At 47.2% G+C, this 72,089-nt stretch overlaps 1 protein-coding gene across 1 annotated transcript; it reads left to right on the forward strand.

The window, feature by feature from the left end:
* The first annotated feature begins 1,393 nt into the window (after positions 1-1,393).
* Positions 1,394-45,539, forward strand: LOC130351308 (flap endonuclease 1-like). The gene is made up of 11 exons (XM_056554915.1): positions 1,394-1,400; positions 3,195-3,285; positions 17,059-17,161; positions 22,993-23,050; positions 25,546-25,607; positions 28,413-28,549; positions 28,916-28,976; positions 33,644-33,772; positions 42,175-42,323; positions 42,943-43,096; positions 45,189-45,539. Exons 1-11 carry the CDS (start codon positions 1,394-1,396, stop codon positions 45,252-45,254), a joined length of 1,017 nt encoding a protein of 338 aa, XP_056410890.1. The 3' UTR covers positions 45,255-45,539.
* Positions 45,540-72,089: the final 26,550 nt, after the last annotated feature.

A 72,089-nucleotide genomic window follows, 5' to 3' on the forward strand; every position in this document is an offset into this window, starting at 1 on the left:
TGGGGAGAAGAGGCCACTGTGGGGTCCGGGCGATGATCCAGAGGGGGAGCGATTCCATCCCCCTCCCGCTGCCTCCGCCGATGAGAAGGAGAGCCGCCGATATCATTGCGGAGAAGATCCTCCAGCTGTGCAGAAGCTTCCTCCGGAGAGTCGTAGATCGCAGAACGGCCATCGGGAAAGAAGACTCGCAGAGCGGCCGGATATTGAAGGGTGAATCTGATACCCCGCCGATGCAGGGACGAGAAAAGAGGTGAGTATAATTTGCGTTTGCGGCTAACTTCTGCAGAAAAGTCACCGAATATAAGAAGTTTCACTCCGTCCAGGGTCAGGTCAGTGCGCCTCTTCTTAAACGCCCGTAGAACCGAGGTCTTATCCTGGAAATCCAGATACCTAGTGATGACCTGGCGTGGTCTAAGACGCAGTTGCGGCCCAGGTTGCCGTCCAGCGTCCTGGCCTTCTCGCAGATCCGGGCCCGAACGGTGTGCCCGCTCAACTTTACATGGTCGGGGAAGGCCCAGTAGTTTCGGCAGCACAAATTCACATACATGGATGAGATCAACAGCCGGTACCGATTCAGGTATCTCCACTATTCGCAGGTTATTTCTGCGGGATCGTTTTTCAAGGTCTTCCACCTTGTCCCCTAGATGCTTGCACTCAGCTTCCAGCGAAGAGAGGCGGGTGTGAGAGGCAGTCTCAGCGGTCTCGAATGCCTGTACACGGTCTTCCACCGCCGCCATACGGGCGCCATGTTGTGTCACTGTATTTTGCAGGTCTAAGAGGGTAGTCTGGATTACTGCCACGATCGACTCCTTTACTTTGGGCACAATCTTCTCGGCCACCGCAGCAGCCAGAGTCTCATAATCGATCCCCGCAAGCTCCAGCCGATCATCCCCATTGAGCACACTGGACGTAGAGAGCGAGGGAGAGGGCGCTCTTCTGGATGCAGGGGAGGAGGCCATGCTTGACCTTCCACACCGACTCCCCGAGCGCAGCTAACCTTTATTTTTGGACTGCTTCTTGTCTTTATGATTGCCCATCGGGACCAAGTATCTTTCCATAGACCCCCAGGCAGGCACTGGTGGTCAGCGGTAGAGTTAGGCAGGTGCTATTTGCGGGTATAGAAGGAGAAGGTAGAGGAGCGGGCTCCCTGCACGTCCTCACAGCATGGCGCCGGAACCGGAAGTCCATTTGTCGGTTTTTAAGCTATTGTATGTCTGTTCTGCTTTAGCCTTGTTTCTTAGTCCTTGTTCACACACATGGAGAATCCTGACCTGTTTTCCTCCTCGTTTTGGAGTTTGGTTTTGTGGAGTCTGTTCAGACTCATCAGTTTCTCAGTCTAGTGTTCCGTGTATTATATTTCTGTTTCCTTCTAGGCCAATATCCTGATCACACGATGGAGTGTGCCCACTGGCTAGAAGTCTATCTATAGTTATTATGCTGTCTACTCCTTTTGTGGAGTGGGGTGTCTAGTTTTTCTTTGTATGTGTCCAGAGTTGTTTGCTAGCACATGCACTGATCATACAGTACATGATCACTGATCCAGTGTTTCCTCTGTGGTTTACCATTGGTCTATAGTGTCCTTTGTGCTAACTCACTGATCTGTGTCTTTTGAACTTAATCTGTTTGTTAGTTATCTGAGTTCAGTGTGAACAGTGTTCTATGTTCCTGATCAGTTTGGTGTTTAGCATTCACTTCTTCCGTTTATCCCCTGCATCTCCTGGATTCTGCTGTATACTGGTTCCATTCCTAGTCTTGTTCATTTATTCATATCTGCCGTTTATCTGGATTCCGGTTTATGAACTGTTTGTTAGTACACTGCATCCTGCCCTGTTTGTGAGTTTATATTTTTGCTGGTGTATCTGCTTGTTTGGTAGTTTTCCCGCTCTGTATTTATCCTGTGACCTACTATGGATATTATTTGTTTTACGCCCACTGCACTTTAGCTCAGGTAGGGAATGGCACTGTGGTTGTCGATCCGCCGTTTAGGGCAGAAGGGCAATTAGGCAGGGAGAGTGTTTTTAGGGACAGCTTAGGGCTCACTCTCCCTGTCCCCCCACCCGGTCATGACAGGAGCATTAAAGGGGTACTTCACCCCTAAACATGTTACCCCATATCCAAAGGATAGGGGATAAGATTTTTGCCGTCCCGCCACTTGAGACCCCCACGTTCGCTGCTGCGGCACCCCAGTCATCCTGTAGGGAGTGAATTCCGCTCCTTGTCGGAATGACTGGCAACTTCAGCCACCACGCTCTCTCCATTCATGTCTATGTACTAGCCGTCATGCCCCCTCCCATATACATGAATGGAGGGGGCATGGCATGATGTCATGAGAACGGAAGCTCCAAGCTTCCATGTTCCAGACGATGTTGCTGCTTCTGTCCTGGAGATCACGGAGGTCCCCAGCAGCAGGGATATCCTTTTTGATAGGGGATAAGATGTTTTTTGGCGGAGTACCCTCTTCGGGGAAGAGACCAATACAGCTACAGTAGAAAAAAAGCTGAAAAGAACAGAACATCTTGCTGTGTATTCTGCCCGATACCTTTCTACCTCAAACCCCAACTTACGTTTCGCGTGTACTTCGTCAGGGGGCGTCTGTGGAAGCACATACATGGCAGGATGTTCTGTTATTTTCAGCTTTTTTCTACGGTGAATGTAGCTGTATTGGTCTCTTTATGTTTTCTTACCTATATCCTATGCAGCCTTCTGTCACATCTTATGTGTGGTTATATTAATGTTCATTTTTTAAGGCTTAGTCCTTTTACATTTTCAGAATCAGTACCCTGTAATCCATGTTTATGCCACCTAAACCGTCTCCTCTCTTCTGTACCTGTCATTTCAGTGCCTTTATTTTAATATTCCATGCTGTAGTTTTTAAATGTATGTCTTTTTTTTTGATAAATGTACAATAAAATACCCATTTTACGTAATTGTTTTTTGTGTTGGTGTTGGTGTTGGTGATCCTTTAGGTGACCAATTATGGCATTAATATTGTGGCCATCTTTTGTTGGAGTTATCAATTATTTATTAATTTTTTTTTGCCAAAGATTTTATGGTCAAATGAGCGATGTCATTACAAAATACAATTGGTGACGCAGAAAAAAAAATAAAATAAGAAGCCGCCTCATGTGGGTCTGTAGGGGGGAAATTGACTTATGGCTAAGAAAAATGTCATATTGCCTCCTACGTGTCTGCAGGGAAGATCCTGGCCATCGATGCCTCAATCCTCATACATCAGTTCCACTGTGCAGTGCCGACGATCACCAACCATAAAGGAGATGAGATCAGGTAAGTACATTACATTATTTGTTACCCACACACTGGAATCTCGGGTCTGATTTCCACTGCCTCGTCCTCTTATGGTCACTTACCTCCTGGGCTCATAAATCCTCCACAAACAATGCAGAGACCCTAATGTGAGGTAATCCCTAAAGGGGTACTCCCCTGCCCCATCGTTTGAAACATTTTGTTCCGAACGATTGGAGCGGGCGGTGGGGAGTCATGTGACGTCACACCTCGCCCCCACAATGCAAGTCTATGGAAGGGGGCACCCCCTCCCATGGACTTGCATTGAGGGGGTGTGGTGTGACGTCACGAGCGGCGTGGTCGTGACGTCATGACTCCCCACCGCCCGCTCCAAGCGTTTTAAATGAACGCTGGGTGCTGCACAGAGATTGCAGGGGGTCCCAGCCAATTAGACATCTTATCCCCTATACTTTGGATAGGGGATAAGATGTCTAGGGACGGAATACCACTTTAAAGGGGTACTCCACCCCTTAACATCTTATCCCCTATCCAAAGCTTAGGAGATGACATGTCTAATCGCAGGGGATCCAGCCCCTAGGACCCCCATGATCTCCGGGCCAGCACCACGGACGTACTGAACATGGAAGCTTGGGGCTTCCGTGTTCATAACTTCACACCACGCCCCCTCCATTCAGTCATCAAACCCCCTTTCCATAGATGTTAATGGACGAGGCGTGACAGCTGTTGTCATCCTCATCCGGCACAGAGCGGAGTTTGCTCTGTGCATCGGAATACAGGAGGCCGTGTCAGAGATAGTCGGACCCCCCACGATCAGACATCTTATCCCCTATTCTTTGTATAGAGGATAAGATGTTTAGGGGCAGAGTACCACTTTAAAGTGGTGTTCCCATCTCTGATTCACTCCTCCTTCACTGAGCTTGGCTTAAAGCCAGTGAGGAATGGCTGCTATCAGTCAGCAGGTGACCAGGACGATGTTCTGGGTTAACCCTTTAGATTCCACAATCAAAGTCGATTGCATAATCTAAAAGTGTAAATTATATGTGCCATTTGCTCAGCTGTTCTGATCGGGACCTCCGCAGTGCAATTATGACATCCCGATCACTTAAGATGACTGCCTGAGGGCCCCTTACCTGCCTCTGTGCCTTCAAATAGGCACTCTGAGTATACAGGTAGCCTGTATATGCAGAGCAACAAAAACACTGATTAATACTATCCTATATCGGCCTGTATAAGCAGAGCATCTATAACACTGATTAATACTATCCTATATCAGCCTGTATAAGCAGAGCACTGATAACACTGATTAATACTATCCCATATCATCCTGTATAAGCAGAGCACTGATAACACTGATTAATACTATCCCATATCATCCTGTATAAGCAGAGCACTGATAACACTGATTAATACTATATCAGCCTGTATAAGCAGAGCATCTATAACACTGATTAATACTATCCTATATCAGCCTGTATAAGCAGAGCCCCAATAACACTGATTAATACTATCCTATATCAGCCTGTATAAGCAGAGCACTGATAACACTGATTAATACTATCCTATATCAGCCTGTATAAGCAGAGCATCTATAACACTGATTAATACTATCCTATATCAGCCTGTATAAGCAGAGCATCTATAACACTGATTAATACTATCCTATATCAGCCTGTATAAGCAGAGCATCTATAACACTGACTAATACTATCCTATATCAGCCTGTATAAGCAGAGCTCCAATAACACTGATTAATACTATCCTATATCAGCCTGTATAAGCAGAGCACCGATAACACTGATTAATACTATCCTATATCAGCCTGTATAAGCAGAGCTCCAATAACACTGATTAATACTATATCAGCCTGTATAAGCAGAGCATCTATAACACTGATTAATACTATCCTATATCAGCCTGTATAAGCAGAGCCCCAATAACACTGATTAATACTATCCTATATCAGCCTGTATAAGCAGAGCATCTATAACACTGATTAATACTATCCTATATCAGCCTGTATAAGCAGAGCCCCAATAACACTGATTAATACTATATCATCCTGTATAAGCAGAGCACTGATAACACTGATTAATACTATCCTATATCAGCCTGTATAAGCAGAGCATCTATAACACTGATTAATACTATCCTATATCAGCCTGTATAAGCAGAGCCCCAATAACACTGATTAATACTATCCTATATCAGCCTGTATAAGCAGAGCATCTATAACACTGATTAATACTATCATATATCAGCCTGTATAATCAGAGGATCTATAACACTGATTAATACTATCCTAATTGCATGTTATTAAAAAAAATATGCTTCTTTCTATTTAATTTTCCACTTTGAAGAAATGACCACTAGGGGTGTTTGGCTGTGAACAAAGCAGGCTGGCAGCTCTGAGTGTTTAGGACTCCAGCATGAGTCAGAAATGCTTGCTGACAGGACTGATCGGGAAAAATACAATAGAAAGAAGCATGTTTGTCATTAACATGCTATTGGAAAGTTGTTCAACATTCATTAATCTAAAATATATCAAAAGTTTATTTGATGAGAGGTACCTTTTAATACTATCTTATATCAGCCTGTATAAGCAGAGGATCTATAACACTGATTAATTCTATCCTATATCAGCCTGGATAAGCAGAGCAATAATAACACTGATTAAAGGAGTACTCCGGTGCACACTTTTTTCATGTTATCCCGTCCGGGCTGCAAAATAAAAGAAAACGCACTTTATCTTACCTGCCAACGAGCCTCCGGAGCTTTGGTACAGGTGTGCGGTCCACGGGCTGTATTCTTCTTACTTCCTGTTAGCCCGGCACGTCACACGGAGCTTCAGCCTATCACTGGCCGCAGCGATGTCCCGCCTCGGCCAGTGATAGGCTGAAGCTCCGTGTGACGTACCGGGCTAACCGGAAGTAAGAAGAATACAGCCCGGGGACCGAACACCTGTACCGAAGCTCCGGTGGCTCGTTGGCAGGTAAGAGAGAGTGCGTTTTCTTTTATTTTGCAGCCCGGACGGGATAACATGAAAAAAAGTGTGCACCGGAGTACTCCTTTAATACTATCCTATATCAGCCTGTATAAGCAGAGCACTGATAACACTGATTAATACTATCCTATATCAGCCTATATAGGAAGAGCACTAATAACACTGATTAATACTATACTATATCAGCCTGTATAAGCAGAGGATCTATGACACTGATTAATACTATCCTATATCAGGCTGTATAAGCAGAGCCTCAATAACACTGATTAATACTATATCAGCCTGTATAAGCAGAGCACCTACAACACTGATTAATACTATCCTATATCAGCCTTTATAAGCAGAGCCCCGATAACACTGATTAATACTATACTATATCACCATGTATAAGCAGAGGATCTATAACACTGATTAATACTATCCTATATCAGCCTGTATAAGCAGAGCCCCGATAACACTGATTAATACTATCCTATATCAGCCTGTATAAGCAGAGCAGTGATAACACTGATTAATACTATCCTATATCAGCCATTATAAGCAGAGCCCCGATAACACTGATTAATACTATACTATATCACCATGTATAAGCAGAGGATCTATAACACTGATTAATACTATCCTATATCAGCCTGTATAAGCAGAGCCCCGATAACACTGATTAATACTATCCTATATCAGCCTGTATAAGCAGAGCAGTGATAACACTGATTAATACTATACTATATCAGCCTGTATAATCAGAGCATCTATAACACTGATTAATACTATCCTATATCAGCCTGTATAAGCAGAGCAGTGATAACACTGATTAATACTATCCTATATCAGCCTGTATAATCAGAGCATCTATAACACTGATTAATACTATCCTATATCAGCCTGTATAAGCAGAGCCCCGATAACACTGATTAATACTATCCTATATCAGCCTGTATAAGCAGAGCCCCGATAACACTGATTAATACTATCCTATATCAGCCTGTATAAGCAGAGCACTGATAACACTGATTAATACTATCCTATATCAGCCTGCATAAGCAGAGCCCCAATAACACTGATTAATACTATCCTATATCAGCCTGTATAAGCAGAGCATCTATAACACTGATTATTACAATATCAGCCTGTATAAGCAGAGTGATAACACTGATTAATACTATCATATATCAGCCTGTATAAGCAGAGCATCTATAACACTGATTAATACTATCCTATATCAGCCTGTATAAGCAGAGCATCTATAACACTGATTAATACTATCCTATATCAGCCTGTATAAGCAGAGCAGTGATAACACTGATTAATACTATCCTATATCAGCCTTTATAAGCAGAGCCCCGATAACACTGATTAATACTATACTATATCACCATGTATAAGCAGAGGATCTATAACACTGATTAATACTATCCTATATCAGCCTGTATAAGCAGAGCACTGATAACACTGATTAATACTATCCTATATCAGCCTGTATAAGCAGAGCATCTATAACACTGATTAATACTATCCTATATCAGCCTGTATAAGCAGAGCATCTATAACACTGATTAATACTATATCAGCCTGTATAACCAGAGCATCTATAACACTAATTAATACTATATCAGATTATAGAACAACATAAATTATAAATGTGCTCAGTGTGTGCTAAAATATGACCTTTAATGATTAATTCTAAAAGTCACCAAAATTATAATGTGCCTGTGCACCCCAAAAATTCGAACTAATGATACAAATTGCGGTATAGATGCTAGTCCATTAGATAGTTGGGTAGTATTGTACCCCAACTATCACAGGTACTAGTCTTTACAATTGTCAGCATCGGCCCATTGCCCCAGAAGGGACAAATTATGGGTCAATATGCAAATGATTACAACCACCAACGCGTTTCTGCCTCACTGTATAGCCAGGCGTCATCAGGGGTTTATTCACATTTAGGATAGTTTATACCATAAATAGGTAAACAGCCCTTCATGGGCATAAGTTTAAAATAATTAATTAGCTACGACCTGTTAAGAAAAACATGGCAACACTTCATAGGTAGTAATCATGTATTTTGGCATAAGGGAATTTAATTCCCACACCAGTAGAGGAAAGATATGCACAAATAACAAATACTAATGTGTTGTAGCCAGTTCTCTATTTTTCAGGAGTGCCGTCATTGGACCTGCAAAGACAAAAGCGGGACAGGCACAAGCCCGTTCAGTGCTCGCCCTGTGGATAAAGAAATAGGAAATGTGTATACATTCCTCTATTGTTACTCACGGTTCTGTAGCATGGACAGCGGGCGATGCACCGACCTGCATGTAGTGCAGGGAGCCGCTAACTACGGCTCTTACTGCCTAGTGTGGCGAGGTTCCGGCGTCTGACGGAGCTTCCGGTCATGAGCGGAAGTATATGTGCGTAGCTCCACCCACTCTTGCGACACCATCACGGAGGTGGGGGCGTGTCAGCAGCTACGCTACATATTCCTATTTCCTGCCGCTCATTGATTATAACCGGGGCTGGATTTCGTAAGCGGATCATATAGGCAGGTAGACTATGTTTACACCACAATGATAGTTTATAGACCCCCAAGTTAGAGTGTTTTGTGGTCAGCACGCCCGAAATGGGACCAGAAGCAGGGGACTAAACCACCTCAAAAGGAAAAGTATAGTGTCCAATGTATTAAACAATATGTCATGTAGTATTTCAATACAATTGGTGTGTATTTTGCTCCTATAGGGCATCTATAGCATAAAGCTGATATGGGGTGTATAATGGGTTATACCCTATCAGGGGAGGTGGAAGGATTAGTCAGGGGCCTAATGAGCCTATTCTGGCCCTATAACACCCTAAGGTACATATGCCCTATGCCTAGGCGGGGTGGCTGCCCTAAAAAGGTGGTCCCGCGCAGGAACCTCCTATTGATTGGCTATTATGCCCTAGACAGGAGATGGCTTCTAACTCCTATAGGACTTACTAAAGTCCTTCCTTCACTACCTAATTGCCACTCCAACACCCCAATCAAACTAGCACTATAGAAAACAACCAAAATTTAGTTGTTCATTGAGCCCTTTGGGTTCCACCGTGTCCAAACGATGGATCCAGCGGCACTCACGCTGGAGCCGTATTTTGTCATTATCACCCTCTCTCTGAGAAGGTGTTAATATGTCCACACCCACAAATTTTAAACATGTAAGGTCACCATTGTTGGTGGGGGCATCGCTAACTGGCCGTAGATGACAGTCATCTACGGCCAGTTAGCGATGCCCCCACTAACTGGTTGGGGAGATTGAGTAAAGTTGAAGGATGTTATAGGTGTGGGCACTGTCGTGCCTGTCAATATGTCGAAAAAACGAAGTCCTTGTCATCTGGACAAACAGTGCCCATACCTATAAAACATCATATAAACTGTTCAACCAAAGCTATCATTTATGTAGCCCACTGTACATGCCCTCTCTTATATGTGGGAAAAACACTGAGGGAGTTCAGAAGGAGAGTATTGGAACATGTAGGGGATGTTAGAAATAAAAGGGAGACATCTATCACCACCCACATCGTTTGGACACGGTGGCACCCAAAGGGCTCAATGAACAACTACATTTTGGTTGTTTTCTATAGTGCTAGTTTGATTGGGGTGTTGGAGTGGCAATTAGGTAGTGAGGGAAGGACTTTATTAAGTCCTATAGGAGTTAGAAGCCATCTCCTGTCTAGGGCATAATAGCCAATCAATAGGAGGTTCCTGCGCGGGACCACCTTTTTAGGGCGGCCACCCCGCCTAGGCATAGGGCATATGTACCCTAGGGTGTTATAGGGCCAGAATAGGCTCATTAGGCCCCTGACTAATCCTTCCACCTCCCCTGATAGGGTATAACCCATTATACACCCCATACCAGCTTTACGCTATAGATGCCCTATAGGAGCAAAATACACACCAATTGTATTGAAATACTACATGACATATTGTTTAATACATTGGACACTATACTTTTCCTTTTGAGGTGGTTTAGTCCCCTGCTTCTGGTCCCATTTCGGGCGTGCTGACCACAAAACACTCTAACTTGGGGGTCTATAAACTATCATTGTGGTGTAAACATAGTCTACCTGCCTATATGATCCGCTTAGGAAATCCAGCCCCGGTTATAATCAATGAGCGGCAGCAGATAGGAATATGTAGCGTAGCTGCTGACACGCCCCCACCTCCGTGATGGTGTCGCAAGAGTGGGTGGAGCTACGCACATATACTTCCGCTCATGACCGGAAGCTCCGTCAGACGCCGGAACCTCGCCACACTAGGCAGTAAGAGCCATAGTTAGCGGCTCCCTGCACTACATGCAGGTCGCTGCATCACCCGCTGTCCATGCTACAGAACCGTGAGTAACAATAGAGGAATGTATACACATTTCCTATTTCTTTATCCACAGGGCGAGCACTGAACGGGCTTGTGCCTGTCCCGCTTTTGTCTTTGCAGGTCCAATGACGGCACTCCTGAAAAATAGAGAACTGGCTACAACACATTAGTATTTGTTATTTGTGCATATCTTTCCTCTACTGGTGTGGGAATTAAATTCCCTTATGCCAAAATACATGATTACTACCTATGAAGTGTTGCCATGTTTTTCTTAACAGGTCGTAGCTAATTAATTATTTTAAACTTATGCCCAAGAAGGGCTGTTTACCTATTTGTGGTATAAACTATCCTAAATGTGAATAACCCCCCTGATGACGCCTGGCTATACAGTGAGGCAGAAACGCGTTGGTGGTTGTAATCATTTGCATACTGACCCGTAATATGTCCCTGCTGGGGCAATGGGCCGGTGCTGACAATTGTAAAGACTAGTACCTGTGATAGTTGGGGTACAATACTACCCGACTATCTAATGGACTAGCATCTATACCGCAATTTGTATCATTAGTTAGAATTTTTTGGGGTGCACAGGCACATTATAATTTTGGTGACTTTTAGACTTAATCATTAAAGGTTATATTTTAGCACACACTGAGCACATTTATAATTTATGTTGTTCTATAATTTGATTTCTCAATGCTGGGTGATTTTGACTGCTTAGCAGGGGTCCATACAGAACCCATCATCTAATGCTGTAAAATTCCAATTAATACTATATCAGCCTGTATAAGCAGAGCACCGATAACACTGATTAATACAATATCAGCCTGTATAAGCAGAGCATCTATAACACTGATTAATACTATCCTATATCAGCCTGTATAAGCAGAGCACTGATAACACTGATTAATACTATATCAGCCTGTATAAACAGAGCCCCGATAACACTGATTAATACTATATCAGCCTGTATAAGCAGAGCACTGATAACACTGATTAATACTATCCTATATCAGCCTGTATAAGCAGAGCATCTATAACACTGACTAATACTATCCTATATCAGCATGTATAAGCAGAGCATCTATAACACTGATTAATACTATCCTATATCAGCCTGTATAAGCAGAGCAATGATAACACTGATTAATACTATATCAGCCTGTATAAGCAGAGCATCTATAACACTGATTAATACTATCCTATATCAGCCTGTATAAGCAGAGCATCTATAACACTGATTAATACTATCCTATATCAGCCTGTATAAGCAGAGCAATGATAACACTGATTAATACTATCCTATATCAGCCTGTATAAGCAGAGCATCTATAACACTGATTAATACTATCCTATTTCAGCCTGTATAAGCAGAGCCCCGATAACACTGATTAATACTATATCAGCCTGTATAAGCAGAGCACCTATAACACTGATTAATACTATCCTATATCAGCCTGTATAAGCAGATCCCCGATAACACTGATTAATACTATCCTATATCAGCCTGTATAAGCAGAGCACCGATAACACTGATTAATACTATCCTATATCAGCCTGTATAAGCAGAGCATCTATAACACTGATTAATACTATCCTATATTAGCCTGTCTAAGCAGAGCATCTATAACACTGATTAATACTATCCTATATCAGCCTGTATAAGCAGAGCATCTATAACACTGATTAATACTATCCTATATCAGCCTGTATAAGCAGAGCATCTATAACACTGATTAATACTATCTTATATCAGCCTGTATAAGCAGAGCCCCGATAACACTGATTAATACTATCCTATATCAGCCTGTATAAGCAGAGCACCGATAACACTGATTAATACTATACTATATCAGCCTGTATAAGCAGATCCCCGATAACACTGATTAATACTATCCTATATCAGCCTGTATAACCAGAGCACTGATAACACTGATTAATACTATCCTATATCAGCCTGTATAAGCAAAGCATCTATAACACTGATTAATACTATCCTATATCAGCCTGTATAAGCAAAGCATCTATAACACTGATTAATACTATCATATATCATCCTGTATAAGCAGAGCACCGATAACACTGATTAATACTATCCTATATCAGCCTGTATAATCAGAGCACCGATAACACTGATTAATACTATCCTATATCAGCCTGTATAAGCAGAGCACCTATAACACTGATTAATACTATCCTATATCAGCCTGTATAAGTAGAGCACTGATGACACTGATTAATACTATATCAGCCTGTATAAGCAGAGCACTGATAACACTGATTAATACTATATCAGCCTGTATAAGCAGAGCCCCAATAACACTGATTAATACTATCCTATATCAGCCTGTATAAGCAGAGCACTGATAACACTGATTAATACTATCCTATATCAGCCTGTATAAGCAGAGCATCTATAACACTGATTAATACTATCCTATATCAGCCTGTGTAAGTAGAGCACTGATAACACTGATTAATACTATCCTATATCATTCTGTATAAGCAGAGCACTGATAACACTGATTAATACTATCCTATATCAGCCTGTATAAGCAGATCCCCGATAACACTGATTAATACTATCCTATATCAGCCTGTATAACCAGAGCACTGATAACACTGATTAATACTATCCTATATCAGCCTGTATAAGCAGAGCATCTATAACACTGATTAATACTATCCCATATCAGCCTGTATAAGCAAAGCATCTATTACACTGATTAATACTATCATATATCATCCTGTATAAGCAGAGCACCGATAACACTGATTAATACTATCCTATATCAGCCTGTATAATCAGAGCACCGATAACACTCATTAATACTATCCTATATCAGCCTGTATAAGCAGAGCACCTATAACACTGATTAATACTATCCTATATCAGCCTGTATAAGCAGAGCCCCCATAACACTGATTAATACTATATCATCCTGTATAAGCAGAGCACTGATAACACTGATTAATACTATCCTATATCAGCCTGTATAAGCAGAGCACTGATAACACTGATTAATACTATCCTATATCAGCCTGTATAAGCAGAGCATCTATAACACTGATTAATACTATCCTATATCAGCCTGTATAAGTAGAGCACTGATGACACTGATTAATACTATATCAGCCTGTATAAGCAGAGCACTGATAACACTGATTAATACTATATCAGCCTGTATAAGCAGAGCCCCAATAACACTGATTAATACTATCCTATATCAGCCTGTATAAGCAGAGCACTGATAACACTGATTAATACTATCCTATATCAGCCTGTATAAGCAGAGCATCTATAACACTGATTAATACTATCCTATATCAGCCTGTGTAAGTAGAGCACTGATAACACTGATTAATACTATCCTATATCATTCTGTATAAGCAGAGCACTGATAACACTGATTAATACTATCCTATATCAGCCTGTATAAGCAGATCCCCGATAACACTGATTAATACTATCCTATATCAGCCTGTATAACCAGAGCACTGATAACACTGATTAATACTATCCTATATCAGCCTGTATAAGCAGAGCATCTATAACACTGATTAATACTATCCCATATCAGCCTGTATAAGCAAAGCATCTATTACACTGATTAATACTATCATATATCATCCTGTATAAGCAGAGCACCGATAACACTGATTAATACTATCCTATATCAGCCTGTATAATCAGAGCACCGATAACACTCATTAATACTATCCTATATCAGCCTGTATAAGCAGAGCACCTATAACACTGATTAATACTATCCTATATCAGCCTGTATAAGCAGAGCCCCCATAACACTGATTAATACTATATCATCCTGTATAAGCAGAGCACTGATAACACTGATTAATACTATCCTATATCAGCCTGTATAAGCAGAGCACTGATAACACTGATTAATACTATCCTATATCAGCCTGTATAAGCAGAGCATCTATAACACTGATTAATACTATCCTATATCAGCCTGTATAAGCAGAGCATCTATAACACTGATTAATACTATCCTATATCAGCCTGTATAAGCAGAGCACTGATAACACTGATTAATACTATATCAGCCTGTATAAGCAGAGCATCTATAACACTGATTAATACTATCCTATATCAGCCTGTATAAGCAGAGCATCTATAACACTGATTAATACTATCCTATATCAGCCTGTATAAGTAGAGCACTGATGACACTGATTAATACTATATCAGCCTGTATAAGCAGAGCACTGATAACACTGATTAATACTATATCAGCCTGTATAAGCAGAGCCCCAATAACACTGATTAATACTATATCAGCCTGTATAAGCAGAGCTCCGATAACACTGATTAATACTATATCAGCCTGTATAAGCAGAGCTCCGATAACACTGATTAATACTATATCAGCCTGTATAAGCAGAGCTCCGATAACACTGATTAATACTATATCAGCCTGTATAAGCAGAGCACTGATAACACTGATTAATACTATCCTATATCAGCCTGTATAAGCAGAGCACTGATAACACTGATTAATACTATCCTATATCAGCCTGTATAATCAGAGCACCGATAACACTGATTAATACTATACTATATCAGCCTGTATAAGCAGATCCCCGATAACACTGATTAATACTATCCTATATCAGCCTGTATAACCAGAGCACTGATAACACTGATTAATACTATATCAGCCTGTATAAGCAGAGCATCTATAACACTGATTAATACTATCCTATATCAGCCTGTATAAGCAGAGCACTGATAACACTGATTAATACTATATCAGCCTGTATAAGCAGAGCATCTATAACACTGATTAATACTATCCTATATCAGCCTGTATAAGCAGAGCATCTATAACACTGATTAATACTATCCTATATCAGCCTGTATAAGTAGAGCACTGATGACACTGATTAATACTATATCAGCCTGTATAAGCAGAGCACTGATAACACTGATTAATACTATATCAGCCTGTATAAGCAGAGCCCCAATAACACTGATTAATACTATATCAGCCTGTATAAGCAGAGCTCCGATAACACTGATTAATACTATATCAGCCTGTATAAGCAGAGCTCCGATAACACTGATTAATACTATATCAGCCTGTATAAGCAGAGCTCCGATAACACTGATTAATACTATATCAGCCTGTATAAGCAGAGCACTGATAACACTGATTAATACTATCCTATATCAGCCTGTATAAGCAGAGCACTGATAACACTGATTAATACTATCCTATATCAGCCTGTATAATCAGAGCACCGATAACACTGATTAATACTATACTATATCAGCCTGTATAAGCAGATCCCCGATAACACTGATTAATACTATCCTATATCAGCCTGTATAAGCAGAGCACTGATAACACTGATTAATACTATATCAGCCTGTATAAGCAGAGCATCTATAACACTGATTAATACTATCCTATATCAGCCTGTATAAGCAGAGCATCTATAACACTGATTAATACTATCCTATATCAGCCTGTATAAGTAGAGCACTGATGACACTGATTAATACTATATCAGCCTGTATAAGCAGAGCACTGATAACACTGATTAATACTATATCAGCCTGTATAAGCAGAGCCCCAATAACACTGATTAATACTATATCAGCCTGTATAAGCAGAGCTCCGATAACACTGATTAATACTATATCAGCCTGTATAAGCAGAGCTCCGATAACACTGATTAATACTATATCAGCCTGTATAAGCAGAGCACTGATAACACTGATTAATACTATATCAGCCTGTATAAGCAGAGCCCCAATAACACTGATTAATACTATATCAGCCTGTATAAGCAGAGCTCCGATAACACTGATTAATACTATATCAGCCTGTATAAGCAGAGCTCCGATAACACTGATTAATACTATATCAGCCTGTATAAGCAGAGCACTGATAACACTGATTAATACTATCCTATATCAGCCTGTATAAGCAGAGCACTGATAACACTGATTAATACTATCCTATATCAGCCTGTATAAGCAGAGCACTGATGACACTGATTAATACTATATCAGCCTGTAAAAGCAGAGCACTGATAACACTGATTAATACTATATCAGCCTGTATAAGCAGAGCACTGATAACACTGATTAATACTATCATATATCAGCCTGTATAAGCAGAGCCCCAATAACACTGATTAATACTATATCAGCCTGTATAAGCAGAGCACTGATAACACTGATTAATACTATCCTATATCAGCCTGTATAAGCAGAGCACTGATAACACTGATTAATACTATATCAGCCTGTATAAGCAGAGCACTGATAACACTGATTAATACTATATCAGCCTGTATAAGCATTGTGTGTGAGATATAGTACATGTGTCCCTATCATACACACCGGCCCTCAGTATGGTGATATGGCACCAATATAACCATGTGGTAAATGCCTGCCATTAATCACTGTTCTTCTCTCCAGCGTTCTTCAGGGTCTCTTCCAGCGCACGGTCTTCATGCTGCAGAATGGGATCAAACCACTATATGTATTTGATGGGATCCCACCAGAAAACAAGCGCTTCAAAGTAAGCATGGCAGGATCGGAGGGTACGCTGGTGCGCACACGTAGTAATCATGGGGCCGATATCATGGATTCATTCTCCTATGACATCCTTTACAGCTGCAGAACTACAGTGAGGCCTGACTGGATCCACTGCCCTGTCTCTATGATATATGGTGGCCCTAAGAAGTCTGTGGTGGATGTATTACGTGCCTATAGTAGATCTAAAAATTATTTGAAGCAGATCTGTGATATATGGTGGATCTATGACGTGTCTCTGTTGGATCTAATATGGATCTGTGATATATGGAGGAACTATGACATGTCTGTTGGATCTAATACAGATCTGTAATATACGGTGGATCTATGAAGTGTCTGGCGGATCTAGGACAGATTTGTGACATATGGTGGATCTATGACGTGTATCTGGATCTAATTCGGATCTGTGATATATGGTGGATCTATGACATGTATCTGGATCTAATTCGGATCTGTGATATATGGTGGATCTATGACATGTATCTGGATCTAATACGTGTCTATGATAGATCTGTAATATATAATGGATCTATGACATGTCTCATACTGATCTGTGATATATGGTGGATCTATGACATGTCTCATACTGATCTGTGATATATGGTGGATCTATGACATGTCTCATACTGATCTGTGATATATGGTGGATCTATGACATGTCTCATACTGATCTGTGATATATGGTGGATCCATGATGTGTCTCTGGTGGATCTAATACAGATTTGTGATATACGGTGGAGCTTAGATGTGTCTAATACGGATCTGATATGGTGGATCCTTTAGTCTAATACTGATCTGTGATATATGGTGGATCTAATAGAGATCTGTGATATACGGTGGATCTATGACATGTCTAATACGGATCTGATATGGTGGATCCTTGACGTCTAATACTGATCTCTGATATATGGTGGATCTATGACGTCTAATACTGATCTGTGATATATGGTTGATCTATGATGTCTAATACTGATCTGTGATATATGGTGGATCTATGACGTCTAATACTGATCTCTGATATATGGTGGATCTATGACGTCTAATACTGATCTGTGATATATGGTTGATCTATGACGTCTAATACTGATCTGTGATATATGGTGGATCTATGACGTCTAATACTGATCTGTGATATATGGTGGATCTATGAAGTCTAGAGGAGAGGGGTCTAGATGCAGAGTGGAGCTTCATTCAGCAGGGAAAGAGGATCAGCACAGGGGAGGAGAGGGATCTAGATGCAGAGTGGAGCTTCATTCAGCAGGGAAAGAGGATCAGCACAGGGGAGGAGAGGGATCTAGATGCAGAGTGGAGCTTCATTCAGCAGGGAAAGAGGATCAGCACAGGGGAGGAGAGGGGTCTAGATGCAGAGCAGAGCTTCATTCAGCAGGGAAAGAGGATAAGCACAGGGGAGGAGAGGGATCTAGATGCAGAGCAGAGCTTCATTCAGCGATGGAGGAGGATCAGCACAGGGGAGGAGAGGGATCTAGATGCAGAGTGGAGCTTCATTCAGCGATGGAGGAGGATCAGCACAGGGGAGGAGAGGGATCTAGATGCAGAGTGGAGCTTCATTCAGCGATGGAAGAGGATCAGCACAGGGGAGGAGAGAGGTCTAGATGCAGCGTGGAGCTTCATTGAGCGATGGAGGAGGATCAGCACTGGGGAGGAGAGGGGTCTAGATGCAGAGTGGAGCTTCATTCAGCGAAGTAGGAGGATCAGCACAGGGGAGGAGAGGGGTCTAGATGCAGAGTGGAGCTTCATTCAGCGATGGAGGAGGATCAGCACAGGGGAGGAGAGGGGTCTAGATGCAGAGTGGAGCTTCATTCAGCGATGGAGGAGGATCAGCACAGGGGAGGAGAGGGGTCTAGATGCAGAGTGGAGCTTCATTCAGCGATGGAAGAGGATCAGCACAGGGGAGGAGAGGGGTCTAGATGCAGAGCGGAGCTTCATTCAGCGATGGAAGAGGATCAGCACAGGGAAGGAGAGGGGTCTAGATGCAGAGTGGAGCTTCATTCAGCGATGGAGGAGGATCAGCACAGGGGAGGAGAGGGGTCTAGATGCAGAGTGGAGCTTCATTCAGCAGGGGAGGAGGATCAGCACATGGGAGGAGAGGGATCTAGATGCAGAGTGGAGCTTCATTCAGCGATGGAGGATCAGCACAGGGGAGGAGAGGGGTCTAGATGCAGAGTGGAGCTTCATTCAGCGATGGAGGAGGATCAGCACATGGGAGGAGAGGGGTCTAGATGCAGAGTGGAGCTTCATTCAGCGATGGAGGAGGATCAGCACATGGGAGGAGAGGGGTCTAGATGCAGAGTGGAGCTCCATTCAGTGGGGGAGGAGGATCAGCACATGGGAGGAGAGGGGTCTAGATGCAGAGTGGAGCTCCATTCAGTGGGGGAGGAGGATCAGCACAGTTGAGGAGAGGGGTCTAGATGCAGAGTGGAGCTCCATTCAGTGGGGGAGGAGGATCAGCACAGGGGAGGAGAGGGGTCTAGATGCAGAGTGGAGCTTCATTCTGTGGGGGAGGAGGATCAGCACAGGGGAGGAGAGGGGTCTAGATGCAGAGTGGAGTTTCAGTCAGCGATGGAGGAGGATCAGCACAGGGGAGGAGAGGGGTCTAGATGCAGAGTGGAGCTCCATTCAGTGGGGGAGGAGGATCAGCACATGGGAGGAGAGGGGTCTAGATGCAGAGTGGAGCTCCATTCAGTGGGGGAGGAGGATCAGCACAGGGGAGGAGAGGGGTCTAGATGCAGAGTGGAGCTCCATTCAGTGGGGGAGGAGGATCAGCACAGGGGAGGAGAGGGGTCTAGATGCAGAGTGGAGCTTCATTCAGCAGGGAAAGAGGATCAGCACAGGGGAGGAGAGGGGTCTAGATGCAGAGCAGAGCTTCATTCAGCAGGGAAAGAGGATAAGCACAGGGGAGGAGAGGGATCTAGATGCAGAGTGGAGCTTCATTCAGCGATGGAGGAGGATCAGCACAGGGGAGGAGAGGGATCTAGATGCAGAGTGGAGCTTCATTCAGCGATGGAAGAGGATCAGCACAGGGGAGGAGAGAGGTCTAGATGCAGCGTGGAGCTTCATTCAGCGATGGAGGAGGATCAGCACTGGGGAGGAGAGGGGTCTAGATGCAGAGTGGAGCTTCATTCAGCGAAGTAGGAGGATCAGCACAGGGGAGGAGAGGGGTCTAGATGCAGAGTGGAGCTTCATTCAGCGATGGAGGAGGATCAGCACAGGGGAGGAGAGGGGTCTAGATGCAGAGTGGAGCTTCATTCAGCGATGGAGGAGGATCAGCACAGGGGAGGAGAGGGGTCTAGATGCAGAGTGGAGCTTCATTCAGCGATGGAAGAGGATCAGCACAGGGGAGGAGAGGGGTCTAGATGCAGAGCGGAGCTTCATTCAGCGATGGAAGAGGATCAGCACAGGGAAGGAGAGGGGTCTAGATGCAGAGTGGAGCTTCATTCAGCGATGGAGGAGGATCAGCACAGGGGAGGAGAGGGGTCTAGATGCAGAGTGGAGCTTCATTCAGCAGGGGAGGAGGATCAGCACATGGGAGGAGAGGGGTCTAGATGCAGAGTGGAGCTTCATTCAGCGATGGAGGATCAGCACAGGGGAGGAGAGGGGTCTAGATGCAGAGTGGAGCTTCATTCAGCGATGGAGGAGGATCAGCACATGGGAGGAGAGGGGTCTAGATGCAGAGTGGAGCTTCATTCAGCGATGGAGGAGGATCAGCACATGGGAGGAGAGGGGTCTAGATGCAGAGCGGAGCTTCATTCAGTGGGGGAGGAGGATCAGCACAGGGGAGGAGAGGGGTCTAGATGCAGAGTGGAGTTTCAGTCAACGATGGAGGAGGATCAGCACAGGGGAGGAGAGGGGTCTAGATGCAGAGTGGAGCTCCATTCAGTGGGGGAGGAGGATCAGCACATGGGAGGAGAGGGGTCTAGATGCAGAGTGGAGCTCCATTCAGTGGGGGAGGAGGATCAGCACAGTTGAGGAGAGGGGTCTAGATGCAGAGTGGAGCTCCATTCAGTGGGGGAGGAGGATCAGCACAGGGGAGGAGAGGGGTCTAGATGCAGAGTGGAGCTTCATTCTGTGGGGGAGGAGGATCAGCACAGGGGAGGAGAGGGGTCTAGATGCAGAGTGGAGTTTCAGTCAGCGATGGAGGAGGATCAGCACAGGGGAGGAGAGGGGTCTAGATGCAGAGTGGAGCTCCATTCAGTGGGGGAGGAGGATCAGCACATGGGAGGAGAGGGGTCTAGATGCAGAGTGGAGCTCCATTCAGTGGGGGAGGAGGATCAGCACAGGGGAGGAGAGGGGTCTAGATGCAGAGTGGAGCTCCATTCAGTGGGGGAGGAGGATCAGCACAGGGGAGGAGAGGGGTCTAGATGCAGAGTGGAGCTCCATTCAGTGGGGGAGGAGGATCAGCACAGGGGAGGAGAGGGGTCTAGATGCAGAGTGGAGCTTCATTCAGTGGGTACACCAAGCTCCTTTTATTTTTTTAAGAGCTGAGGAACCTGCTAAACCGCCCTAGTGCAAGAAAAAGTGCAAAGCGATCACACTGAAAAAATGTGCAAGACGTGGTCTAAGTCCTTCTCCAAAAGGAGAGAGCCCCCCCCCCCCAATAGACTAACCCCCGGCTCCAGGTCTGAAGGTGCCTTCAAGGTTCCAGGTTGAATGTTCCTTTTCGCCGAAGCTACTTAAAGAGAACCGGTCATCAAACCATATTCCCTAACTTATGCCAATACCCCTCCTGTATCAAACCTTTCCCCTTGCTCACATTGTGTGAGCTCCCGGCAGGAGAAAGTGGGCGTTCCCCAGCAGGCGTGATGTCATTGAAGCATGTGAGAGCTGTGCCTGCCAGGCTGGGAGGAGACCAAACTAACTGGAGGGAATAGAACAGAGCCACCTAGTGGCCGTTTTTAAAATCACATTAAAAACATACAAAAGGTTGAGAATCTTAACAGCAAGTAAATAGCAAAGTGTCTTATATTTACATAAGAAATAAAAAAAAGGCGCAAAAGGAAGATTCAGTACCGCTTACCAGAGGGGGTTGTGCAACAACTTACACAACAATGGTAAATGTGTGTAATTGGATACGAACCATCTGCAGCCTTCCTGGACATGTGTAGAATATATTCACAGAAAAGCTTCGTTATAACCAGGATTCGTGGTGCTGAGCGGAGCAACGTGTCACAGAGCCAGGATACATTCCATCCGATTTAATTCCAATAATGCAACGCGTTTCGCTGCGCATGCGCAGCGAAACGCATTGCATTATTGGAATTAAATGGAATGGATGGTATCCTGGCTCTGTGACTCCTTGCTCCGCTCAGCACCACGAATCCTGGTTATATTTCCATAAGGAATACTACATTAAATCTTCAGTTTGGTGACTGGTACTCTTTATGAGACCACAAATGCTCCCGGCATCCACCTAGGCGTTAGACTGGGTGTCAACCAAGGAGCCATATACGGGGTGACATCCCTGCCGATGCAGACACACCCAGGGTTACAGGAAAGGGCAGAAAGAGCACCCAAAATACCCGGATCAATCCAAGAGAACACACAGCTCGCAAAAGTGTCAGAGTGACCTAGAAAAATAATAATAAGGGGAGGAAGCGGAGAAGTACTGCGCGGTCATCATAAGAATCCTCCGACCATATCCAGAAGGCCGGGACATATGATGAGGACCGTTTTTAATCTGCGTGATCATTTGCCTTATTATTTATGATTGTTTATTTTGTTGATAAAATTTGCAATAAAAATGGATTTACCTTAAGTTATCATAGTAACATTCAGATTATAAACATTTCTATTACTCAGGACACGAAAGATGGAAATGTCCAGTTTAGAAGAAGAATAAACCCTGCACCAACTATAGGTGAGGGATTGAGTGTGACTCCTCTGTCCTCTCCTCCAGACTCCTCTGTCCTCCTCCAGACTCCTCTGTTCTCTCCTCCAGACTCCTCTGTCCTCTCCTCCAGACTCCTCTGTCCTCTCCTCCAGACTCCTCTGTCCTCCTCCAGACTCCTCTGTTCTCTCCTCCAGACTCCTCTGTCCTCCTCCAGACTCCTCTGTCCTCTCCTCCTCCTCCTCCAGACTCCTCTGTCCTCTCCTCCAGACTCCTCTGTCCTCCTCTCCCAGACTCCTCTGTCCTCCTCCAGACTCCTCTGTTCTCTCCTCCAGACTCCTCTGTCCTCCTCCAGACTCCTCTGTTCTCTCCTCCAGACTCCTCTGTCCTCTCCTCCAGACTCCTCTGTTCTCTCCTCCAGACTCCTCTGTCCTCTCCTCCAGACTCCTCTGTCCTCTCCTCCTCCTCCTCCAGACTCCTCTGTCCTCTCCTCCAAACTCCTCTGTCCTCTCCTCCAGACTCCCCTGTCCTCCTCCAGACTCCTGTCCTCTCCGCTGTCCTCTCCTCCAGACTCCTCTGTCCTCTCCTCCAGACTCCTCTGTCCTCTCCTCCAGACTCCTCCTACAGACTCCTCTGTCCTCCTCCTCCTCCAGACTCCTCTGTCCTCCTCCCCCAGACTCCTCTGTCCTCCTCCCCCAGACTCCTCTGTCCACCTCCCCCAGACTCCTCTGTCCTCCTCCCCCAGACTCCTCTGTCCTCCTCCTCCAGACTCCTCTGTCCTCCTCCTCCAGACTCCTCTGTCCTCCTCCTCCAGACTCCTCTGTCCTCTCCTCCTCCAGACTCCTCTGTCCTCTTCTCCTCCAGACTCCTCTGTCCTCTTCTCCTCCAAACTCCTCTGTCCTTTCCTTCAGACTCCTCTGTCCTCCTAAAGACTCCTCTGTTCTCTCCTCCAGACTCCTCTGTCCTCTCCTCCTCCTCCAGACTCCTCTGTCCTCTCCTCCTCCAGACTCCTCTGTCCTCTCCTCCTCCAGACTCCTCTGTCCCCTTCTCTTCCTCCAGACTCTTCTGTCCTCTCCTCCAGACTCCTCTGTCCTCCTCCAGACTCCTGTCCTCTCCTCTGTCCTCTCCTCCAGACTCCTCTGTCCTCCTCCAGACTCCTCTGTCCTCCTCCTCCAGACTCCTCTGTCCTCCTCCCCCAGACTCCTCTGTCCTCCTCCCCCAGACTCCTCTGTCCTCTCCTCCAGACTCCTCTGTCCTCTCCTCCAGACTCCTCTGTCCTCTCCTCCTCCTCCAGACTCCTCTGTCCTCTCCTCCTCCAGACTCCTCTGTCCTCTCCTCCAGACTCCTCTGTCCTCTCCTCTTCCTCCAGACTCCTCTGTCCCCTCCTCCTCCAGACTCCTCTGTCCTCTCCTCCTCCAGACTCCTCTGTCCTCTCCTCCTCCAGACTCCTCTGTCCTCTCCTCCTTCTCCAGACTCCTCTGTCCTCCTCCAGACTCCTGTGTCCTCTCCTCCTTCTCCAGACTCCTCTGTCCTCTCCTCCAGACTCCTCTGTCCTCTCCTCCAGACTCCCCTGTCCTCCTCCAGACTCCTGTCCTCTCCGCTGTCCTCTCCTCCAGACTCCTCTGTCCTCTCCTCCTCCAGACTCCTCTGTCCCCTACTCTTCCTCCAGACTCTTCTGTCCTCTCCTCCAGACTCCTCTGTCCTCCTCCAGACTCCTGTCCTCTCCTCTGTCCTCTCCTCCAGACTCCTCTGTCCTCCTCCAGACTCCTCTGTCCTCCTCCAGACTCCTCTGTCCTCCTCCTCCAGACTCCTCTGTCCTCCTCCCCCAGACTACTCTGTCCTCCTCCCCCAGACTCCTCTGTCCTCTCCTCCAGACTCCTCTGTCCTCTCCTCCAGACTCCTCTGTCCTCTCCTCCTCCTCCAGACTCCTCTGTCCTCTCCTCCTCCAGACTCCTCTGTCCTCTCCTCCAGACTCCTCTGTCCTCTCCTCTTCCTCCAGACTCCTCTGTCCCCTCCTCCTCCAGACTCCTCTGTCCTCTCCTCCTCCAGACTCCTCTGTCCTCTCCTCCTCCAGACTCCTCTGTCCTCTCCTCCTCCAGACTCCTCTGTCCTCCCCTCCTTCTCCAGACTCCTCTGTCCTCCTCCAGACTCCTGTGTCCTCTCCTCCTTCTCCAGACTCCTCTGTCCTCTCCTCCTTCTCCAGACTCCTCTGATCTCTCCTCCTCTAGACTCCTCTGTCCTCCCCCCAGACTCCTCTGCCATCCTCCTCCCCCCAGACTCCTCTGTACTCTCCTCCTCCTCCTCCACACTCCTCTGTCCTCTTCCTCCCCCCAGACTCCTTTGTCTCCTCCTCCTAATAATAATAATCTGATGTGTATGGCCGAGTATTACTGGTAGCCATAGATGGTACAGTTCACTTACCTCACAGTTGCAGAGAGGACAGTCTGAATGGTTTGAGTTTCTTTGGAGAATTGCGGCCCCTGTGGCCCTTATAGCCAACATCTTGTGTGCTCTGTCTCTTATAGGGTCAGACAAGTGGAAAGACCTGAAGACTCTGCTGAATTATCTTGGTGTCCCCTTCATACAGGTATGGAGAAGTGTGTAAATTGTGCATACGCCACAAGATAAATCCCCTAGGGGTCTCTGGGCCAATTTAAGTAACACAAAACCTACTTGGGGAATAAATCCCCTCAGGGTTAACCCTGACTAAAGAACCCCCATAAAATATAACTTTTAATTATGCTCATTAAAATAATTTTCAACTTGGTGTGTTGCACATTTATTGCCACTAGATGGCAGTGGTGTTTAAAATTATCAACACTGTATCCAGTTAATTCCTCTCTAATGGGATCACGAAGTGTCTGTCATGCAGATTACTATTTTATCATCACTATCTAGTGTACTCCAGTGCCCTGCTGCAGCTCGGACACTCGGTGTACTACCTAGAAAGGTCACTGGTACAGTGTGCTATTAAAACGTTAATCCTCTCTTCTAAAGGTTTTCGCCATTCTGAATGGCTTTCTCAAAGAAATGAGGCGCCTCATTTCTTTGAGAAAGCCATTCAGAATGGCGAAAACCTTTAGAAGAGAGGATTAATGTTTATTGCCATCTAGTGGCAATAAATGTGCAACACATCAAGTTGAAAATTATTTTAATGAGCATAATTAAAAGTTATATTTTATGGGGGTTCTTTAGTCTGGGTTAACCCTGAGGGGATTTATTCCCCAAGTAGGTTTTGTGTTACTTAAATTGTGCATACAGCTCCCAAAATCTGCACCATATTCACCAGGGTTCTTCTCTCCTCCCCTTTACTTTGGCTCCAGTCATGTGACCTCACCTGGCCATTGCCCACGTTAAAGGGGCTGTTTACTGGGTTTTAATATACTCTGTAACACAATATGGTCTCACATGGCTTGGTACAGGATCTAGAGCTTAGGAAGGTCTTGTATAATATATATAGATAGAACGCCTTCCCAATAAGTGTATATAGAGGATCATTATAACACATGGCTTTAAAGGGACATAAAAAAAATATACCACCCAAATATATACAGTGACCCCCTGACCTACGATGGCGCCGACATACGATCATTTCAACATACGATGGTCTCTCAGAGGCAGCATCAACACACGATGCTTTTGTATGTCGGGGCCATCGCATAAACGGCTATCCCTCAGCACAGACTGCTTCAGCTGCCGCCGAATAGCCGTTTACCGTGCCCCGTGTGTTCCGCTGACGATCACTTACCTGTCCTCGGGGCTCCGGCGCGTCCTCTTCGGGATCCCCTGCATTGTCGGCGCTCTCCATTGTCGTCATCACGTCGCGCGCACACCGTCCCGTCATCCAATAGGAGTGGCGTGCGTAGCGACGTGATGGCGGCGACGGAGAGCGAGGATCCCGGGGAAGCAGAGGCCTTGCCGGAGCGTCGGGGACACCTCGGGGACGCAGCGACAGCGATGGAAGGCGACATCCCGGGCAGCGGTGACGAACGGTGACGGTCCGGAGCGGCGGGGACACGTGAGTATAACCTCCAATACCAGTGGTCTTCAACCTGCGGACCTCCAGATGTTGCAAAACTACTACACCCAGCATGCCCGGACAGCCGTTGGCTGTCCGGGCATGCTGGGTGTTGTAGTTTTGCAACATCTGGAGGTCCGCAGGTCGTAGACCACTGTCCTATACTTTACATTGCACGAATCCCTCAACATACGATGGTTTCAACAAACGATGGTCCATTTGGAACGGATTACCCTCGTATGTTGAGGGACCACTGTATATATATAACTTACCAATATAAAGTTACCACTGATTGTACTGGTGTCAGCATGTTTTTCCTAGATTCTCTCCTGACAGGAAGTTGTGTAGTCCTCTCTCATTGTTAGTATTGTACCTGCACACTGTCCAATGAAATGGAATAAGCAGGGCACTCACCAGTGATTCATTCTTGCTTCAGTGTCGCTTTAGTCAGTAAATCAATCAGTAACAGATATAGGACAGAGGACAGACAGTGGGTGACAGAGCGGATCCAAGAGGGCGACTTCCTCCCCCACCGTCACAAACTTTATCCTGTGTATAAGGATAGCTTTTAAGTGCTGGAATACCCCCTTAAGACCATAGGAAAAGTTATGATTTATTTTTGACTAGTGGCAACTGGGACATTGGTCGGCTGGGTTCACACCACGTTTTTCAAATACGGTTAGAGTATACGCTAAAAAACGTATGGCAAAAACCATATGCAACCGTATACAACCGTATGACTCCAAATTAAAACGTATACGGTTTTTCCCCGTATACGGTTCCAAAACGTATGTACGGTTCTATCCATTTGCATCCGTTTTTGCCAACAGTTTTGCTCTTTTGTTGGAATTAGTTTTCCAGCAATTTAATAAAGTTACTATTGTTCTATTAAAATTCCAAAGGATGTGGGAGTGGGATGTCTGGGATGAATTCTAGAAAGATCTGCGCATGTTCCAACTCCAAAAACGGATTAGAAAAACCGTGTGCAACCGTATTCTGAAATTCTGTGTACGGTTCTCATAGACAACAATGTTAAAAGAACCGCATACGGTTCGGATACGGTTTTACAACCGGAGGCAAAAATGTGGTCGACAGCGTTTTTGCCTACGGTTGAAAAATCGGCAAAATCGTATCCGAAGCAAAACGGATGCAACCGTACACAACATTTGGAATAATGCATTCTCTATGCATACGGTTTCGGATACGGTCGTATACGTTTTTTTGCGGAAAACCGTATACGGTTACCGTATTTGAAAAACGTGGTGTGAACCCAGCCTCCCTTGTCTTTTTGGCATTTGGTTTAGTTATAAAACCCCAGACACATGATACTTTACACCCCTGTCCCGCACCAATGCCTTTGATTCTACCCTCCAGGCTCCCAGTGAAGCAGAAGCCACCTGCGCCCATCTGGTGCTGAAGAATGTGGCATGGGGGGCAGTGACCGAGGACATGGATGCTCTGCCATTCAGCTGCCACCGCCTCATCCGGAACCTAAAGGCCGAGAAGAAGATGTAGGTGACGTGATGGGTGGATGTGGGTACAGTATGTGCTGTGGGGGGCACCGGCCTGTGCCCAGGGGGGCAGTGATAAATCCTTTTCATGCAGCTGCTGCCGCCATGCTGTGACTTGTAGAAGAAAGTGCTCTGCAGAACCCCCATATATCAGAGGGGCCCGCAGCCCTATTTCTGAGTATTGTGACTTAGGAATACAATGTGAGAGGTGCAGTGGAGACTGACACCATTGGAGGCCAGGAAGTAGTGTAGGATCATGTGACATTTAGAGAGACAACCCCAGTGGGCTGAATAGTGGGCGTAGCTCCAGGATGGCGGGAATTCTACACTTCACACACTTTATATCTTTTGTGTTTGTTTCTTCAGAAAAGTTCAAGAATATAATTTGGATGAAATTTGGAAGCAGCTGAACCTGAGCAGAGAACAGGTGAGTGACCGATTCCTTCTCTTCTGAGTAGAGAACAGGTGAGTGACCGATTCCTTCTCTTCTGAGTAGAGAACAGGTTAGTGACCGAATCCTTCTCTTCTGAGTAGAGAACAGGTGAGTGACCGAATCCTTCTCTTCTGAGTAGAGAACAGGTAAGTGACCGAATCCTTCTCTTCTGAGTAGAGAACAGGTAAGTGACCGAATCCTTCTCTTCTGAGTAGAGAACAGGTGAGTGACCAATTCCTTCTCTTCTGAGTAGAGAACAGGTAAGTGACCGAATCCTTCTCTTCTGAGTAGAGAACAGGTGAGTGACCAATTCCTTCTCTTCTGAGCAGAGAACAGGTGAGTGACCGATTCCTTCTCTTCTGAGTAGAGAACAGGTGAGTGACCGATTTCCTTCTCTTCTGAGTAGAGAACAGGTGAGTGACCGATTCCTTCTCTTCTGAGTAGAGAACAGGTGAGTGACCGATTCCTTCTCTTCTGAGTAGAGAACAGGTGAGTGACCGATTCCTTTTCTTCTGAGTAGAGAACAGGTGAGTGACAGATTCCTTCTCTTCTGAGCAGAGAACAGGTGAGTGACCGATTCCTTCTCTTCTGAGTAGAGAACAGGTGAGTGACCGATTTCTTCTATTCTGAGTAGAGAACAGGTGAGTGACCGATTCCTTCTCTTCTGAGTAGGGAACAGGTGAGTGACTGATTCCTTCTCTTCTGAGTAGAGAACAGGTGAGTGACTGACTGATTCCTTCTATTCTGAGCAGAGAACAGGTGAGTGACCGATTCCTTTTCTTCTGAGCAGAGAACAGGTGAGTGACCGATTCCTTCTCTTCTGAGCAGAGAACAGGTGAGTGACCGATTCCTTCTCTTCTGAGTAGAGAACAGGTGAGTGACCGATTTCCTTCTCTTCTGAGTAGAGAACAGGTGAGTGACCGATTCCTTCTCTTCTGAGTAGAGAACAGGTGAGTGACCGATTCCTTCTCTTCTGAGTAGAGAACAGGTGAGTGACCGATTCCTTTTCTTCTGAGTAGAGAACAGGTGAGTGACAGATTCCTTCTCTTCTGAGCAGAGAACAGGTGAGTGACCGATTCCTTCTCTTCTGAGTAGAAAACAGGTGAGTGACCGATTTCTTCTATTCTGAGTAGAGAACAGGTGAGTGACCGATTCCTTCTCTTCTGAGTAGGGAACAGGTGAGTGACTGATTCCTTCTCTTCTGAGTAGAGAACAGGTGAGTGACTGACTGATTCCTTCTATTCTGAGCAGAGAACAGGTGAGTGACCGATTCCTTTTCTTCTGAGCAGAGAACAGGTGAGTGACCGATTCCTTCTCTTCTGAGCAGAGAACAGGTGAGTGACCGATTCCTTCTCTTCTGAGCAGAGAACAGGTGAGTGACCGATTCCTTCACTTCTGAGCAGAGAACAGCTGAGTGACCGATTCCTTCTCTTCTGAGCAGAGAACAGGTGAGTGACAGATTCCTTCTCTTCTGAGCAGAGAACAGGTGAGTGACCGATTCCTTCTCTTCTGAGCAGAGAACAGGTGAGTGACCGATTCCTTCACTTCTGAGCAGAGAACAGGTCAGTGACTGATTCCTTCACTTCTGAGCAGAGAACAGGTGAGTGACTGATTCCTTCACTTCTGAGCAGAGAACAGGTGAGTGACTGATTCCTTCACTTCTGAGTAGAGAACAGGTGAGTGACTGATTCCTTCTCTTCTGAGCAGAGAACAGGTGAGTGACTGATTCCTTCACTTCTGAGCAGAGAACAGGTGAGTGACTGATTCCTTCACTTCTGAGCAGAGAACAGGTGAGTGACCGAATCCTTCTCTTCTGAGTAGAGAACAGGTAAGTGACCGAATCCTTCTCTTCTGAGTAGAGAACAGGTAAGTGACCGAATCCTTCTCTTCTGAGTAGAGAACAGGTGAGTGACCAATTCCTTCTCTTCTGAGCAGAGAACAGGTGAGTGACCGATTCCTTCTCTTCTGAGTAGAGAACAGGTGAGTGACCGATTTCCTTCTCTTCTGAGTAGAGAACAGGTGAGTGACCGATTCCTTCTCTTCTGAGTAGAGAACAGGTGAGTGACTGATTCCTTCTCTTCTGAGCAGAGAACAGGTGAGTGACTGATTCCTTCACTTCTGAGCAGAGAACAGGTTAGTGACCGAATCCTTCTCTTCTGAGTAGAGAACAGGTGAGTGACCGAATCCTTCTCTTCTGAGTAGAGAACAGGTAAGTGACCGAATCCTTCTCTTCTGAGTAGAGAACAGGTAAGTGACCGAATCCTTCTCTTCTGAGTAGAGAACAGGTGAGTGACCAATTCCTTCTCTTCTGAGCAGAGAACAGGTGAGTGACCGATTCCTTCTCTTCTGAGTAGAGAACAGGTGAGTGACCGATTTCCTTCTCTTCTGAGTAGAGAACAGGTGAGTGACCGATTCCTTCTCTTCTGAGTAGAGAACAGGCGAGTGACCGATTCCTTCTCTTCTGAGCAGAGAACAGGTGAGTGACCGATTCCTTTTCTTCTGAGTAGAGAACAGGTGAGTGACCGATTCCTTTTCTTCTGAGTAGAGAACAGGTGAGTGACAGATTCCTTCTCTTCTGAGCAGAGAACAGGTGAGTGACCGATTCCTTCTCTTCTGAGTAGAGAACAGGTGAGTGACCGATTTCTTCTATTCTGAGTAGAGAACAGGTGAGTGACCGATTCCTTCTCTTCTGAGTAGGGAACAGGTGAGTGACTGATTCCTTCTCTTCTGAGTAGAGAACAGGTGAGTGACTGACTGATTCCTTCTATTCTGAGCAGAGAACAGGTGAGTGACCGATTCCTTCTCTTCTGAGAAGAGAACAGGTGAGTGACCGATTCCTTTTCTTCTGAGCAGAGAACAGGTGAGTGACCGATTCCTTCTCTTCTGAGCAGAGAACAGGTGAGTGACCGATTCCTTCTCTTCTGAGCAGAGAACAGGTGAGTGACCGATTCCTTCACTTCTGAGCAGAGAACAGCTGAGTGACCGATTCCTTCTCTTCTGAGCAGAGAACAGGTGAGTGACAGATTCCTTCTCTTCTGAGCAGAGAACAGGTGAGTGACCGATTCCTTCTCTTCTGAGTAGAGAACAGGTGAGTGACTGACTGATTCCTTCTCTTCTGAGCAGAGAACAGGTGAGTGACCGATTCCTTCTCTTCTGAGCAGAGAACAGGTGAGTGACCGATTCCTTCTCTTCTGAGCAGAGAACAGGTGAGTGACCGATTCCTTCTCTTCTGAGAAGAGAACAGGTGAGTGACCGATTCCTTTTCTTCTGAGCAGAGAACAGGTGAGTGACCGATTCCTTCTCTTCTGAGCAGAGAACAGGTGAGTGACCGATTCCTTCACTTCTGAGCAGAGAACAGCTGAGTGACCGATTCCTTCTCTTCTGAGCAGAGAACAGGTGAGTGACAGATTCCTTCTCTTCTGAGCAGAGAACAGGTGAGTGACCGATTCCTTCTCTTCTGAGCAGAGAACAGGTGAGTGACCGATTCCTTCACTTCTGAGCAGAGAACAGGTCAGTGACTGATTCCTTCACTTCTGAGCAGAGAACAGGTGAGTGACTGATTCCTTCACTTCTGAGCAGAGAACAGGTGAGTTACTGATTCCTTCACTTCTGAGTAGAGAACAGGTGAGTGACTCATTCCTTCTCTTCTGAGCAGAGAACAGGTGAGTGACTGATTCCTTCACTTCTGAGCAGAGAACAGGTGAGTGACTGATTCCTTCACTTCTGAGCAGAGAACAGGTGAGTGACCGATTCCTTCTCTTCTGAGCAGAGAACAGGTGAGTGACTGATTCCTTCACTTCTGAGTAGAGAACAGGTGAGTGACTGATTCCTTCTCTTCTGAGCAGAGAACAGGTGAGTGACTGATTCCTTCTCTTCTGAGCAGAGAACAGGTGAGTGACTGATTCCTTCACTTCTGAACAGAGAACAGGTGAGTGACCGATTCCTTCTCTTCTGAGCAGAGAACAGGTGAGTGACCGATTCCTTCACTTCTGAGTAGAGAACAGGTGAGTGACCAATTCCTTCTCTTCTGAGTAGAGAACAGGTGAGTGACCGATTCCTTCTCTTCTGAGCAGAGAACAGGTGAGTGACCGATTCCTTCACTTCTGAGTAGAGAACAGGTGAGTGACTGATTCCTTCTCTTCTAAGCAGAGAACAGGTGAGTGACCGATTCCTTCACTTCTGAGTAGAGAACAGATGAGTGACTGATTCCTTCTCTTCTGAGCAGAGAACAGGTGAGTGACCGATTCCTTCACTTCTGAGTAGAGAACAGGTGAGTGACCGATTCCTTCACTTCTGAGTAGAGAACAGGTGAGTGACTGATTCCTTCTCTTCTGAGCAGGTCATGTGATAAAGTGTCCATGCCCTGCAGACAGCTGCACCGTGAACACTGGTCACTTGGAGGCGCTATCACTGACATTCCATACACATCACTCCCCAATAGAGACAAAAAACTACCTTCCATGTCTACAGCTGACACCACCCCCATTAACATACATGCACAGACAGGCTGAGAGTGCATGTGTAGTATAAGTCCAGACTGTTGTGTGAGTAATGTTGATGCACTGGACGATGCTTTTATGTAGACGACCAGTCCTCATGATAAGTGTGTATGAGGGGTCAGCGCTGAGCACGTTCATTCTGCTGCTTCATTCCCTTTACAGTTTGTTGACCTGTGCATCCTCCTGGGATGTGACTACACCAGTAAGATCAAAGGTCTGGGGAGAAAGAAAGCCTTGAAGATGATTCGGGAATACAAGAGCATTGAAGGAATTGTGAGGGTTAAATCCCAGGTGAGAATTCATCACAGGGCGGGTATCTCCTCCTCCTCCTCACACATCACAGGACGGGTATCTCCTCCTCCTCACACATCACAGGACGGGTATCTCCTCCTCCTCACACATCACAGGACGGTTATCTCCTCCTCCTCACACATCACAGGACGGGTATCTCCTCCTCCTCCTCAGACATCACAGGACGGGTATCTCCTTCTCCTCCTCACACATCACAGGACGGGTATCTCCTCCTCCTCCTCACACATCACAGGACGGGTATCTCCTCCTCCTCACACATCACAGGGCGGGTATCTCCTCCTCCTCCTCACACATCACAGGACGGGTATCTCCTCCTCCTCCTCACACATCACAGGACGGGTATCTCCTCCTCACACATCACAGGACGGGTATCTCCTCCTCCTCCTCACACATCACAGGACGGGTATCTCCTCCTCCTCCTCAAACATCACAGGACGGGTATCTCCTCCTCCTCCTCACACATCACAGGACGGTATCTCCTCCTCCTCCTCACACATCACAGGGCGGGTATCTCCTCCTCCTCCTCACACATCACAGGACGGGTATCTCCTCCTCCTCCTCACACATCACAGGGCGGGTATCTCCTCCTCCTCCTCACACATCACAGGGCAGGTATCTCCTCCTCCTCCTCACACATCACAGGGCGGGTATCTCCTCCTCACACATCACAGGACGGGTATCTCCTCCTCCTCCTCACACATCACAGGACGGGTATCTCCTCCTCCTCCTCAAACATCACAGGGCGGGTATCTCCTCCTCCTCACACATCACAGGACGGGTATCTCCTCCTCCTCACACATCACAGGGAGGGTATCTCCTCCTCCTCCTCAAACATCACAGGACGGGTATCTCCTCCTCCTCCTCACACATCACAGGACGGTATCTCCTCCTCCTCCTCACACATCACAGGGCGGGTATCTCCTCCTCCTCCTCACACATCACAGGACGGGTATCTCCTCCTCCTCACACATCACAGGACGGGTATCTCCTCCTCCTCCTCACACATCACAGGGCGGGTATCGCCTCCTCCTCCTCACACATCACAGGGCAGGTATCTCCTCCTCCTCCTCACACATCACAGGGCGGGTATCTCCTCCTCCTCCTCACACATCACAGGACGGGTATCTCCTCCTCCTCCTCACACATCACAGGACGGGTATCTCCTCATCCTCCTCAAACATCACAGGGCGGGTATCTCCTCCTCACACATCACAGGACGGGTATCTCCTCCTCCTCCTCACACATCACAGGACGGGTATCTCCTCCTCCTCCTCACACATCACAGGACGGGTATCTCCTCCTCACACATCACAGGACGGGTATCTCCTCCTCCTCCTCACACATCACAGGACAGGTATCTCCTCCTCCTCACACATCACAGGACGGGTATCTCCTCCTCCTCCTCACACATCACAGGACGGGTATCTCCTCCTCACACATCACAGGACGGGTATCTCCTCCTCCTCCTCACACATCACAGGACAGGTATCTCCTCCTCACACATCACAGGACGGGTATCTCCTCCTCCTCACACATCACAGGGCGGGTATCTCCTCCTCCTCCTCACACATCACAGGACGGTATCTCCTCCTCCTCCTCACACATCACAGGGCGGGTATCTCCTCCTCCTCCTCACACATCACAGGGCGGGTATCTCCTCCTCCTCCTCCTCACACATCACAGGACGGGTATCTCCTCCTCACACATCACAGGACGGGTATCTCCTCCTCCTCCTCACACATCACAGGACAGGTATCTCCTCCTCCTCACACATCACAGGACGGGTATCTCCTCCTCCTCCTCCTCACACATCACAGGACGGGTATCTCCTCCTCCTCACACATCACAGGACGGGTATCTCCTCCTCCTCACACATCACAGGACGGGTATCTCCTGCTCACACATCACAGGACGGGTATCTCCTCCTCACACATCACAGGACGGGTATCTCCTCCTCATACATCACAGGACGGGTATCTCCTCCTCCTCACACATCACAGGGCGGGTATCTCCTCCTCCTCCTCACACATCACAGGACGGTATCTCCTCCTCCTCCTCACACATCACAGGGCGGGTATCTCCTCCTCCTCCTCACACATCACAGGACGGGTATCTCCTCCTCACACATCACAGGGCGGGTATCTCCTCCTCCTCCTCACACATCACAGGACGGTATCTCCTCCTCCTCCTCACACATCACAGGGCGGGTATCTCCTCCTCCTCCTCACACATCACAGGGCGGGTATCTCCTCCTCCTCCTCACACATCACAGGACAGGTATCTCCTCCTCACACATCACAGGACGGGTATCTCCTCCTCCTCCTCACACATCACAGGACAGGTATCTCCTCCTCCTCACACATCACAGGACGGGTATCTCCTCCTCCTCCTCACACATCACAGGACAGGTATCTCCTCCTCCACACACATCACAGGACGGGTATCTCCTCCTCCTCACACATCACAGGACGGGTATCTCCTCCTCCTCACACATCACAGGACGGGTATCTCCTCCTCACACATCACAGGACAGGTATCTCCTCCTCACACATCACAGGACGGGTATCTCCTCCTCCTCACACATCTCAGGACGGGTATCTCCTCCTCCTCACACATCACAGGACGGGTATCTCCTCCTCCTCACACATCACAGGACGGTTATCTCCTCCTCCTCCTCACACATCACAGGACAGGTATCTCCTCCTCCTCACACATCACAGGACGGGTATCTCCTCCTCCTCACACATCACAGGACGGTTATCTCCTCCTCCTCACACATCACAGGACGGGTATCTCCTCCTCCTCCTCACACATCACAGGACGGTTATCTCCTCCTCACACATCACAGGACGGGTATCTCCTCCTCCTCACACATCACAGGACGGGTATCTCCTCCTCCTCCTCACATCACAGGACGGGTATCTCCTCCTCCTCCTCACACATCACAGGACGGGAATCTCCACCTCCTCCTCACACATCACAGGGCGGGTATCTCCTCCTCCTCACACATCACAGGACGGGTATCTCCTCCTCCTCCTCACACCTCACAGGACGGGTATCTCCTCCTCACGCATCACAGGACAGGTATCTCCTCCTCTTCTCACATCACAGGACGGGTATCTCCTCCTCCTCACACATCACAGGGCGGGTATCTCCTCCTCCTCCTCACACATCACAGGACGGTATCTCCTCCTCCTCCTCACACATCACAGGGCGGGTATCTCCTCCTCCTCCTCACACATCACAGGGCGGGTATCTCCTCCTCCTCCTCACACATCACAGGACGGTTATCTCCTCCTCACACATCACAGGACGGGTATCTCCTCCTCCTCACACATCACAGGACGGGTATCTCCTCCTCCTCACACATCACAGGACGGTTATCTCCTCCTCCTCACACATCACAGGACGGGTATCTCCTCCTCCTCCTCACACATCACAGGACGGTTATCTCCTCCTCACACATCACAGGACGGGTATCTCCTCCTCCTCACACATCACAGGACGGGTATCTCCTCCTCCTCCTCACACATCACAGGACGGAAATCTCCACCTCCTCCTCACACATCACAGGGCGGGTATCTCCTCCTCCTCACACATCACATGACGGGTATCTCCTCCTCCTCACACATCACAGGGCGGGTATCTCCTCCTCCTCCTCACACATCACAGGACGGTATCTCCTCCTCCTCCTCACACATCACAGGGCGGGTATCTCCTCCTCCTCCTCACACATCACAGGGCGGGTATCTCCTATCTCCTCCTCCTCCTCCTCACACATCACAGGACGGGTATCTCTCCTCCTCACACATCACAGGACGGGTATCTCCTCCTCCTCCTCACACATCACAGGACAGGTATCTCCTCCTCCTCACACATCACAGGACGGGTATCTCCTCCTCCTCCTCCTCACACATCACAGGACGGGTATCTCCTCCTCCTCACACATCACAGGACGGGTATCTCCTCCTCCTCACACATCACAGGACGGGTATCTCCTGCTCACACATCACAGGACGGGTATCTCCTCCTCACACATCACAGGACGGGTATCTCCTCCTCATACATCACAGGACGGGTATCTCCTCCTCCTCACACATCACAGGGCGGGTATCTCCTCCTCCTCCTCACACATCACAGGACGGTATCTCCTCCTCCTCCTCACACATCACAGGGCGGGTATCTCCTCCTCCTCCTCACACATCACAGGACGGGTATCTCCTCCTCACACATCACAGGGCGGGTATCTCCTCCTCCTCCTCACACATCACAGGACGGTATCTCCTCCTCCTCCTCACACATCACAGGGCGGGTATCTCCTCCTCCTCCTCACACATCACAGGGGCGGTATCTCCTCCTCCTCCTCACACATCACAGGACAGGTATCTCCTCCTCACACATCACAGGACGGGTATCTCCTCCTCCTCCTCACACATCACAGGACAGGTATCTCCTCCTCCTCACACATCACAGGACGGGTATCTCCTCCTCCTCCTCACACATCACAGGACAGGTATCTCCTCCTCCACACACATCACAGGACGGGTATCTCCTCCTCCTCACACATCACAGGACGGGTATCTCCTCCTCCTCACACATCACAGGACGGGTATCTCCTCCTCACACATCACAGGACAGGTATCTCCTCCTCACACATCACAGGACGGGTATCTCCTCCTCCTCACACATCTCAGGACGGGTATCTCCTCCTCCTCACACATCACAGGACGGGTATCTCCTCCTCCTCACACATCACAGGACGGTTATCTCCTCCTCCTCCTCACACATCACAGGACAGGTATCTCCTCCTCCTCACACATCACAGGACGGGTATCTCCTCCTCCTCACACATCACAGGACGGTTATCTCCTCCTCCTCACACATCACAGGACGGGTATCTCCTCCTCCTCCTCACACATCACAGGACGGTTATCTCCTCCTCACACATCACAGGACGGGTATCTCCTCCTCCTCACACATCACAGGACGGGTATCTCCTCCTCCTCCTCACATCACAGGACGGGTATCTCTCCTCCTCCTCCTCACACATCACAGGACGGGAATCTCCACTCTCCTCCTCACACATCACAGGGCGGGTATCTCCTCCTCCTCACACATCACAGGACGGGTATCTCCTCCTCCTCCTCACACCTCACAGGACGGGTATCTCCTCCTCACGCATCACAGGACAGGTATCTCCTCCTCTTCACACATCACAGGACGGGTATCTCCTCCTCCTCACACATCACAGGGCGGGTATCTCCTCCTCCTCCTCACACATCACAGGACGGTATCTCCTCCTCCTCCTCACACATCACAGGGCGGGTATCTCCTCCTCCTCCTCACACATCACAGGGCGGGTATCTCCTCCTCCTCCTCACACATCACAGGACGGTTATCTCCTCCTCACACATCACAGGACGGGTATCTCCTCCTCCTCACACATCACAGGACGGGTATCTCCTCCTCCTCAACACATCACAGGACGGTTATCTCCTCCTCCTCACACATCACAGGACGGGTATCTCCTCCTCCTCCTCACACATCACAGGACGGTTATCTCTCCTCCTCACACATCACAGGACGGGTATCTCCTCCTCCTCACACATCACAGGGACGGGTATCTCCTCCTCCTCCTCACACATCACAGGACGGGAATCTCCACCTCCTCCTCACACATCACAGGGCGGGTATCTCCTCCTCCTCACACATCACATGACGGGTATCTCCTCCTCCTCCTCACACATCACAGGACGGGTATCTCCTCCTCCTCCTCACACATCACAGGGACGGGTATCTCTTCCTCCTCACACATCACAGGGCGGGTATCTCCTCCTCCTCCTCCTCACATCACAGGACGGGTATCTCCTCCTCCTCACACATCACAGGACGGGTATCTCCTCCTCCTCACACATCACAGGGCGGGTATCTCCTCCTCCTCCTCACACATCACAGGACGGGTATCTCCTCCTCCTCCTCAAACATCACAGGGCGGGTATCTCCTCCTCCTCCTCACACATCACTGGACGGGTATCTCCTCCTCCTCCTCACACATCACAGGACGGGTATCTCCTCCTCCTCACACATCACAGGACGGGTATCTCCTCCTCCTCCTCACACATCACAGGACGGGTGTCTCCTCCTCCTCCTCACACATCACAGGGCGGGTATCTCCTCCTCCTCACACATCACAGGACAGGTATCTCCTCCTCCTCCTCACACATCACAGGGCGGGTATCTCCTCCTCCTCCTCACACATCACAGGACGGGGTATCTCCTCCTCACACATCACAGGACGGGAATCTCCACCTCCTCCTCACACATCACAGGGCGGGTATCTCCTCCTCCTCACACATCACAGGACGGGTATCTCCTCCTCCTCCTCAACACATCACAGGACGGGTATCTCCTCCTCCTCCTCACACATCACAGGACGGGAATCTCCACCTCCTCCTCACACATCACAGGACGGGTATCTCCTCCTCCTCACACATCACAGGGCGGGTATCTCCTCCTCCTCCTCACACATCACAGGACGGGTATCTCCTCCTCCTCCTCACACATCACAGGACGGGTATCTCCTCCTCACACATCACAGGACGGGTATCTCCTCCTCCTCCTCCTCACACATCACAGGACGGGTATCTCCTCCTCCTCCTCACACATCACAGGACGGGTATCTCCTCCTCCTCACACATCACAGGACGGGTATCTCCTCCTCACACCTCACAGGGCGGGTATCTCCTCCTCCTCCTCACACATCACAGGACGGGTATCTCCTCCTCACACATCACAGGACGATATCTCCTCCTCCTCCTCACACATCACAGGACGGGTATCTCCTCCTCCTCACACATCACAGGACGGGTATCTCCTCCTCACACATCACAGGGCGGGTATCTCCTCCTCCTCCTCACACATCACAGGACGGGTATCTCCTCCTCCTCCTCACACATCACAGGACGGGTATCTCCTCCTCCTCCTCACACATCACAGGGCGGTATCTCCTCCTCCTCCTCACACATCACAGGGACGGTATCTCCTCCTCCTCCTCACACATCACAGGACGGGTATCTCCTCCTCCTCCTCACACATCACAGGACGGGTATCTCCTCCTCCTCCTCACACATCACAGGGCGGGTATCTCCTCCTCCTCAGCACATCACAGGACAGGTATCTCCTCCTCCTCCTCACACATCACAGGGCGGGTATCTCCTCCTCCTCCTCACACATCACAGGACGGGTATCTCCTCCTCACACATCACAGGACGGGTATCTCCTCCTCCTCCTCCTCACACATCACAGGACGGGTATCTCCTCCTCCTCACACATCACAGGACGGGTATCTCCTCCTCCTCCTCCTCCTCACACATCACAGGACGGGTATCTCCTCCTCCTCCTCACATCACAGGACGGGTATCTCCTCCTCCTCACACATCACAGGACGGGTATCTCCTCCTCCTCCTCCTCACACATCACAGGACGGGTATCTCCTCCTCCTCCTCACACATCACAGGACGGGTATCTCCTCCTCCTCCTCCTCCTCACACATCACAGGACGGGTATCTCCTCCTCCTCCTCCTCACACATCACAGGACGGGTATCTCTTCCTCCTCACACATCACAGGACGGGTATCTCCTCCTCCTCACACATCACAGGACGGGTATCTCCTCCTCCTCACACATCACAGGACGGGTATCTCCTCCTCCTCACACATCACAGGACGGGTATCTCCTCCTCCTCACACATCACAGGACGGGTATCTCCTCCTCCTCACACATCACAGGACGGGTATCTCCTGCTCACACATCACAGGACGGGTATCTCCTCCTCACACATCACAGGACGGGTATCTCCTCCTCCTCCTCCTCACACATCACAGGACGGGTATCTCCTCCTCCTCCTCACACATCACAGGACGGGTATCTCCTCCTCCTCCTCACACATCACAGGACGGGTATCTCCTCCTCCTCACACATCACAGGACGGGTATCTCCTCCTCCTCCTCACACATCACAGGACGGGTATCTCCTCCTCCTCCTCACACATCACAGGACGGGTATCTCCTCCTCCTCACACATCACAGGACGGGTATCTCTTCCTCCTCACACATCACAGGACGGGTATCTCCTCCTCCTCCTCACACATCACAGGACGGGTATCTCCTCCTCCTCACACATCACAGGACGGGTATCTCCTCCTCCTCACACATCACAGGACGGGTATCTCCTCCTCCTCCTCCTCCTCACACATCACAGGACGGGTATCTCCTCCTCCTCCTCCTCACACATCACAGGACGGGTATCTCCTCCTCCTCCTCACACATCACAGGACGGGTATCTCCTCCTCTTCCTTACTGACCCCCGATCTCCCTTTCTAGGAGCAGATTCCTCCCGACTTCGATTATGTTACAGCTCGCAGACAGTTTTTGAGTCCGGTTGTCGCTGAGGTTAACCTGGAAGATCTAAAGTGGACAAAGCCAGACGATGATAAAATCCGTCATTTTTTGTGCCGGGAGAAGCACATGAGGTGAGTGCGATCATACGAGATCCTATATCACACGTCCCACGGTCATCCTTTAATATTAGGATAGCCAGGAACAAGGGAAGGTGATCAATAGAGGAGATGGCCTCAGGTCTGTGAGGAGAGACTCTAACATTAGAAGGAAGTCTCTCACCATGTTCCCTGTCCTCCTCTTTATGTGTCTGGTATTAAAGGGGTACTCCGCCCCTAGACATCTTACATGTGTGATTGCGGGGGTCCCACCACTGAGGACCCCCGTGATCTCCCTGCTGCACCCGGCATTCGTTTAGAGGGCAGGGTGGAGGTGACAGCCGTCATGCTCCCTCCCATAGACTTAGATTGAGGGGGCATGGCCATGACGTCGCGCGCCTCCGCCCTGCATCACCAGTCATCCGGCATGGAGCTAAGTTCATTCCGTGCACCGGATTTCTGGGGTGCCGCAGCCGAGATTGCGGGGTCCTTCATATAGCAGATGCTTAACAGCTAAAATAGGGGTAATAGGGCTGTCACCCAACTTTCCACACCGACATATAATTGTGCATTATGTAGTGTTACATTCTATGGACCAGGTTCTTGGGATTACACTGAGGGGCGTTAAAGTAATGAGGAACCTTCTCTCCTATAGAGAGGTCAGAGTCAACAGTGTCCTACAAAAGCTTCATCCACCTAAGAAACAAAAAACACAAAAAAGAAAATCCACTGCGACTGAAGTTTCTCCAAACAAACAAACGAAAATGAGCGAGTTCTACCCAGCAAAGAAGATGGTGCATCCAAATAAGGTAAAAGATTGTGCCACAGGTGCGCCAAAGTAACTGATCTATTCCCAAATCTCCGCCTACTCCTGGGCGCACTCCTCTCTGTTATAGCAGATTTGTCCGGGATTGGGCTGTAAAACTGAGAATTATCTGCAAAGAGCAAAGAGCCCTCGTGATGAACAATGTAATATACATGCAGAGGGTGGACAGAGCAGGAACGGTGCAACTTCAGCCAATATACAGAGCAGGAAGTCTGTACGGTGCAGCTTCAGCCAATATACAGAGCAGGAAGTCTGTACTGTTCAGCTTCAGCCAATAGACACAGAGCAGGAAGTCTGTACGGTGCAGCTTCAGTCAATAGCTTCAGAGCAGAAAGTCTGTACGGTGCAGCTTCAGTCAATAGCTTCAGAGCAGAAAGTCTGTACGGTGCAGCTTCAGTCAATAGCTTCAGAGCAGAAAGTCTGTACGGTGCAGCTTCAGCCAATAGACACAGAGCAGGAAGTCTGTACGGTGCAGCTTCAGTCAATAGCTTCAGAGCAGGAAGTCTGTACGATGCAGCTTCAGTCAATAGCTTCAGAGCAGAAAGTCTGTACGGTGCAGCTTCAGTCAATGGCTTCAGAGCAGAAAGTCTGTACGGTGCAGCCTCAGCCAATAGACACAGAGCAGAAAGTCTGTACGGTGCAGCCTCAGCCAATAGACACAGAGCAGGAAGTCTGTACAGTGCAGCTTCAGTCAATAGCTTCAGAGCAGGAAGTCTGTACGATGCAGCTTCAGTCAATAGCTTCAGAGCAGAAAGTCTGTACAGTGCAGCTTCAGCCAATAGATACAGAGCAGGAAGTCTGTACTGTTCAGCTTAAGACAATAGATACAGAGCAGGAAGTCTGTACGGTGCAGCTTCAGCCAATATACAGAGCAGGAAGTCTGTACTGTTCAGCTTCAGCCAATAGACACAGAGCAGGAAGTCTGTACGGTGCAGCTTCAGTCAATAGCTTCAGAGCAGAAAGTCTGTACAGTGCAGCTTCAGTCAATAGCTTCAGAGCAGAAAGTCTGTACGGTGCAGCTTCAGTCAATAGATGCAGAGCAGGAAGTCTGTACTGTTCAGCTTCAGTCAATAGCTTCAGAGCAGAAAGTCTGTACAGTGCAGCTTCAGCCAATAGATGCAGAGCAGGAAGTCTGTACTGTTCAGCTTCAGACAATAGATACAGAGCAGGAAGTCTGTACGGTGCAGCTTCAGCCAATAGATGCAGAGCAGGAAGTCTGTACTGTTCAGCTTCAGACAATAGATACAGAGCAGGAAGTCTGTACTGTGCAGCTTCAGCCAATAGATGCAGAGCAGGAAGTCTCTACGTTGCAGCTTCAGCCAATATACAGAGCAGGAAGTCTCTACGGTGCAGCTTCAGCCAATAGATGCAGAGCAGGAAGTCTGTACTGTTCAGCTTCAGACAATAGATACAGAGCAGGAAGTCTGTACGGTGCAGCTTCAGCTAATAGATGCAGAGCAGGAAGTCTGTACTGTTCAGCTTCAGCCAATATACAGAGCAGGAAGTCTGTACGGTGCAGCTTCAGCCAATAGATGCAGAGCAGGAAGTCTGTACGGTTTAGCTTCAGCCAATATACAGAGCAGGAAGTCTGTACAGTGCAGCTTCAGCCAATAGTTGCAGAGCAGGAAGTCTGTACGGCGCAGCTTCAGTCAATAGCTTCAGAGCAGGAAGTCTGTACAGAGCAGGAAGTGATGTCAGAATAGGGGTGTCACTTTGGCAACATCTCAACATCTCTTGTTAAATTGCCCGACTACATCACATGACCTTAGTTCTGTCAATTCTTTTTTTTTGTCATGTGACCGTGGCAGTTTTGTTTTACTAATTAATTGTTTTATTTAGAGTTTTATGTTGCCCAGTTAGTCCTGTTTTGCACCTATGTTTCACCGAAGGTGGTGTTACCGCCATTATCCCTCCATGTCCCCCTGTTATTCTCTTCTGTATGGACAGATGAGTTCATGACATGCTGGGAGTTGTGTATCACAACAGCTGGGGTCCTTATTCTGATGGTGGTGGAGCGCCACCTATAGGGCAGCTCTCCTGTATATACATCATGATGTCCTCTCCTGTTCCCTCAGTCTACCCCTGGAGGCCCGTATCCTCAGTGCAGTGATGTCAGAGGGATCGATCGGCTGCAGCCATGAGGGACATGGATCTATGACCTAGAAATCTTCATGTCTGTGATCTGGAGGGGGTGAAGGACAGATGCCCTCTGCTTTGGATATATTGTCAGAGCCTTCTTAAAGGAGAACTCCTCTCACCCCTGACTCTCCATGGTGTTCACTGGAGCCCCCCGCACCCAGGCTGTGACTGTCCGGAGGGTCTTACACTGTGGTGGGCTGTACTTTGTAGTGACACACATATTTTCACACCAGCAGATGATGGGACAGAAATGATAGAACATATAAAGGTTTTTTATGTGTATAGTACCCGACCTGCTTCATTGTAATTCATTTCACAGTGCCGAGCAGTGCGCTTCGTTCCCTTCCATCAAGTCTGTGTGAAGCGAGATGGAGATCGCTGAGAGCTGAGGAGTGAAGAGCATTACTGCGCGCATCACTCCTTCTAATGATTGTTGGGGGTTACAGCGCTATGACCCCGAGATAGACGGAGATCGCTGAGGGCTGAGGAGTGAAGAGCACTACTGTGCACATCACTAATTCTAATGATTGTTGGGGGTTACAGCGCTATGACCCCTAGATGGACGGAGATCGCTGAGAGCTGAGGAGTGAAGAGCACTACTGTGCACATCACTCCTTCTAATGATTGTTGGGGGTTACAGCGCTATGACCCCGAGATAGACGGAGATCGCTGAGAGCTGAGGAGTGAAGAGCACTACTGCGCACATCACTCCTTCTAATGATTGTTGGGGGTTACAGCGCTATGACCCTGAGATAGACGGAGATCGCTGAGAGCTGAGGAGTGAAGAGCACTACTGTGCACATCACTAATTCTAATGATTATTGGGGGTTACAGCGCTATGACCCCGAGATGGACGGAGATCGCTGAGAGCTGAGGAGTGAAGAGCACTACTGTGCACATCACTAATTCTAATGATTGTTGGGGGTTACAGCGCTATGACCCCGAGATGGACGGAGATCGCTGAGAGCTGAGGAGTAAAGAGCACTACTGTGCACATCACTAATTCTAATGATTATTGGGGGTTACAGCGCTATGACCCCGAGATGGACGGAGATCGCTGAGAGCTGAGGAGTGAAGAGCACTACTGTGCACATCACTAATTCTAATGATTGTTGGGGGTTACAGCGCTATGACCCCGAGATGGATGGAGATCGCTGAGAGCTGAGGAGTGAAGAGCACTACTGTGCACATCACTAATTCTAATGATTGTTGGGGGTTACAGTGTTATGACCCTGAGATAGACGGAGATCGCTGAGAGCTGAGGAGTGAAGAGCACTACTGTGCACATCACTCCTTCTAATGATTGTTGGGGGTTACAGCGCTATGACCCTGAGATAGACGGAGATCGCTGAGAGCTGAGGAGTGAAGAGCACTACTGTGCACATCACTAATTCTAATGATTATTGGGGGTTACAGCGCTATGACCACGAGATGGACGGAGATCGCTGAGAGCTGAGGAGTAAAGAGCACTACTGTGCACATCACTAATTCTAATGATTATTGGGGGTTACAGCGCTATGACCCCGAGATGGACGGAGATCGCTGAGAGCTGAGGAGTGAAGAGCACTACTGTGCACATCACTAATTCTAATGATTGTTGGGGGTTACAGTGTTATGACCACGAGATAGACGGAGATCGCTGAGAGCTGAGGAGTGAAGAGCACTACTGTGCACATCACTCCTTCTAATGATTGTTGGGGGTTACAGCGCTATGACCACGAGATGGACGGAGATCGCTGAGAGCTGAGGAGTAAAGAGCACTACTGTGCACATCACTAATTCTAATGATTGTTGGGGGTTACAGCGCTATGACCCCGAGATGGACGGAGATCGCTGAGAGCTGAGGAGTGAAGAGCACTACTGTGCACATCACTCCTTCTAATGATTATTGGGGGTTACAGCGCTATGACCCCGAGATGGATGGAGATCGCTGAGAGCTGAGGAGTGAAGAGCACTACTGTGCACATCACTAATTCTAATGATTGTTGGGGGTTACAGCGCTATGACCCCGAGATGGACGGAGATCGCTGAGAGCTGAGGAGTGAAGAGCACTACTGTGCACATCACTAATTCTAATGATTGTTGGGGGTTACAGTGTTATGACCTTTGTTGATGTCAAAAGTTTTTATACATAGAGGGGTCCTCTGCAGTATATAGGAGTGATGACTGATACATAGAGGGGTCCTCTGCAGTATATAGGAGTGATGACTGATACATAGAGGGGTCCTCCGCAGTATATAGTAGTGATGACTGATACATAGAGGGGTCCTCTGCAGTATATAGTAGTGATGACTGATGCATAGAGGGGTCCTCTGCAGTATATAGGAGTGATGACTGATACATAGAGGGGTCCTCTGCAGTATATAGGAGTGATGACTGATACATAGAGGGGTCCTCTGCAGTATATAGGAGTGATGACTGATACATAGAGGGGTCCTCTGCAGTATATAGGAGTGATGACTGATACATGGAGGAGTCCTCTGCAGTATATAGTAGTGATGACTGATACATAGAGGGGTCCTCCGCAGTATATAGTAGTGATGGCTGATACGTAGAGGGGTCCTCTGCAGTATATAGTAGTGATGGCTGATACATAGAGGGGTCCTCCGCAGTATATAGTAGTGATGACTGATACATAGAGGGGTCCTCTGCAGTATATAGTAGTGATGACTGATGCATAGAGGGGTCCTCCGCAGTATATAGTAGTGATGACTGATACATAGAGGGGTCCTCTGCAGTATATAGGAGTGATAACTGATACATAGAGGAGTCCTCTGCAGTATATAGGAGTGATGACTGATACATAGAGGGGTCCTCTGCAGTATATAATAGTGATGACTGATACATAGAGGGGTCCTCTGCAGTATATAGGAGTGATGACTGATACATAGAGGGGTCCTCCGCAGTATATAGTAGTGAGGACTGATACATGGAGGAGTCCTCTGCAGTATATAGTAGTGATAACTGATACACGGAGGAGTCCTCTGCAGTATATAGTAGTGATGACTGATACATAGAGGGGTCCTCCGCAGTATATAGTAGTGATGACTGATACATAGAGGGGTCCTCTGCAGTATATAGTAGTGATGACTGATACATAGAGGGGTCCTCTGCAGTATATAGGAGTGATGACTGATACATAGAGGGGTCCTCCGCAGTATATAGTAGTGATGACTGATACATAGAGGGGTCCTCTGCAGTATATAGTAGTGATGACTGATACATAGAGGGGTCCTCTGCAGTATATAGGAGTGATGACTGATACATAGAGGGGTCCTCCGCAGTATATAGGAGTGATGACTGATACATAGAGGGGTCCTCCGCAGTATAGAGGAGTGATGACTGATACATGGAGGGGTCCTCCGCAGTATATAGTAGTGATGACTGATACATAGAGGGGTCCTCTGCAGTATATAGTAGTGATGACTGATGCATAGAGGGGTCCTCCGCAGTATATAGTAGTGATGACTGATACATAGAGGGGTCCTCTGCAGTATATAGGAGTGATAACTGATACATAGAGGAGTCCTCTGCAGTATATAGGAGTGATGACTGATACATAGAGGGGTCCTCTGCAGTATATAATAGTGATGACTGATACATAGAGGGGTCCTCTGCAGTATATAGGAGTGATGACTGATACATAGAGGGGTCCTCCGCAGTATATAGTAGTGAGGACTGATACATGGAGGAGTCCTCTGCAGTATATAGTAGTGATAACTGATACACGGAGGAGTCCTCTGCAGTATATAGTAGTGATGACTGATACATAGAGGGGTCCTCCGCAGTATATAGTAGTGATGACTGATACATAGAGGGGTCCTCTGCAGTATATAGTAGTGATGACTGATACATAGAGGGGTCCTCTGCAGTATATAGGAGTGATGACTGATACATAGAGGGGTCCTCCGCAGTATATAGTAGTGATGACTGATACATAGAGGGGTCCTCTGCAGTATATAGTAGTGATGACTGATACATAGAGGGGTCCTCTGCAGTATATAGGAGTGATGACTGATACATAGAGGGGTCCTCCGCAGTATATAGGAGTGATGACTGATACATAGAGGGGTCCTCCGCAGTATAGAGGAGTGATGACTGATACATGGAGGGGTCCTCCGCAGTGTATAGTAGTGATGACTGATACATAGAGGGGTCCTCCGCAGTATATAGGAGTGTGGTAGCTTGTGGGGTGTAGGGTATGGGGAATGTAGTTGTGCAGGTATTAAAGGGTGCTTGTTAACCCTTGCTATTTGTGACGCCAGGGTGAGGGCTCCTCAATAAAGCTTTTCCTACCGCCCCCCTTCCCAGGAACGATAGGGAGGTAGATGATAATAGGTTTGAGGTAGGTAGTAATAATGGATTGTCCACAACCGGAAAGCTTCTGCAAACAGCGTTAACTTTACTGAAGATTTTCTATACACCTTATTAACATAACACTCTCTCATCAATACAGCTTCCTTTTGGAGATTGACAATGGTTGGGACTTTAGCTTTAAGAGTCTCTAGTCTATTGCGCTGTTCCACTGGATTTAGGGGAATTAGTTGCGGTCCAGTAGTCAGGCTAGTATTAGCAGGAATTAGAGTAAGACTCACGATTTTTGGTTCTGCTGAGGCCGTAGGTTTTGAGGCCTAGCGTGTCTTTGAAAGTTGCGTAGCACCGTCCTGTTAGTCTGGCATCCACGAGAGCAGCAACCCAAGAGAGCGATAATTGGACGCATCTCCCTTATATGGGCAGGGGCTGGACTAACGCTAATTGGTCCAAACGGATGTCAATCACCTTTTCAGAGATTTCTGGGTAACACGTGACCCAAGGACCTCCTAAGGTCCTGCAACATACCATAGAGGTTACTAGTATGGTCACATGACCGAAGGTCCTGCGACGCTGAACAAGGTAAGTACTATACATTTCTATAAAATATAGAAATAATTATTAATATATACATTTATTAACATTAAAGTTAGACTTAAGGAGAGGCGACCAGGGGCTGTCCCACCCGAGGAACCCTACCTGAACGTAGTTACTCTGACTTTGGGGACCTCTACACTAGGTACTGGATACAATATGGTACCGGGACACCACAAACCCCCCTTACTTAAGATAAGTCGGCCTCGACGTCAGTCCCCTAAGACAGAGGGACGAAGTGATGGTCGGGTACAACCTATAAACCTACTTGACATTTACTTTGGTGTACATACATTGGTTTGGGTAAACTCACGAACAAGGTTGGTTAGTTCATGAATTTAGTAACAGGATGATATTAGTCACATGAGATACATCCTACTTAGCATTTTTCTTTCTCTAGCTCACTAGACAATTGAAATCTCACTATACATTTTTATTTAGGTTCACTAGACAATTGAATTCTCACTATACATTTGTGCCATATTAGCTACCTGTTTAGTACACTGGAAGTATATTGGCTTGCCCGAGGCTTTCTACAAACAAAGCTGGCTACTAGGGTCTATTGGCTACACGCTCCTACCCCTAGAACACAACAGATAAACCTTACTTAGGCTACCTTTAATTATGTGCATTACCTTTAAGCTAGCAAGAGTATCTACTGGCCAGACAGAACATCTCGCACATGTATAAGAACAGAGAATTAGTGTACATGACAGTGGCAGGAATTGGAAAAATGACATTAACTACAATTCCCAAGGCATTTACTTTAGTGTGAGATACATTTTTGTTTGTTTGATATACTAAATTTAAGTGAACTCACCTCACTTAAGTGATAGTTTTGAGGTGCTATGTGTTTAGTACTATGTGGAAGGTCAGTCTTGATATCTTAGGGGAAGTTTCCCTTGAGTGGACCTTTGAGAAGGTGTTAGTGATGGGTGACAACACTGTTATTCCTCAGCCGAGGAAGCCACCTATTAGCTACTACTACAACACCTATTATATACATTTTGTATGTACATGTATACAATAACCATTTACATTAAGTTATTCTAGTATGAATATTTATTAAACACTCCAACAGGGTTCAGGTGCATACACCTGATAAGTGCAACTTTCACAAAGAATGTCACGTTACTATTGAGGTATATACATGTAAACGTGCATGCAAGGATCAGCAGTCCACCTGCACTAAGAGTCTAAACTTTCTCGGCTGCAGCTATCAGCCGGGCGCACACTTACAAATCTCCCACCTCTAGGAGTCTCTTGGTCTAAAGACCAAGCACAAAAGCTTGATGGTTACGTTACAACTTAAACAGTCTTAGCATAGTCCTGCTGTCACGATTCGGCTGGCTGGAGGTGGATCCTCTGTGCCAGAGAGGGATTGGCGTGGACCGTGTTGGTGGACCGGTTCTAAGTTGCTACTGGTATTCACCAGAGCCCACCGCAAAGCGGGATGGTCTTGCAGCGGCGGTAGCAACCAGGTCGTATCCACCAGCAACGGCTCAACCTCTCTGACTGCTGAAAATAGGCGCGGTACAAGGGAGTAGACAAGAGCAAGGTCGGACGTAGCAGAAGGTCAGGGCAGGCAGCAAGGATCGTAGTCAGGGGCAACGGCAGGAGGTCTGGAACACAGGCTAGGAACACACAAGGAAACGCTTTCACTGGCACAATGGCAACAAGATCCGGCAAGGGAGTGCAGGGGAAGTGATGTATAAATAGGGAGTGCACAGGTGAACACACTAATTAAACCTGCTGCGCCAATCAGTGGCGCAGTGGCCCTTTAAATTGCAGAGACCCGGCGCGCGCGCCCTAAGGAGCGGGGCCGCGCGCGCCGGGACAAGACCGACGGGGAGCGAGTCAGGTACGGGAGCCGGGATGCGCATCGCGAGCAAGCACCTCCCGCATCGAGAATCGCATCCCGGCTGAGAGAGACATTGCAGCGCACCCGGTCAGCAGGTCTGACCGGGGCGCTGCAAATGCGAGGAAGTTGCGAGCGCTCCGGGGAGGAGCGGGGACCCGGAGCGCTCGGCGTAACAGTACCCCCCCCCCTTGGGTCTCCCCCTCTTCTTGGAGCCTGAGAACCTGAGAATAAGACTTTTGTCTAGGATGTTGTCCTCAGGTTCCCAGGATCTCTCTTCTGGACCACAGCCTTCCCAATCCACCAAAAAATTTTTTTTTCCTCTGTCTGTCTTGGAGGCCAGAATCTCCTTCACGGAGAAGACGTCAGAAGAACCGGATACAGGAGTGGGAGAAACAAGTTTGGGAGAGAAGCGGTTAATGATGAGTGGTTTAAGGAGAGAGACATGGAAGGCATTGGGAATACGAAGAGAAGGAGGAAGAAGGAGTTTGTAAGAGACAGGGTTGATCTGGCACAAGACTTTGAAAGGACCAAGATAGCGTGGTCCCAGTTTGTAACTGGGGACACGAAAGCGGACATATTTAGCAGAGAGCCATACCTTGTCTCCGGGAGCAAAAATGGGGGGAGTTCTTCTTTTCTTATCGGCAAATCTTTTCATCCGGGATGAAGCCTGTAAAAGAGAATTTTGGGTCTCTTTCCATATGGTGGAAAGATCACGAGTCACTTCATCCACAGTGGGCAAACCAGAGGGCAAGGGAGTAGGGAGGGGGGGAAGAGGGTGACGGCCGTACACCACGAAAAATGGGGACTTAGCAGAAGATTCGGAGACTCTGAAGTTGTATGAGAATTCGGCCCATGGTAGAAGATCTGCCCAGTCATCCTGGCGGGAGGAAACAAAATGCCGTAAATAGTCACCCAGGACCTGATTAATTCTTTCTACTTGCCCATTGGATTGGGGATGATAAGAAGAAGAGAAGTTTAATTTAATCTTGAGCTGTTTACAGAGGGCCCTCCAGAATTTAGACACGAATTGGACGCCTCTATCCGAGACGATATGCGTGGGCAATCCATGAAGGCGAAAAATGTGTACAAAAAATTGCTTTGCCAACTGAGGCGCTGAAGGAAGACCAGGAAGAGGAATAAAATGTGCCATCTTGGAAAATCGATCAACGACCACCCAAACAACTGTGTTGCCACGGGATGAGGGCAAGTCTGTAATAAAGTCCATACCAATCTGTGACCAAGGCTGTTCGGGAACGGGCAGAGGATGAAGGAGGCCAGCAGGCTTCTGGGGAGGAGTCTTATCCCGGGCACAGACAGTACAGGCCCGCACAAAATCAACAACATCCGTCTCCAGAGTCGGCCACCAATAAAAACGAGAGATGAGTTGCAAGGATTTTTTGATGCCCGCATGGCCTGCGAGATGGGAGGAGTGACCCCATTTGAGGATTCCGAGGCGTTGGCGTGGAGAAACGAAGGTCTTCCCTGGAGGAGTTTGCCTGATGGAAGCAGGAGAGGTGGAGATCAGACAGTCCGGAGGAATGATGTGTTGCGGAGAGACCTCTACTTCAGAGGCATCAGAAGAACGAGAGAGGGCATCGGCCCTAATGTTCTTGTCAGCAGGGCGAAAATGAATTTCAAAGTTAAAACGGGCAAAGAACAACGACCACCTGGCCTGGCGAGGGTTCAGTCGTTGGGCAGACTGGAGATAGGAGAGATTCTTGTGATCAGTGTATATGATAACTGGAAATTTTGATCCCTCCAGCAGATGCCTCCATTCCTCAAGCGCCAATTTAATGGCCAGTAGTTCTCGATCCCCGATGGAGTAATTTCTCTCCGCTGGAGAGAAGGTCCTAGAAAAAAACCCACAAGTAACAGCATGCCCGGAAGAATTTTTTTGTAGAAGGACAGCTCCAGCTCCCACTGAGGAGGCATCTACCTCCAATAGGAAGGGTTTAGATGGGTCAGGTCTGGAGAGCACGGGAGCAGAAGAAAAGGCAGACTTGAGATGTTTAAATGCGTCTTCCGCTTGTGGAGACCAGGACTTGGGATTGGCATTTTTCTTGGTTAAAGCCACGATAGGAGCCACAATAGTGGAAAAGTGTGGAATAAATTGTCTGTAATAATTGGCAAACCCCAAAAAACATTGGATAGCACGGAGTCCGGAGGGGCGTGGCCAATCTAAGACGGCAGAGAGTTTATCTGGGTCCATTTGTAGTCCCTGGCCAGAGACCAAGTATCCTAGGAAAGGAAGAGATTGACATTCAAAGAGACATTTCTCCATTTTGGCATAAAGTTGATTGTCCCGAAGTCTCTGAAGAACCATGCGGACATGCTGGCGGTGTTCTTCTAAGTTGGCAGAAAAAATCAGAATATCGTCCAGATAAACCACAACACAGGAATATAAGAGATCACGAAAAATTTCATTAACAAAGTCTTGAAAGACGGCAGGGGCGTTGCACAGGCCAAAGGGCATGACCAGATACTCAAAGTGTCCATCTCTGGTGTTAAATGCAGTCTTCCATTCGTCCCCCTCCCTGATGCGGATGAGATTATAAGCCCCCCTTAAGTCCAGTTTGGTAAAGATGTGGGCACCTTGTAGGCGATCAAAGAGTTCCGAGATAAGAGGTAAGGGGTAGCGTTTTTTTACCGTGATTTTATTAAGTCCGTGGTAGTCAATGCAAGGGCGTAGGGAGCCATCTTTTTTGGACACAAAAAAAAATCCAGCTCCGGCAGGAGAGGAGGATTTGCGGATAAACCCCTTTTTTAAATTTTCCTGGATGTACTCTGACATGGCAAGAGTCTCTGGAGCAGACAGAGGATAGATTCTGCCCCGGGGTGGAGTAGTACCCGGGAGGAGGTCAATAGGACAGTCATAAGGCCTGTGAGGGGGTAAAGTCTCAGCTTGCTTCTTGCAAAAGACGTCAGCATAGTCCATATAAGCCTTAGGAAGACCGGATACAGGGGGAACCACAGGGTCACGGCAGGGAGTACTGGGAACTGGTTTAAGACAGTCCTTGAGACAAGAAGTACCCCAGTTCTTGATCTCTCCTGTGGACCAATCAAGGGTTGGGAAATGGCGTTGAAGCCATGGTAATCCAAGAAGAATTTCAGAAGTGCAGTTGGAGAGGACCAAAAATTCAATTTTTTCGTGATGAGGTCCGATGCACATTAGGAGAGGTTCCGTGCGGTAACGCACGGTACAGTCCAATCTTTCATTGTAACAGAATTGATGTAGAGGGGTCTGGCGAGACTGGTCACAGGGATGTTGAACCTGTTGATGAGAGAGGCCAAAATAAAATTTCCTGCAGATCCGGAATCCAAGAAGGCCATAGCAGAGAAGGAGAAGGTAGAGGAAGATATCCGCACAGGCACAGTAAGGCGTGGAGAAGCAGAGTTGACATCAAAAACTGTCTCAACTTTGTGCGGAGTCAGCGTACGTCTTTCCAGGCGGGGAGGACGGATAGGACAATCCTTCAAGAAGTGTTCGGTACCGGCACAGTACAGGCACAGATTCTCCATGCGGCGTCGTGTTCTCTCTTGAGGTGTCAAGCGAGACCGGTCAACTTGCATAGCCTCCACGGCGGGAGGCACAGGAACGGATTGCAGAGGACCAGAGGAGAGAGGAGCCGGGGAGAAAAACCGCCTCGTGCGAACAAAGTCCATATCCTGGCGGAGCTCCTGACGCCTTTCGGAAAAACGCATGTCAATGCGAGTGGCCAGATGAATAAGTTCATGCAGGTTAGCAGGAATTTCTCGTGCGGCCAGCACGTCTTTAATGTTGCTGGATAGGCCTTTTTTAAAGGTCGCGCAGAGGGCCTCATTATTCCAGGATAATTCGGAGGCAAGAGTACGGAATTGGATGGCGTACTCGCCAACAGAAGAATTACCCTGGACCAGGTTCAGCAGGGCAGTCTCAGCAGAAGAGGCTCGGGCAGGTTCCTCAAAGACACTTCGAATCTCCGTGAAGAAGGAGTGTACAGAGGCAGTGACAGGGTCATTGCGGTCCCAGAGCGGTGTGGCCCATGACAGAGCTTTCCCAGACAGAAGGCTGACTACGAAAGCCACCTTAGACCTTTCAGTAGGAAACTGGTCCGACATCATCTCCAAGTGCAGGGAACATTGTGAAAGAAAGCCACGGCAAAACTTAGAGTCCCCATCAAATTTATCCGGCAAGGATAATCGTAGGCCGGAAGCGGCCACTCGCTGCGGAGGAGGTGCAGGAGCTGGCGGAGGAGATTGTTGCTGGAGTTGTGGTAATAGCTGCTGTAGCATCACGGTCAGTTGAGACAGCTGGTGGCCTTGTTGCGCTATCTGTTGCGACTGCTGGGCGACCACCGTGGTGAGGTCGGCGACAACTGGCAGTGGGACTTCAGCGGGATCCATGGCCGGATCTACTGTCATGATTCGGCTGGCTGGAGGTGGATCCTCTGTGCCAGAGAGGGATTGGCGTGGACCGTGTTGGTGGACCGGTTCTAAGTTGCTACTGGTATTCACCAGAGCCCGCCGCAAAGCGGGATGGTCTTGCAGCGGCGGTAGCAACCAGGTCGTATCCACCAGCAACGGCTCAACCTCTCTGACTGCTGAAGATAGGCGCGGTACAAGGGAGTAGACAAGAGCAAGGCCGGACGTAGCAGAAGGTCAGGGCAGGCAGCAAGGATCGTAGTCAGGGGCAACGGCAGGAGGTCTGGAACACAGGCTAGGAACACACAAGGAAACGCTTTCACTGGCACAATGGCAACAAGATCCGGCAAGGGAGTGCAGGGGAAGTGATGTATAAATAGGGAGTGCACAGGTGAACACACTAATTAAACCTGCTGCGCCAATCAGTGGCGCAGTGGCCCTTTAAATTGCAGAGACCCGGCGCGCGCGCGCCCTAAGGAGCGGGGCCGCGCGCGCCGGGACAAGACCGACGGGGAGCGAGTCAGGTACGGGAGCCGGGATGCGCATCGCGAGCGGGCGCCTCCCACATCGCGAATCGCATCCCGGCTGAGAGAGACATTGCAGCGCACCCGGTCAGCAGGTCTGACCGGGGCGCTGCAAATGCGAGGAAGTTGCGAGCGCTCCGGGGAGGAGCGGGGACCCGGAGCGCTCGGCGTAACACCTGCTAGGCTCATTTCTTGAACTTGTTGCAAACAGTTTGTGAAGACAAAAACAAAAAAATTCTCAAAGCAGAATAAGTGTCAGCTTAGAAGAAACTCTGGCAATGTCGTCCTGCTTTCCGCCCAGAGCCTCTACCCCTCTCTGGATCACGAGCAGGCAAAGAGTTAATGTGGCTCTCCCACACCACATTGGTCAGGGTAGAATGTGACACAGAAGGATTGAGGTTAACAGTTGGTGCTGGTTGATTCGGCCCCACCTCCTCATCAGGCATGGGCCGCAGCACATTTGTTGGTACCTGGGGGGCAGACCAAAGCTCCTTGTCAGGAGTAGGCCCATGTACTTCTGTTGGCACCCGCGGTCGAGGCCAAACCACCTGGACAGGAGTAGGCCAGGGTGCTTTGCTGTAGACAGTAGGAATTGGTTGCTGTTGTAGAGGCTCCTCCTCGAGTACGTTGGTGGAGGCATCAGGAGCAGGCAATTTCGGCCTCAGCTGGAAGGGATCCGCTTCCCAATCATTTGATGGAAAATTCTTGAAGGGCAACTGTGTTGGAGCTGCTGGCCTGGTGACTGTGGCCGCCCACTCTCCTCGCAGGCCCCGGACGGGGGTGTATTCCACTATCTCACCCACCTCCAGGGAATGGAACTTCTTGTGTAGATATGACCTCTGTACAGCTCGCCAGTTTACGAGGATGGTATAGCCGGTGTGGCAATCAATGAGGGTACCATAACCTCTGACCTTGTCGAACTTGGCCACTGTTGCTCTGCGACGTTCCAAGGGCTCCTCACCTTCTCTGGGATGATCCCATCTGCAGATAAAGAGTGCCTTCATCTCTTTGGTGTTCTCCTGATAGTGGATCCTCTCCTCAAGAGGCAGATGTACATGTTTAGGAGCATAAAGTTCTCTGTGTCAGGCCTTTAATTGTTCCATCAGGTCGGCTATTTCGGCCTCCTGGCAGGCCCTTTCTTGTTGTGCCTTAGGAACCGATGGTAGAGACTTCCCAGGCGGGGGTTGAAGCACATCATTCATATATTGGATAAAGTCAGGTTCATCCCCAAAGACCCATTGGGGCAATTTTGGTGAGCATGGTCGTGCATTTTGCAGGGCAGATAAGGGTTTCTCTGGTTCAGGGCTGCTAGAGGAAGAGAAGGCAGCCTCAGGTGGTGTGCTTGCCGAGGATTCCTCTGTCAGGATCTCAGCCCTTGAGCCCCGGGTGTGGTGGTGAGGGGACAATCTCACCGGTGATGGAGTTCCAGGTCTCCCTGCGGTGTCCCCCGGAGGGGTATCCTGCCAGTTGTCAACGTCATCGGGCAGTGAGGGAAGATTGCAGGCCCCCTCTTCATCCAATGACAACCGCTGCAAACGGTTGGCAAGATCGTGGAGCAGTTGGGCTGCGACCGCCGCAACTTTCCTTTGTTCCAGTGCCATCTTCGTGCGCAAGCCACGTGGAACGCTGCTCTCCGCCATGTCTGTACATGGCTCTCCTTTGTGCAGACTGAAGAGGTCGCTGTGCAGGGTTTCCTTTATACTGGGCTTTGCCAAAATGGCTGCCGGCCGGAAGAACGTCATCGGTGCAGCCCCGACTTCCTGTCCTCCCGGAAACGACAACCGCGTCTCTAAGTTCCCTTTCGGCTGCGATACACTCACTTGATAGCCATGCCCAGGGGCGGGTCGTGGCGCAGCGCGGGCCTTCTTCGCGCGCTTTTCCGGCAGCGAGTTAACTGTTGCAGTGCTGACCGGACCTGAGGATCATAGCATACATTCGCATCTCACATTACACATTTCTGCAGCAATAACATTTTCGTCTCCCCCCTTACTTTTCGAGTGTGCTCTCTTATATATACAATTATATGGTGCTCCGTAACACATGGGGACAGCCTATTATACAGGGAGAGTACACTTTACTAGGTGGCAACAGCTGGAGGCACAAACTAGGTGGCAACAGCTGGAGGAACAAACCCGTATCCTGTTCGTAAGACGCCAAAAAGCTATGTGGTAGCTTGGGGGGTGTAGGGTATGGGGAGTGTAGCTGTGCTGGTATTAAAGGGTGCTTGTTAACCCTTGCTATTCGTGACGCCAGAGTGAGGGCTCCTCAATAAAGCTTTTCCTACCGCCGCCCTTCCCAGGAACAATAGGGAGGTAGATGATACTGAGTTTAAGTAGAGAGTAATAATGGATTGTCCATAACCGGAAAGCTTCTGCAAACAGCGTTAACTTTACTGAAGATTTTCTATACACTTCATTAACATAACAGTCTCTTATCAATACAGCTTCCTTTTGGAGATTGACAATGGTTGGGACTTTAGCTTTAAGAGTCTCTAGTCTATTGCGCTGTTCCACTGGATTTAGGGGAATTAGTTGCAGTCCAGTAGTCAGGCTAGTATTAGCAGGAATTAGTATAAGACTCATGATTTTTGGTTCTGCTGAGGCCGTAGGTTTTGAGGCCTAGTGTGTCTTTGAAAGTTGCATAGCACCGTCCTGTTAGTCTGGCATCCACGGGAGCAGCAACCCAAGAGAGCGATAATTGGACGCAGCTCCCTTATATGGGCAGGGGCTGGACTAAAGCTAATTGGTCCATACTGATGTCAATCACCATTACAGAGATTTATTCGGTAACGTGTGACCCAAGGACCTCCTAAGGTCCTGCAACATACCATAGAGGTTACTAGCTTGGTCACATGACCGAAGGTCCTGCGACGCTAAACAAGGTAAGTACTATACATTTCTATACATTACTATACAATTATAGATACAATTACTAATGTATACATTTATGAACATGAAAGTTAGAGTTAAGGAGAGGCGACTAGGGGCTGTCCCACCTGAGGAACCCTACCTGAACGTAGTTACTCTGACTATGGGGACCTCTACACTAGGTACTGGATGCAATACGGTATCGGGACACCACATAGCGTTCCTTCATATCTGAGAAGGACAAGAAAATATGGTCCTCCCCAAACAGGTAAAACACAATTTTGACTCCCCGAGGTCCCCAAATACTAGCCTCCTGTAACCCATGTAGGTGAGGTAAATATACATTCCCCCACAAGGGTGCCCTAGGAGAAACCAGCGGTAGTGGAACTTTGCTCGACACCACGGACCACACTTTAGCAACAGTCAGTAAAGGGACAGGAAAAGAAGAGCGAGAATGATACCTGTAGAGCGTATTAGTGAGAGCTTCATAGGAACCCATAAGCGCCCCCGCCAGAGCCGTTGCAGAGTTCGACAGATCCAGATCGAGCCACCACGGTCTGCTGCATAGACCAGTTGGGAAGCAAGAAAATAATTATACATATCAGGGGCCGCCAGACCACCATGACCTTTTAGGGCCTGGAGAAGAGCCTGACCGAGTCTGGTAGATTTCCCCTGCCAGTAGAAGGATCCCAGAGCACCACATAATGTATTACAATATGACCTATAGGGAATTAAGGGCGCTAAGTGAAACAGATTAAGGAATTTAGGGATTTAAATCATGTTAAAAATATTGATCCTGCCCGCTAGGGAGAGGGGAAGTGAGGACCAGGATTTCAACCGCTCTATATTGGAGCCCAAGAAAGGGTCTAAATTCAGTGACATATAATCTAGTAGGGACATAGTCACCTCCACCCCTAAATACCTAAAACGAGAAACTATTTCCACCCCGGCCGGAGGATGGGAGGGTAGAGGAACTCCAACTGAGAGAGCCATCAATGAGGACTTGGCCCAATAATCCGTAAGCCCGATATGGCACTAAACTGGTCAAGTAGGTCAATAAGGGAAAGGAGACAGCCCTCAGCATCCTCCAAGTACACCAGTGTGTCATCAGCATAAAGAGAAACCTTCTCTACAATAGATCCCCGAGGGATATCACAAATACCAAGAGCCCTGCGAATAGCTGCAGCTTAGGGTTCCATCGCCAGCGCAAAGAGGGCGAGAGTGGACACCCTTGCCGCGTCCCACGGCCTAAGCTAAAAGGAGCAGACACATTCAAATTAGTGCAGATGCGAGTCCTGGGACTATCATACAGTAACCGAACCAAGGCACAGAAACAAGGCCCAAACGCACCCAGTACTTCCCTGAGATAGGGCCACAAAACCGTGTCGAAGGCCTTATAAATATCTAAGCTGACTACCACACCCGAAGTAAAGCCTTACCCCCACAGCCACAATGTTGAGTTGCAGACGCTTCACATTAAAAAATGTAGCTCTACCCGGCATAAACCCAGTTTGGTCAGGATGGACAACAGAATTAATGACCCCATTCAACCGAGTAGCCAGTATTCTAGCCAGTATCTTAATATGAACATTCAATAAGGAAATAGGCCTATAAGAATCGGGCATTAACGGGTCTTTACCAGGCTTAGGAAGCACTACAGTCAATGCCTCCCTCATAGAGTCCGGAAGAGCATCAGCTTCCGCTATAGAGTGAAACAGTTTGAGAAGTATAGGGGCCAAACGTTCTTCATTCATCCTATACCAATCGCCCACCATCCCATCTAAACCAGGGGTCTTCCCATGAGGAAGACCTCTAATAGCTTGTTCAACCTCCTCAACTGAAAAGGGGGCATCTAACTTATCCGCCTGAGAGTGACTAAGCGCAGGAAGCGTTAAATCCATACGATAGGGAGGAATAAAGGATTGTCCACAACCGGAATTGTAATAAACGGGAAATAACTTTACTGCAGATTTTATGCAGGATGCAATCAGCAAACAGTCTATACAGAGTACCAGACTTTAGGCTCCTCACAGGTTGGTTGGGACTTTGTTGGGAATAAGCTTTGAGGCTTGCTACACTGTTCCACTGAATTTAGGGGTTTGATTTAGGTTCAGTAGTCACGTAGAATTAGCTGAATTGGAGTTAGGTAGACTCACGGTTATCAAGAAGCTGAAGAGAAAGGCTTCAGGCCTAATTAGTCTTGTAGAGAAAAGAAAGGGAGACCGATACAGGCGCCTAGTGCATAACCCTAGGTAACAAGGCAGTGAAGTCAGATGATAGGCCCAAGGACCATGTAGATGGCCACTCACCTTAGATATGATGAAAAAACCCTAGCGAAAATGGGTTAAAGTGGCCACTGCTTGCCTCTTCGGGTTTCAGGATCCAGCTGCACTGCTGGCCTGGATGTAGAGTAGGAGAGACTTCGAGAAAAAAACCCTAAAGCGATGGCGCTGCGGCTCCCTCCAAATGATGAGGAATGACGGAGAGATATTTTTAAGGTTCAGGGTGGAACCACTTTTATTAGTAATATAAAATAACAAACATGAGATGACGCGTTTCGGGAGGTACCCTCCCCTCCTCAGATCAGGATACTCAAAGTAGGGATACAAACATAAATACACAAAAAAAAGCCAAAGTGCAGATAAGGGGGCGTGGCTATATGACATCACACAGGTAAACTTTTTTGTACAATGATAATAATAGCATAATGTAAGGATGCATTAATTTTTGTTTACAGGTACTGCATTTCATCACACAGACGTACAGAAAATCAAAATGACTCCTCTTTATTCACATAAAGGGACCTCCGATTATGTGTAGGTGGGACGTGTAGGCATGCGTCCCGGCGCCTGGTCGTCAGGGACGCGTTGCTATGCGCAGGACTCACATGACTGGGCATAGCCAATGAGGAGTCAGGACGGATCGCCATGTAAACAGTACGGTCCGTGCTCCTGCATCGCAGCGTGATGCTAGAACTCCGCGATGCAGTGGGTGGGATTAGTGACAGCTCCCGGGTTATAGGGAGCTCCTATAACATGTTGAAATGATCGTATGTCGGGGCCATTGTAGGTCGGGGGGGTCACTGTACTTTCCTATAACATTAATACATGTACTTTCATAAGGCTGAATGGAGAGTGTACAGTATGCAGATGTGAATGAGTATGCCGGCATTCATAGGAGCGGCTTTGTGAGCATACGTGGTATAGGTGAACCATGTATATAAGGCAATCATACACAACCCATATCACCATATGGACCAGGACCACTCCATGGGCATGGAGAATGAGGCCCAGCTCATATGGACATATACTAGGTAGAGATATGTATGCTCACCAAATTTATAGCAGGTGAAATAAAGATGAGACAACCTCGGATTACATAACCCATGGACATATATTAGGTGAAATAAAGATGAGACAACCTCGGATTACATGACCTATGGACATATATTAGGTGAAATAAAGATGAGACAACCTCGGATTACATGACCTATGGACATATATTAGGGGAAATAAAGATGAGACAACCTCGGATTACATGACCTATGGACATATATTAGGTAATATAAAGATGAGACAGCCTCGGATTACATGACCTATGGACATATATTAGGTGAAATAAAGATGAGACAGCCTCGGATTACATGACCTATGGACATATATTAGGTAATATAAAGATGAGACAACCTCGGATTACATGACCTATGGACATATATTAGGTGAAATAAAGATGAGACAGCCTCGGATTACATGACCTATGGACATATATTAGGTAATATAAAGATGAGACAACCTCGGATTACATGACCTATGGACATATATTAGGTGAAATAAAGATGAGACAGCCTCGGATTACATGACCTATGGACATATATTAGGTAATATAAAGATGAGACAACCTCGGATTACATGACCTATGGACATATATTAGGTGAAATAAAGATGAGACAACCTCGGATTACATAACCTCACACATCTACAGTAAAAACCATAAAAATACATACAAGTATAAAAACCATATATAAAGGTGGACTAAAAGAAAGGAACATCACTGTAAAAATATACTCATAATAATCATATAAAAAGAGATAAAATTGTGTATCAGGGGTATTTAAAATGGTGAGCAGTAGTATATGGATATATAAAAACAGAGTTAATATAACTTATGGTCAAGGCCTTCCAGTGCTTATGGAAACGTAGCCTACCGAATTAAACCGACAAACCACATATATCACCACTCACCTAAACCTGTATCCGAGGAAACAAATATAACTCACTTCACCTAACATGCGGCAGAGTTGTGCCCAGGCCGCCATCAGAGGGTACACCTTTAAGAGGGCAAAAACAGCATACATAGGGTTGTAATATGTTATGTATCCGTAATATAAGAAAAGAGCATCAGCTCCCAACCCAGTACTCAGGCCATGGTCTGCAAACCTCCCAGCGAATTCCCAGCAGCACTCACGACACCTTCGCCATTGCATCTACCTCGCCAGATGCCATTGCTAGCCCCTAAACATCACATACCTGTCCCCACATAACTTTCCATATGAACTGACAAACAGGCTCCCTACCTCACTGTACCTCATGAACCCAACTCTCAATGAAACATCGTATGCCGCTTCTATAAATATTGGCCAGAACCCGGCAAACCGTAGGAGAAAACAATGGTAAGGAACCATATCGTATGAGACATGGAACCTCACCGGAGTACACTACCTACAGAAAACAATATTCCCTGAACCAGTGACTATAAACAAGGAATAATGGCTAACTGTACCATGTCCTGCGTGTGAATATGTCACCTGTACGCTGAGAAAGTTAGTGACAAACATGGCAGTCATGTCCTGAAAAAGAGTGTCAGCACAAATGACTATGCAGTGCATCCCACCTGAAAGCGTGACAGGCATCACAGGTATACAACTGTCTATGTGTAGCGATGTCATTGCTCTGAAAACGTGTCAACAACAACAAAGGGGCACATCCCACCTGAGAAACGTGTCAGGCATGCCAAGTATATACCCCCTATGTGTCCTGTTAATATTGCACTGGAAAAACATGTCCAAGACAATAGCCTATATAATGTATTCCCCTGCAGACGTGGCAGGCAGACTGAGAATACCCACTACCTGTAAACGGGACATGATCAACTAATGGTTGATAATACGCCAATGTACATGACGCGTATAACCATTACATGTAAGATTCGTGCACTGTGATTACCTTAACGTATGAGAAAATAAGCACTATGCCTAGCACGTAGTGTCATACCCACATCAATGACGTAAGCGTGTGACTACCATGCAAAGTAAGACAGCTAAAGAGGAAACCTAACGGCGGTGTGGTAACGTAACCTGACCTATTCATAAACGTAGAATCAGGACTAAGGTAACCTGCTTAAAATAAATGTAAGTGTATGGAGACATTTACTGGGTACCCGAAACAAAAAGGAAGATAAGCATCGCGTCATGCAAGTAGTAACATGTACGTAGAACGCTCGAACTTACGTAGCGCATGTGCCGTAGTCAACGTTATGATAATAAGAATGACGTAGGTATACGTACCCATATTATGGCAACAAGACTCAGTGGAGAAAACAACTAACTGAACCATATAACCATGTGTGAATATGTCACCTGTAAATGATCACTTTAGTGCCGGTATGGCAGTTGTATCCTGCAAACGTGTCAGAACATACGACTATGCAGTGCATCCCACCTGAGAATGTGACAGGCATAACGGGTATACAGCTGCCTATGTTTAGTGATGTTATTGCTCTGAAAACGTGTCAGCAACAATAACCAAGTAGTATATCCCACCTGAGAACGTGTCAGGCATATCAGGTATATACTCCTCTATGTGACCTGCTGCTATTGCTCAGGAAAACGTGTCCGAAACAAAAGCCCAAATAATGTATTCCCCTGCAGACATGGCAGGCAGGCTGAGAATATCCACAACCTGTAAACGTGGCATGATCCGAAATGGTTGATAATGCTACTCAGTAACACGTGTCTAACCACAATTACCATAGACCTTATGCTTACCACAGTTTGAAAACATGATCCAGTTATACTATAGCCCGATAAGCGTGTAATACCGTATGGAAGCCTACGGGTGTGTGTGTAAGCTATATGGAAATTGATCGCATTAATCGTATGGAACACCACGTGTTATGCCGTGTAGACACATAAGCGTAGAATCACGTGTGGAAACCTGAGCGTGTTCCACGTATGGAACATAAGCGTGTTGTACCATATGGTGAACAATAGTATGCCATCCCATGCCATATGGATGAAATATTGTAAGGAAACATCAACGTTTTAACCCATTTGGAAACCTAAGAGTCACAGCATATGCACCATAATCGTGTTATCCTGTATGGAAACTTAGCGTGTAACTGAATAAACGATCGTGTATACTGTACGGAAAATGCAATCGTGTATACTGTAACGGGACAATACAATCGTGCCTACTATCAGAATATACAAGCGTGTATACTGTATGGAAAATGCAATCGTGTATACTGCACAGACAATACCGTCATGTATACTGTACGGAAAATACTATCGTGTGTACTGTACGGAAAATACAATCGTGTATACTGTATGGAAAATACAAACGTATATACTATAGAAAAGCAAGCGTGTATACTGTACTGGAAATACAAGCGTGTGTACTGTACTGGAAATACTAGAATGTATACTGTACGGAAAATACTTGCGTGTTTACTGTACAGAAAATACAATTGTGTATACTGTACGGAAATACAATTGCGTATACTGTACATAAAAATACAAACGTATACTATATTGAAAAGTAAGCGTGTATACTGTACTGGAAATACTAGAATGACTACAGTATTGGAAATACTAGCGTGTATACTATACTGGAAATATGATCACGTACACTGTACTGGAATACGAGCATGTACATTGTATAAAAATCCAAGCGTGTTCTTGAAAATACAAGCGTGTCATACTGTATGAAAATATGAGCGTGTCAAATTGCATGAAAACGAGCGTGTCATACTGTATGAAAATACAAGCGTGTATACTGTATGAAAATACAAGCGTGTATACTGTATGAAAATACAAGCGTGTATACTGTATGGAGAATACGAGCGTGTCTACAATTTGGAAAATATGAACGTGTATACTGTATGGGAAATACCAGCGTGTATACTGTATGGGAAATACCAGCGTGTATACTGTATGGGAAATACCAGCGTGTATACTGTATGGGAAATATGAACGTGTATACTGTATGAAAAATACCAGCATGTATACTGTGTGAAAAATGCAAGTGTGTATACTGTATGGAAAAAATACAACGTGTATACAGTATAGAGATGCAAGCTTGTAATGCTGAATGAATATACCAGCGTGATCTACTGTATGTAAATACAAGTGTTCTACCGAATGGAACGTACCAGCGTGTAATACTGTGTGAATAATACTGGCGTGTATACAGTATTGTAACTACCAGCGTGCATATTGTATAAAAATGCCAATGTGTATACTATATGGTAAATACCAGCATGCATACCACGTGGTGAAAACCAGCGCATATACTGCATAAAACATCAGCGTATACACTGTATGGCTAGAACCAGCGTGCATGCTGTATAGTGGATACCAGCGTGTATACTGTATAATGAGTACCTACATGTATACGGTATGGTAAATGTAACTGTGTATACAAGCATGTATACTGTATGGAAAATACAAACCTGTGTACTGTATGGAAAATACAAGTGTGTATACCGTATGAAAAACCGTATGGAAAATACAAGTGTAGACTGTATGGTGAAAAGAAGCGTGTATACTGTATGGAAATACAAGCGTGTATACTGTGTGGTGAATAGAAGCGTGTATACTGTATGGAAATGCAAGCGTGTATACTGTGTGGTGAATAGAAGCGTGTATACTGTATGGAAATGCAAGCGTGTATACTGTGTGGTGAATAGAAGCGTGTATACTGTATGGAAATACAAGCGTGTATACTGTGTGGTGAATAGAAGCGTGTATACTGTATGGTGAATAGAAGCGTGTATACTGCATGGTGAATAGAAGCGTGTATACTGTATGGGGAATAGAAGCTTGTATACTGTATGGTGAATAGAAGCATATATACTGTATGGTGAATAGAAGCGTGTATACTGTATGGGGAATAGAAGTGTATATACTGTATGGTGAATAGAAGCGTATATACTGTATGGGGAATAGAAGCGTGTATACTGTATGGTGAATAGAAGCGTGTATACTGTATGGTGAATAGAAGCGTGTATACTGTATGGTGAATAGAAGCGTGTATACTGTATGGTGAATAGAAGCGTGTATACTGTATGGTGAATAGAAGCGTGTATACTGTATGGGGAATAGAAGCGTGTATACTGTGTGGTGAATAGAAGCGTGTATACTGTGTGGTGAATAGAAGCGTGTATACTGTATGGGGAATAGAAGCGTGTATACTGTAAGGGGAATAGAAGCGTGTATACTGTATGGGGAATAGAAGCGTGTATACTGTATGGGGAATAGAAGCGTGTATACTGTGTGGGGAATAGAAGCGTGTATACTGTGTGGGGAATAGAAGCGTGTATACTGTATGGTGAATAGAAGCGTGTATACTGTAAGGGGAATAGAAGCGTGTATACTGTATGGTGTATAGAGGCGTGTATACTGTATGGGGAATAGAAGCGTGTATACTGTATGGTGTATAGAGGCGTGTATACTGTATGGAAAATACAAGCGTGTATACTGTATGGTGAATAGAAGCGTGTATACTGTATGGGGAATAGAAGCGTATATACTGTATGGTGACTAGAAGCGTGTATACTGTATGGTGAATAGAAGCGTGTATACTGTATGGGGAATAGAAGTGTGTATACTGTATGGAAAATACAAGCGTGTATACAGTGTGGTGATGCAACTGTGTATACTGAATGGTAAATGCAATTGTGTACCGAAGGGAAAATACAAGTGTATACTGAAGGAAAATCAATGCGTGTGCACTGTATGGTAACATGTAGTGACTGCACGGTATGAATGCTATGAGTGACTGGACGGAGTGGAAGCTATGAGTGACTGGACGGAGTGGAAGCTATGAGTGACTGTACCGTATGAAAACTATGAGTGTCTGCATGATGTGGACGCTATGAGTGACCGGGCGGTATGAATGCTGGGTGACTGCCAGGTGTGACAACTGAGTGACTGTATGTAACGCGATTCTATGAGCGACTGTATGAATGTTATGAGTAACTGTACCGCACAACATTGTTAAAGGCTGTAGTGCATAGCCGCCACGTGAACCGTCAGCCACCACTAAACATGGTCCGAGGTGACCCTGAATCCGGCAGGGAAAACCTGGGGAGTAAGAACTGAAGGGGGGGGGGGGTGTTGTTCTGGGGACTCCCCCCTTGGAGCCGAGCCCTTAAATGATAAAGAGCTGCCGCCAGTTCTCCATCTGTTGGGAGGCCGGTTTGTTAACCCGGCCGCCTGATGTTTCCCAGTTATTAGCTCCGCCCCCTTGCACACTACGTGACCCGGCGGCGCCACCCCCGGCAACCAGGGAGGACGCTGATCCCGCCTCCCGGAGCCACCGGGAGCGAGGAGGAGGAGAGCCCGGCTCGAGAACCAGGCCGGGTACCCCCCCCCCCCCCCGTACCACACGGCGGGGAAATCGAGGATGATGCCAGTCAAGCCGCCCGGAGCCACGGGACGCGAGGAGGAGGAGACCCGACACAGACCCAGGTGAGGAACCGGCCAGGCACCGAGACGGCAGTGGGCCCCGCCCCCCGCGGCACCATTCGAGCGGGGAGAGAAGCTGAACTCGACGCTCGGGCCACGGGGAGTGAAAAGGGGCAAGGAACCCAGTAAAAAGACTGGGGGTGCTGGAACCGGGGCCGGGGCTGACCGAGGGTGCCCTCCGTGCTCCGGCTTACCTCCGGAGAGAGAGCTTCAGCGGACATCGTCACCCCGACCGCTTACCATCACCCTGAAGACCGGAACTCCTGCTTGTCAGCTGATCCCCAGTCACGTGACGTACAGCATGACATTCAACGTGCCCCCTGAACCTGCACGTGGACGTATTTATACCACCCAGGCCCCTCCCATAAATTCAGATATGTAACCAACCTTCCACATATGAAATAACATAGATAAAAAAGATAAATAGTTAGTACATAAATAATCAATAAATAGACAGGGATCACAATGAGCACTCAATGAGTTCATTAAAGGGGTATTAAAGGGAAAAACTTTTTTTTTATATATCAACTGGCTCCAGAAAGGTAAACAGATTTGTAAATTACTTCTATAAAAAAAATCTTAATCCTTTCAGTACTTATGAGCTTCTGAAGTTTAGGTTGTTCTTTTCTGTCTAAGTGCTCTCTGATGACACGTGTCTCGGGAACCGCCCAGTTTAGAAGAGGTTTGCTATGTAGATTTGCTTCTAAACTGGGCAGTTCCCGAGACAGGTGTCATCAGAGAGCACTTAGACAGAAAAGAACAACCTTAACTTCAGAAGCTCATAAGTACTGAAAGGATTAAGATTTTTTTATAGAAGTATTTTACAAATCTGTTTAACCCCTTAAGGACCAAGGACGTACCGGTACGTCATTGGTCCTGCTCCCGTGATATAACGTGGGGTTACACGGTAACCCCGCATCATATCACAGCAGGCCTGGCGTTTTAGTGAAGCTGGGACCCGCCGCCAATAGCGTGCAGCGCCGATCGCGGCTAAAAGCGAAAGTAAAAGCTGCCGGTTAACTCAGTGGGCTGTTCGGGATAGCCGCGGCGAAATCATGAACAGCTGACAGGACAGCGGGAGGGCCCCTACCTGCCTCCTCGCTGTCCGATCGCCGAATGACTGCTCAGTGCCTGAGATCCAGACATGAGCAGTCAAGCGGCAGAATCATCAATCACTGGTTTCCTATGAAAAACCAGTGATCAATGATGAAGATCGGTGTGTGCAGTGTTATAGGTCCGTATGGGATAACAATGATCAGTATAAGAGATCAGTGTGTGCAGTGTTATAGTCTCCTATGGGATAACAATGATCAGTATAAGAGATCAGTGTGTGCAGTGTTATAGGTCCCTATGGGATAACAATGATCAGTATAAGAGATCAGTGTGTGCAGTGTTATAGTCTCCTATGGGATAATAATGATCAGTATAAGAGATCAGTGTGTACAGTGTTATAGTCTCCTATGGGGTAACAATGATCAGTATAAGAGATCAGTGTGTACAGTGTTATAGTCTCCTATGGGATAACAATGATCAGTATAAGAGATCAGTGTGTGCAGTGCTATAGGTCCCTATGGGATAACAATGATCAGTATAAGAGATCAGTGTGTGCAGTGTTATAGGTCCCTATGGGATAACAATGATCAGTATAAGAGATCAGTGTGTGCAGTGTTATAGGTCCCTATGGGATAACAATGATCAGTAAAAGAGATCAGTGTGTGCAGTGTTATAGGTCCCTATGGGATAACAATGATCAGTATAAGAGATCAGTGTGTGCAGTGTTATAGGCCCCTATGGGATAATAATGATCAGTATAAGAGATCAGTGTGTGCAGTGTTATAGTCTTCTATGGGATGACAATGATCAGTATAAGAGATCAGTGTGTGCAGTGTTATAGTCTCTTATGGGATAATAATGATCAGTATAAGAGATCAGTGTGTGCAGTGTTATAGTCTCCTATGGGATAATAATGATCAGTATAAGAGATCAGTGTGTGCAGTGTTATAGTCTTCTATGGGATGACAATGATCAGTATAAGAGATCAGTGTGTGCAGTGTTATAGGCCCCTATATATAACACTGCAAAAAAAAGTGAATGAATATCATTTAACTCCTCCCCTATTAAAAGTTTGAATCACCCCCCTTTTCCCATAAAAAAAAACACAGTGTAAATAAAAATTAAAATAAACATATGTGGTATCGCCGCGTGCGGAAATGTCCGAATTATAAAAATATATCATTAATTAAACCGCTCGGTCAATGGCGTACGCGCAAAAAAATCGATAAGTCCTATCAATGCAAAAATGGTACCGTTAAAAACTTCAGATCACGGCGCTAAAAATGAGCCCTCATACCGCCCCATACACGGAAAAATAAAAAAGTTATAGGGGTCAGAAGATGACAATATTTAAACGTATACATTTTCCTGCATGTAGTTAGGATTTTTTCCAGAAGTGCGACAAAATCACCTATATAAGTCAGGGATCATTATAACCGTATGGACCTACAGAATAATGAGAAGGGGTCATTGTTACCGAA

Source organism: Hyla sarda, unplaced genomic scaffold (assembly GCF_029499605.1).
Source record: "Hyla sarda isolate aHylSar1 unplaced genomic scaffold, aHylSar1.hap1 scaffold_968, whole genome shotgun sequence".
NCBI classification, from domain to species: Eukaryota; Metazoa; Chordata; class Amphibia; order Anura; family Hylidae; genus Hyla; species Hyla sarda.

Excerpts from the sequence above, each read along its gene's own strand:
- LOC130351308 (XM_056554915.1), top strand. Across the intron at positions 28,550-28,915 it reads CTAAAGGCCGAGAAGAAGAT|AAAAGTTCAAGAATATAATT; the intron begins GTAGGTGACGTG and ends TTGTTTCTTCAG. Across the intron at positions 42,324-42,942 it reads TGCCGGGAGAAGCACATGAG|AGAGGTCAGAGTCAACAGTG; the intron begins GTGAGTGCGATC and ends TCTCTCCTATAG.